The sequence below is a fragment of the Setaria viridis genome, chromosome 2 (genome assembly GCF_005286985.2).
Source record: "Setaria viridis chromosome 2, Setaria_viridis_v4.0, whole genome shotgun sequence".
NCBI lineage: Eukaryota > Viridiplantae > Streptophyta > Magnoliopsida > Poales > Poaceae > Setaria > Setaria viridis.
Genome location: NC_048264.2, coordinates 24,861,494 through 24,932,274, shown reverse-complemented (window position 1 = coordinate 24,932,274; position 70,781 = coordinate 24,861,494). Strand labels below are relative to the sequence as shown.

The window sequence follows — 70,781 nt, the reverse complement described above, 5'->3', positions numbered from 1 at the left end:
TTTGAGAAGGGGAAAGGGAAATTGAGATCCTTATGAATGTGTACAAATTAAAGATAACACCAAGTAGCAGTACTATTCGGAACTAGAGCAGGATTTCCAGTCTTCGTAAATGGAGCAGGATAACACCAAGTAGCAGTATTTGGTCTGAACTCAAACAACTACTAACCTCGATCATTCTCGCAAAATAGGTTCCAGTTTGCATAACTAGGAAAAGAAATCTAAAACACAAGAACTCAACTATTCATGGTGCTTGCAATCTAAGAATAGATCTCTGTTAGCTGTAAGGCCACGGATTAGAACCACAGCTAAAGCTGCGTGTTGGAGCTTGTACCCGGCAATAACACCGACCGGTACCAAATGGTGTTGCCTGGTACTAAATGGTCAAGGACTTTTAGTACCGGGCAACACCGACTGGTACTCGGTGTTATTGCTCGGTACTAAAAGGCCTCCGAGGACTAAAAATTTCTACCCGGTACTAATTTCGCGCGTTAGTACTGGATGAATGTCTGGTACTAACTTCAAGACTGAATGTTCATATTTCTAGTAGTGATTATTAATCTACTAGGAATATGATATTGCCATCTATATAATAATATAGGTAAAATTTGCTAGAGGATATGTATAGTGATGCTCGATGCTAAAATCACTCTTTCTTTGTGCCAATTTGTTGAAAGACACCAGCTTGATTTAAATAATATTTTTTAGCAGAGGAGGAGAAAGAAATTAAATGAAATGTCGTCTTCTTCTTTGCTCCTTCCTTCTCCCCTTTCTCCAATTAATCCTCTCGCCTAGCCACATGCCTCGCACCACCCAAAAAAGACATGTCATTCCATTTCTCTCTCCTACTTGGACTTCAAATATTATCTTAATCAAGACAATGTCTCGTAGAAAGTTGGCATAAAATAGAGTGTCTTGGAGCATCAAGCATCACTTTATATGTTTGCCAGCAAATCACCATCACTTTGCATGTCCTCTATCAAATTTTCCCAATAATTTGTGTATCAATCGAGTTTTTGTTTGAATGCTAACAGAAATTGAAATTCTAGATATACATATAAAATTACAAATCTATTTTGGGATTTTAAGACCAGTTCTATATTCAGATTATAAGCTCAAGAAAGATAATTAATTGATTGGACATTGGACTTAAGATATGAGCATGGAGTTAAATTGATGCGTAACTTGAAAAAATTCTTCAGAAAAGGATTAAAGTGGGGATGAAATATACGATTAAGGTTTAATTAATGAAAGTTAAAGTTTAAATTTAAACAGGGAAATATAAAATTTAGTTAAGCTCAAATGCACAATAATAAGAACCCAAACCGAAACGGACAAATATACGTGATGCTTGAAGCCATATTTTAATTATGTGCTAACTCAATCACATACCTTTTATAGATAGCGACCAAATTTGATAGCAGCCAATTTTTAAAGTGTTCTAATTTCTGATTTTCTTTGTAATGCAAAGAGTTACCCTTGATTTCTTGATGCTTAAATGTAACCATACGAAGGGTAGAAGACTATGACCAGGGATCTAATTGAATAACATGGGTCCAATTTTCTACTCGAGCTAATGCGGTCTCATGGCTTCATGCCCTTAACGATTTTCAATACTGTAATGGCAAAGGACGGTAGATGAGGCACTAGGAAATAGGAAAGAAAGTGATGATGTTATCACACGAAAGATAAGTTATAATCCAGACCTCTTACAACAAAACTGAAAAGTACTTGCACTGATCCTCTTAGCCCAGAAAACTTATAAATTCCACTATATATACCCTGGCATTTAGTTGAAAGGCTCAGAAATAAAGCGGCCATCAGTGTTCAATCCATGACCGTCAGGCTTGTGCCAATTTTCCAATACATACCCTGGCATTTGCAATTGCACTAGGCCATTTTCCAAGTTTCCAAAGTGAAGGTGTTCAGGGGGTGAAAGACATTTGTTATTCTACTATTCACTGATTCCCAATGCCTCCAATGCCAATCTCTCAGCATTTCTCTGTGGTGTCAGCTGCATATCGAATAAGTAGGATATCAAGAAAAGCAGTTACAAACCCTACCTGTGAATCTGTGATGTGGTTGCCTGGCGTCCTATAGTTGTGAAACAGGGCAGGAAACTAGGAGTTCACTATATATGAAGACAAAGCGTACAAAATTACAGCTAAAACGTGGACTATGTAGATGCCGGACTGCCAAGGATATATATATGACAGAAAACCAAATCGAGACTGAAAGAAAACAAACAATGTTTTTTATTTCACGACAATTACAAGATTGCGCTCAAGAGAAATTTGCAGTTGAGGCAATGCAAGTGGAGGTTTGTGCATGGCATTTAAACCTTTCTGGTTCAAAAAGATCTAAGCAATTAAGCAAATTGTTGCATACAAATTTATTTCACAAAGCATTATGAATCTTAGGCAATTTTGAGTTTTCTTTTTACAAAACACAGTACATATTCATAAGTGTTGTTTACAAACTATTAACCATAAGAATGCACGCATGCACTACTGAACACAAAGCATTATGCTTCACTATATGCAATCTCGAATTGATTCTACAAAACACGATACATACGCAATACAAAGACACAAATGCACTTCTAGTCACTACAAGTTTTAATCATCCATATAACACAAATGCAAGACATACTTATTAATTTACAACAAGTTATAACCGGCAAAATTGTGACTAAATTACTATCTCTTTCAAAAAGAATAAATTACTTTTGGCATTGTAAGTAGGTGTTGGTGCAAATTAATGTGAATTATTCTTCTCTAGGCCGGTATTGTAGTAAGCATTCCCATGATGCAACTTTTACCTTGTTGCCGGTTATGTCTTCTCTGACGTTCGCCTCATGGTGGTCACCGCCATCACCCTAATGAGGCCCGGAGATCATCTTAGTTGCATGCCCGTGGCCTTTCATTGTACCACATGCAAACCCACGCCCAAAACGCGTCTGCACTGCTGGCTGGCCGCCACCAAAGAGCCTCCCTGCTCCCTCTATCGACCTGCTTTTCCGCTAGAGATCAGTCCCATCAGGAGCGGATCAGAACGAGCGTAAGACCCGGGTTGAATTTTTAGTTTGTACTCAACTGAAAATAGGCAATTAGCCAATAATGAAGCCAATGAGTCCCCCTCAAGGCCTCAATCCTTGGCGTCAGGAGCCTGAGCTAACGCTGGCATCTTGGGCCTCATTTTCTTTACCTTGAGATAATCTCATGTGCTTGGACTAGTGACTAGTGAGTGAATACTACCACACAATACAGGGTAGTACACGGGCTGGACCCAGGCTGCAGGCCCCAGTCCGGGTCCTAGACCCGCCCCTAAGTCCCATGCCTCCTTCAACCGAAACTCTTGGAACCCTAATCCTGATGCAGATGCGATGGTGCCAGTACAAGAAGAAGAAAAGGAAATGGAGCAGAGGAACAAACCAGTAAATGGTATGTTTGGTTCATGACCAAATATATAAACACATATTTAGTCTGGTATTTGGCTTAGCCACAACTACAGCTTGCCATGCCACATTTTTCATCCACCGGTCATAAATCCAATACTTTGCCAAATCATGCCTTAATAACCTTTGGTTAAACCTTTTCTATGAGGTACAAAAGTTTTAGACAAATTTAGGCAAACAGTTGTGCTAATGTTTTTCTTTGACAAAAAGATGTGGAGACTTATACTTAATTTATTTTACATTAAAAAGATGAGCAATGAAAGATAAGATTTATAAAAATTATAATCAAAATTGATAAAGTCTTTTTTCTCCGCTGCTTCCATTATATTGTAAGACATGGATGATCTCCAATCGTAGGATAACTTTTGGAGACCATAATAGTCACTGCCTCACCGGTCGAAGAATACATTCAGGATTAAGCCCGTTATTAGGTATCCATAATTCATACCCAAATCACACCCACCTCAAATGGAAAGGGTATGGATAGAAAATTATATACCCAATAGAAATAGAAATGGGGAGGATAGGGTATGGGGAGGGTATAATTTATCCATTGGATATACATAGTATCTAGTACAAAATTAATTATCCATTGGATATGGGTGAGGATGGAAAGGGTGAGAATTGGATAATATATATTTAGATTTGGGTATGAATAAAAGTAGGTTTGTCAATAGGCATGCCCTATTCAGGGAACTATGTCTCGTGTGTCCACCTTGCCCTGTTGTCCCGGAAGGAAAAAAAACTTGAGACGGCTTAGGCTCAGGACAGCTATGGGCCTGTGGCCCTTTACGACCTTCCCACTCATATCATCATGTGCTGCAGTCCGTCTTTTTTTTTATTTTAGCCCTTTTCATGAAAAATTTTCACAAATAGGCCTCTAGCGGAACTAATTCCAAAAATGGACCCTTAGCTCGCCAAGCTACAATGTCTTGGCGCCAGCCTCCATGGCGCCAAGGTCCCCACCATGGCGTGGCCCCGTGGCGTGGCGTGGCGTGGATTACGTGGTGAGAGGGTAGGGTGGCTGGCGCCAAGGCTTGGCGCCACCGATCTTGGCGCCAAGCCTTTTACCACAACACCCCATCCCTTCCTTTTGCGCGTCGCTTTGTTTTTTTCATCTTCGTTCAAAACCGCACCGCCGCCGCCGCCGCCGAAGCCGCCACCACCCTCGGAGCCCGCCGCTGCCGCTCGCCCCCACCCGGAGCCCGCCCCCGCCCGGCGCCCGCGACCGCCCCGCTTGTGCCCCCCCCCCATCCCCGCCCGGGCCCCCACGCCAGCCCCGTCGGTTCCCCCCACCCGGGCCGGCCGGAGGCCGCTCGCAGCCGCCCCCGCCGGTGGCCCACCGCCCGGCGCTCGCGCCCTCCCCGGCCGGAGGCCGCCCGACCCCCGCCCGGCGCCCGCCCCACCCCTTGCCGCCGGTGTGCACCACTCAGGTATAACTCTAAGAAGAGTTATAGTTAACTAGATAGATAAAGAAGGTAGAATAGTTAGGTAGAATTGTTAGATAAAATAGTTAGATAGAATTGTTAGATATGAAAACTAATTTAATTTGGTATTTTTTTTTGTATGAATTACAATGATAGAAGGAATAGAGAATACTCATGACACTATTTAACTAGGTGGATGTGCAATTTTGTTTACGTAGTTAGATGTATAGTTAGTTACATAGTAATATAGTTATTACGATATTTAGTTAAGTAGTTGTATAGTTAAGTACGTAGGTACATATTAGGTGACATAGTTAGTTAGTTGTATGACATAGTTAGTTAGTTGTATTTAGTAGTTAGTAGTCAATTGATAGTATCTCATTTCATGCTAGAGACCTTGTACTTAGAATGCTTCATTTATTATGGACTAAATGAATTGTGCATCGTTATATTGATGTACTAGATGGACAACGTAGTGAGCATATATTATGGAGGCACCGTGGAAAGGGATGACTATGGATGTGTTAAGTTTGTTGCCATGCAGTGCGAGGTTCTGATATTCGATGAGAAACCCTCGTTTAGTGAGTTGCTTGCAAGGGCTCGGGAGGAGCTACATTGTCATGGAGATGATGACATCACAGTCGAGGGCATACTTCACCTAGGTTCCCCTCGCAACATTCAAAGGAAGATGGTCCCAATTCGGTGTGCAGGCTAGTGGGAAAAATATGTGAGAACGGTTATGAACGGTCATTCCCCAAGTGTTGAAGTGGTTGTTCGTCGGGTGTTAGTTGATCCAAATCCTCATCGGTTTTCTCGACCAATGGGTCAACGGGCACACTTCGATCCTCCCATCCCAGAACTTGTTATGGACGTGGAGGTTGCACCTACGATTCCTGATGCTGAATCTGCCCCCAATGAAGTAGTTGGAGATGTTTTTTGGATTGTTGATGATGTGGCAGACTCTCCTAATGAGTTCTTTTTCACACAGAATGATCCAAGTAAGTGTATTATCAGTTTCTATTGTTGGGAGCTAACCTCCTTTGTTCCATTAATTTGTTCTTTACTCATATTTGTACTTAATGTCGCAGGAGACATTCCAGAAAATGTGGATGTGCCTCTAGTTGCTGCGCAAGTGCAATGTGGAGATGGATTGCGTGGCTCCAATAGTGTTGAAATTATGAATGATGAAGATGCATATGAGATGGGAGTGGATCTTGATTCTGATGATGATCGCCCTGCTGGAGAGATGACAGAGAGTGATATTGAGATGTTCAGGCGTATCTTCCTCAGACGCCGTGATCCGATAGTTCACGAGTTTAGCGATCTTTCTCTTTCCGATCAGACGTTTGTAGAAGGACGTGATGATGAGCTCCTAGAAGCTCCTGAGGCTGGTCCTAGTATGGTTATTGAGGAGGGAAGGGTATTTAAGGACCTTCCTGCATTGAATAGGTGGTTGCAGGCGTTTGCGGTGATACGGAAGAGACCTTACAAAGTCTTGCATGCATATGCGGAGCGCCGTTACACAGTTGTGTATGACAAGGAACGGTGGCCATGGAGGGTTTGTGCAAGGAAGCAAAATATCACTGGGAAGTACAAGATGACAAAAGTTGTTAGTCCACACAATTGTGCTGACCATGAGCTTACAGTGAGACATCGGCAGTTAATATCTACCCTAATTGTCAAGCGGATGATGGGAATATTGAAGGAACAACCCAATATGAAAGTTAGAATAATTATCAGAACCGTTGAGGAGATTTATGAAGGTTATGTGATAACTTATGGTAAAGCTTGGAGGGCTAAGCAGTGAGCGTGGAAGATGATATATGAGGATTGGGAGTCTGGGTATGAGCAGCTGTCAGTGCTTTTCAATGCAATAAAAGCAGTGAATCCAGGCATGCATTATGAGTACATCCCCAAACCAAATGCTTGGAAGGATGGGAGGCAGATATTCGGGCGTGCGTTCTGGTGCTTCCCTCAGTGTGTGGAAGCCTTTAGACACTATCGTCCCGTGTTCATCAATAATGGTACGTTTTTTATTAGCAAATACAAGGGCACACTTCTTATTGGTTTAGTGACTTAGTGACTTCTGGAAATTTGTTGTAGGGCCGTACGCTCCAAAGGTCGGTTAGAGATATTGAGCATTTCCGTCCTAGAGTTATGGACCCCGAGACGCGAAGTTTTCTAGACGTAAGACTCAAATTATTCTTTCAAATACTTTGTTAATACGTTACATTCTTGCATTTAACTAGTTTTTTCACAACAGCGACTGTCAAGTCGGCTTCGCCGTGCGGTTGCTTGTTGTGGTTGCAGGACTACCACGACGCGAGATGTGCACGTTCTATCCCCACGCGAAGGAGGCGTTAGTTTGTCTAGGCAAGGTCCCTCAGGGTCGAAAGCAATTGCGTCCGAGGATGAGGATGACGACGACGACCAGAGGCCCGAGGAGCTTGGCCCGTCTCAGCTCCACGACGCTCCCTTGACTCAGCCTACACAGGTTGTAGGCACTAGACTATGCCGCCCACGTTCTCCTTACACTCTAGGCACCGACGCTCTTGGTCACAAGGGTAAGGGTAAGACTAGGAGGCAGTGAGGGTACTTATTGCGAACTTTGTGGTATATGGACTTTGTGTTATATGGACTATTTGTGTATATGGATTTTCATTCTGAACTATTGTGAATTTTATTATGAATGTGCCATATGCTTGTATGTTTGTATTTATATTAACTATTCATCTCGTAATTTTGTATGGATTGCATTAAAAAGTAGGGGAAATTCTACCGAAATTTCACTAACAAGTACCCTTTTTATTTTTTGCGGAAATTTCACTATAGAATATAACTTCGAAGTGCATTACGTCGCAAAATAAACATAGGTCGTCTACCACTTGCATACCCATACTTAAAGTGCATCATTACATGACAACATAATAAAAATCTCACAGTAGAAAATATTGTTCATAAATAAACCATAGAATTAGAAACTAATTATGACTACTGAGTGCAACGAGGCCACTTTCCCTTCCTCAAAGCATCGGGATCCTCCTCAATCGCTGCTTTCGCTCGGCGTGCATGCTCAAGCTTCTTCTCCCTCTCCTCCCTGTTCGCAGCAACACGCCTCCTTTCCTCCTCTTCCTTGTGCTCCTTTTCTGCAGCCTCCTCTCTCAGTCTTTTCTCCAACATCTCCTTCCTCTCTGCATCCCAGCGCAACATATACTCCATCATCCTCCTTATCTTCAAGATTGATCCCAGTGTCGATCCACTGCTCAAAATCACATAGCGGTGGAGGGGTCTACAACAAATGCAATTGTTAGAAAAAAAATATGGATAATAATTATAAGATAACAACAATTCCTTACCAACTTGTTAATGCGGCGCTGACGAAGTGTAGGTTCAAACGTAAAGTTGGAACACATCCAATACCTCTGCCTATACGTGTCATGTTCATCGGACTTGGCTACCTTGCAAGGATCGCCGCAAAAGCACATAGGCACTGGAACACCACTAGGCAGAGGTAATGGATTGAAGGCATATCCGGTCAGCTTGGCACCATAACTACAATTTAGTTTATTTCGTTATAAGAACCAAACACACTTAACAATAAACCTACAATTAAGGTTTTTCATTTGATCCACAACAATGAGCATATAACATAACTATGTGCGCTGGGGTTACCTGGGTTTCCTAGCTTTTCCACGCCTCGGCATCCTACAATTGCATGAAACCCTAAGTTAAAAAATGCAACTAATATATAACGAATCGATGTGAAAAAAAAGCTACAAGAGAGAGAGGATACCTTGCTCTTCAAGATCCACGGATCAAATGAAAGTTTCCTAAGCTAAAATGTCGATTCGTAGTATAGGGCGAAGTAGGGAGAGTAAAAACTCGAGAGAGAAGGATGAGGAGGAAGGTTCGACCAGGAAGAAGGGGCGGGGGGGGGGGGGGTTTATGTAGGGAGGCTTGGCGCCAGGCAGCATGGCGCCAAGCCTTGGCGTCAGGATCTATGGCGCCTCCTGGCGCCAAGCATCCGCCACGTTAGCTGCCCGGTCAACGGCGACCATGGAGATCTTGGCGTCAGGATGGCTGGTGCTAAGACGTTGTAGAGTCCATTTTTAAAATTGGTTCCACTGTAAACCTATTTGGGAAAATTGTGAAAAATTTTCGCAAAAAAGGTTAAAATAAAAAAAAACGGTGCTGCAGTCGTGTCCCGCCTGGGCCTGGACCCAACCATGTAACCAAACCAACCCCCCGGGTGCGTCCCCAAAACAGAAAAAAAAGACCTTGCTAAAAAAACAATAAAAAAAAACCACACCGCAACCTGGCCGCCGCCCTCCGCCGGCGCCGGCTAGGCCCTCCACTGGGGCTAGGCCTACCCGCCTCTTCCAGGGCAACCGATTTGGCCGTGCCGCTCGCGCAGGCCTCTCACTACCTGGTGGCGCCGCGCAAGCTCACTCCGGTGGCACGGTGCCCTGCTTCTCCGGTCGCGTCGTCCCGCCTGTGGTATGGTTCTTTTTGGTTGTTGGATCAGCGTTCCCGTTCCGCGTTTCATGATTTGATTTACCTCTACAGATTGGAGTAAATAGGTCGTTTCTGTTGAATTTTTGTGTCATTAGGCCTCTGTATCTCCGGATTGTAGAGATTGGGGATAAGTTGTATTCAGGGACTGTGTTCATGTACTGTTCGAATCGCAATGTTACTCATAGCAGTTTGCCTTAAACAAACGATCTCGTTGGGATCACTAGGTTAATTTCGTCCATCCTTCTGTTGGAATGCTTACACACAAAGTATAGATGTTGAATATTTCTCCCTGTAATCTCTGTGAATGCCTTTTTCTTATCTTGCACTTTAGTGTAAGGGGGTGTCTGGGCTAAACTTTAGCCCCTGTCACATCGAATGTTTGGACACTAATTAGGAGTATTAAACATAGCTAATTACAAAACCAATTTCACAACCCCTAGGCTAAATCGCGAGACGAATCCTTTAAGTCTAATTAGTCCATGATTTGACAATATGGTGCTACAGTAAATATTCACTAATGATGGATTAATTAGGCTTAATAGATTCGTCTCGCAATTTAGCCTAGGGGTTCTGCAATTAGTTTTGTAATTAGCTCATGTTTAGTCATCCTAATTAGCATCCGAATATTCGATGTGACACGGACTAAACTTTAGCTCCAGGATCCAAACACCCCCTAAATGGTGGAATTCACCAAGCTGATGGTAGAATTCACTTAGGGACTCATGCTTCCCTAAGTGCTGGGTTGATGTGAATCGTGGAATAGGAGCAGTCAGTCATGGATAAATTGGAGAAGTTCCAACTGGATTGATTGAATATTGCAGATTCCGTTTAAGATAAGTATCACACTGCTAATTAGTTGGAGAAGTTGAAGCTTTGCTAGTTTGCTGCTCTTTTTCTCGACCTCATTATTAGAACATCTTTGCTTCGCAGCTGATATTTATTTCTGTAGCCAGATGCATGTTACATGTACAAATGCTATGACTTGTGGAACCATTTACCTTTTATATACAGATTATTATCTCCAAAGTAGTTGACCGAGGCCTTCAACAACTGTTTCTTTTGTTGTTCACCCAATAAAAGATGATGTTTATGACAATATCTGTAATCTATAATTAAAGTAAAATGCTTCAGAAATGTTGTACAAGAACCTGACGTAGAGTTTTTTTACAACATGAGTGAAAAATATTGTGCTATAATTGGGCAGTTCTTCGAAACCATTAGTACTACTGGAGTAGCTGCAAACCAGTTATGAATCTGGTCCCAGAAAAGGCATTTACAAAGCGCATAATGCATAATAATTGTCTACCTTCCAAGGAAGATATACCACACTCTGTTGGCATATAACAGTGCATTTTATTCACATATTTTACAAGTATGAAGAGTCAAAACACATTTGGTCCTGGTTTATTGTGTTAATTTTCCAATCCCTGGATCTGACTAAACTTTTTGTTCTTTTAAGTACTCTATGTTGCTGGAAAACAAGATTAGTGGTGGTCCAAGAAAACATGCTTAATTCAGTCTTACTTCAAACAGTTTTTCACATCTTAGAATAGTATAGCTTTTCATATTAGTATAATACAACTTCTTTACCATGTCTTGTTTACCAATCTAATATTCTTACAAACTTCAACATATTTTTGCCCAGGGATTTGGCATCTACCAACACACAGTTACCAGCAATACTACTGTTTTCTCCGAGCAGCTTTGGTTTAGCAGTCGCGGGTTCTGGATTAGAATAAGGAAATCTAGAGGTGAAAACCCTCCATTGCATATAGACATTTCAAATATTTTATCTATACCTTGATGGAAATATCTGCAGAATGTAAGATGCAAACAGTCCTATCTTCCTTATTTACCCTGGATTCCCCTGCCATTTGACCGCAGCAAGTTTACTTACTGCATAGCATTTCCCATTCATTTGGAATGGATCCTCGTCCTCCTAGTGGGTTTTCAAATTGTAAGAGTTACCCAAATGGACCACCAGGAATGCCCAATCCTGCGAACTTCCATCAACCTCAGTTTCCACAGCATGTCTCATTTTCCCATCCATCGTATGCCATGAGTGTTCCACACCAGCAATTCCCCCAGCAACACCTATACCCACCAAATATCCAGTATGTTGTTGTTCAGCCACAATATGCTCCATTCTCACTGCACCAACCACCACCTCAACCTGCTGGGGCAATGTCAGCACCACCGCCTCCAACAACTGGAACTATGCCACTACCTGCACTACCACTTCAACCTCCACCTGCTGGAGTTGTGCCATTTATGTCTGTGTCATACTCGGGGACCCCACATTCTGTAACTGTTCCAGATGTTCAAGACACTGTTAGTGTAGACAATGATGAGAATGCTGAACCTGAAAGAACTGCTAGGAGACTGAACTGGTCAGAAGTGGAGGACTTAAGACTGGTAAGATTTTTTAATCAGTTCATGATGTTTGGGCCCTGTCTCTGTTTTTTCTTACATATTTGTGTGGAACTGCAGATTCATGCTTGGTTGAATACTTCCAAGCCAAATGGTTCCAAGAAGAATGATGCACATTGGGGAAATGTTGCTAAGCTGTACAATAGCAGCACTCCAAAAGATCGGAGAAGGGCACGGAATCAATTGAAACTCCACTGGCATAAGATTAACAAGAAAACTTCCCACTTCTATGACTGTTGGTGCCGAGTTGAGGAGAAATATTCCAGTCTGCAGTCTGGCAAATTGAAACAGATGGACAAAACATGGTCAAAGTATGATGAGGAAGCAAGGGCAATGTACCTTGAGGAAGCAAAACATCGTTTCACTTTGAGCCATCTTTGGAAAGCTGTCTGGGACCAACCCAAGTGGAAAAATTATATCTCTTCATTATACTCCAAGGGTACCAAATTGTCTGAATCTGGGGACGGCACATCATCCTCTGAGGATGCCAGTGATACATCTGAAAAAGAAATGGATGAACAAGAAAGCATGCCTGCAAAAAAGAAATGGGAAGGTGAATGCAAGGTTGCCTCTCCTCCATTAGAGTTGCAACAAGATATTCGAAGCTCAGTGGATCCTCAAAACATGTTTGAGAAGAATCCTTTGATGGCAGACACTTCAAGGATACATGAGTTTCAGCATGGAAAGGAGAAACTGATGCCCGACACTTCAAGATTCAATGAATTTCACAATGAGAATGCAGTTAGGGACAATATGCCTGAAAAGGAAAGACATCCACAAGGTTGCAATACAAGCACCGTGAGAAATAGTGCTCCTGAAAAAGAAACACGTCAACAAGGTTCCAAGATGGCAAAGTCCAAGAGGAAACGTAAAGGGAACGGATCAATTCCTTCCTCAGAGGTGCAGGAAGACATTAAACGTGCAATGGATCTGCAGAACATGCTTCAGAAGGATCGTGAGAAGATGTCAGAGGTACAACTCCGTCTCTCAAAAGAAAAGCTTGAGTTAGCAAGACTAAAGCAGCAGGAAGCGAAGGACAAAAAAGAAACAACACTCTATGAGAAGTACACCGAGCTATTGATGGCTGACACTCAGCGGTTCAACGATTTTCAGAATGAAGAGCATAAAAAGGCAGTGAAGCGCATGGGAGAGATGCTATTCGGTAAAGATGGCATGTAATTTTTTTGTAGCAGGCTCCTCTGCATGTAATGAATGTCTGAAACGTACCTTAGGTGGTTATACTCTGTTGGTTTCGTTGAGAACATTTACTAATTCGCTATCCTGAGAACCTGTCTCCTTGGTTAATATTTTCTGATTTTACTTTCCGAAGACTTTTTACTGATGGTACTGGGAGAACATCATCAGTTTCTTTACGAATCTATTTATGCCATGTACAACTTTGACACCTACAACAGTACACGTTCACTTGAAGAAAAATGGATATGATTGCTTCTGGTAATGTTCACAGGTCTAGCTGTTTCTTCAGCTGTACTGAGAACAAACAAATCCACGAGAGACGAGACATTTGAGAAAAAAAAGAGCAAAAATATGGTTACAAAGATATTAGTTACAAAGAATATGCGTGGTTCTTGTTAGTAAATTCAGCTGTATATCCTGGATAATCTTAAAGCAGCATGGGTGATTCTGCCTTCCTGAGTCACGAACAGAAAGCTTCACCGCCCTTAAATCAATCCTGCAGTCTCCATTCAAAACTCTATGCTGCTAAAAAAAATGTGCGATGGCTTTTATGATTATGACATTTTTCTGACTTTACATCTGTACCGAAAGTTTCATACCATGAATGCTGACATTGGTGGTGAAAGACCCATGGAAATTCAACAATGCAACTCCTTTGGAAATGTTCCACTGCATGAATGAGCTCCTACCATGTCTTAACTGCGAATTTGAAAGATTTTCCAAAGAGCTTTATACAAGCATGCCTTCTTTATTTTACAGTGAGTTTTGTCCAAGCATGCCTACTTTATTTCCCAAACGCCTCCCAAATCAACCTACCACCCCTACAGACGTAGAATTAGTGAGAGTAGTAGTTCAGTTTGACATCAACTCATCTAGGGTTATGTTGCATTGATCAAAATATGCACCTTGAGCCCAAGATGCATCCATGCTCAAAGGGCTGAAGTACACAATCCTTGGCATGGCTGCTCCATCCTCAAGTTGTTATGAAGAACAATGCTGCATGCTGTTAGATCGTGATGCCAATACAAGACCATTAGGAAAATCAAAGCCCGGTATCCTAGGCGTCAAGGTGAAAGCAAAACTGACGCAGCAGTAACCAAGCTTATCATGGTTGACTGCCTTTTCCAGAGGCCTCCTACGCCACAATTTTTTTCAATGGTAGCGAAATATGTTTATGTGAGCCTATGCAATGCTTACTGGTCGTGGGAAAATATTGCGTATATTTGAACATCACCAATATATATACCCATGTGAAATGACTATGCCTCCGACCACAAGGTCCGGTTGCCATTGTGTATGACTGCCATAGACTTGCTTCTTGGAATGGGCCCGAGTATGAGTACCATATGTGTCTGGCTGGTATGGGATAAATGATTAAATGGATCGGATGCAGGTTGTACCAATACATCGTAAGTATAGAATTATTCATACCCCCTTGTTTTTGTATTTGGGGAATACATGATATGGGAGTATGGGACCTTTTGAAGTTGATACGATTGACCGGCCTCTACAGCCAATTGTTATTAAAAAACTCAAATCGAGAGAGAGATCAGTGGTTTAGTGCTAGGTTCCAAATTGTAAGTTCCAACTTTCTTGAAAGTCTTCAAAGCATCTCAAGTTTGATCAAATTTATATAATAAAGCGCTACCATTTATGATATCAAATACGTACTATTACATTCTTTATTAAATATATTTTTTATAGTATATCTATTTGGTGTCATAAATCTTCGTAATCATCTTTATAATTTTGGTTAAACATAAAATGCTTTGATTCTCTAAGAAAGATGGAATGACCTACAATTTGGAACGGAGGGAGTAGTCAATAACACTGAGGCACCATGTGTAGTTCAAAGTAAAACCGTTGGTGTCAAGAGGAGCTAACTTTGGGGGATGACGGCACTGCACCTGCAATAAAAGAGATTATAAAGAAGTTTATAACATCTGCTATAGATAGCCCTATAGATAACCTTTACAATGAACGAGCTATAGCACACTCAAAAGTTAATATGGACCTTTATGTAATTGGCGTGTTAAATGTTTCATATATAGTGCGCTGAAAACTAAGTATTTCATCTTCTGTACTTCTCTTTCACTGATAACATTTACTAATTCAGTATCCTGAGAACCTGTCTTGTTGCCTTGTTGGTTAGTATTTTCTTATTTTAGTTTCTGAAGACTTATTACTGAAGATACTGGAAGAACATAATCAGTTTCTATAATCAGTTTCTTTACTAAAATCTATCTATGCCATCAATAACTTTGACACCTACAATTATACGTGTTCACTTGAAGCAAAATGGATATGATTTGCTTCTGGTAATGTTCGTACGTCTAGCTGTTTCTTAAGGCATACTGAGTTGAGAACAAACAAATCCACGAGGAGTTTGAGACAAAAAAAAAAGAAGCAAAAATATGGTTACAGAGATATTAGTTATACATTCTGAAAGCAATGCTATTACTTAGCTTCCTTAAACAAGTGACAAGAACATGCGTGGTTCTTCTTAGTAAATTAAGCTGTATATTCTCTTGATTATCTTAAAGCAGTATGGGCGATTCTGGCTTCCTGACTTACGAACAGAAAGCTTCTCCACCCTTAAATCAACCATGCAGTGTTTGTATAGTGCATTCAAAACTTGTATGTGGTAAGAGAAACATCTAATGCGCTGCGGAAAAAATGTGCGATCTCTTTTAAGTTAGCACATTTTTTCTGCATTTTGCATACCATAATTGGTCACAGTGGTTGCGAAAGAGACCCATGGAAAAGAGCTTCATCAGTGACATCTAGATGAAGGGGTGGTGGGAAAGCATAGTGGAACATAGATAAGGAGATAGGTTGGAATGACCCAGTATTGATAAAAGTGGTTGTAATGTTTTTATGCATCAAGTACTTCTTCACTGGTGTTATTCTTGTTGATGCCATACGTTTTTCAACTGAAGTTATTCATGTCTCATGCCATCTGTAAATGCTTCCACCATCCATGATCGACGCAGAGACTGTGTATACAAAACGAGACTGATTTCTTTCCAATCATCCATCTTCATTGCTTCGTATTCCTTTTTCTATTGCAGTATGAGTGTTATCAAATTAACATCACCAATTGTATAAACTTATTGCACCAGTTTACACAACCTAACATCAAAATTCTTCTGGCTTCATCTGTATGAATCATTTTCATTTGTCCCCTCTTTTTTCTCTGCTACAGCTTCACTGGTGAATTCAACATCAAAATACCTTTGGAAATCTTCCACGGCATGATTGAGTTCCTACCATGTCTTAACTGCCGAATTGAAAGAATTTGCTATCGAGCTCTATACAAGCATGCCATTCTTCCGGATGCTTGCTTCCTTTATTATCCAAACGCCTCACAAATAAACATAGCATCCGTACAAACAGTCGAATTACACGGTGGAAAAACGACCTTCCATCCTTAATAAAAATCTTGTTTTTGAACCCGGACTAAAAAGACTTTAGTCCCGGGTCTAAATTTCGAAGTATGTGGAGACACCTTTAGTCCCGGTTAGTAATACCAACCGAGACTTACCACGAGTTATTACAAAAGGATTGCGTCCCCTAGTCAAGTTAGATGTGCTGTGTAGGTGAGATGCTAAAGAAGCTACACGTGAGGCTTGAGGTCGTGAGTTCAAATCCCACGCACGCGCATATTTCGCGTGAAAAAATTCGCGTGACTTGTAACTTGCGACCTCAAACCTCATAGATCTCGGTATTATCAACCGGAACTAAAGATGTGCGTTTAGTCCCGGGTGAAAGACCTGGGACTAAAAGTCAGATATTTGGTCCTGAATGATTAATCCCGGTTGGGAAAACTGAGATCTATGAGGTTTTCCAACCGGGACTACTGCTCGTTTCTCTACCAGTATTAGTGAGACTAGTAGTTCAGTTTTGATATCAAGGGTTATGTGACATTCATAAAATTACGCACCTTGAGCCCAATATGCATGCATGCAGCAAGTACTACTCAATTTGTCAAGAAGCATACTGAATGCTGTTGGATGGTGATGCTAATACAAGGCCACCATGAAAATCAAAGCCCGGTAGCCTAAGGATGAAGGTGAGTGGTAAGGATGAAGGTAGGGCAGCAATAACAAAGACTATACTAGTAGACTGCCTTTTCCCGAGGCCTCCTAAGCCACAACTCCTCCAATGGTACGTAGCGAAATACGTTTATGTGAGTCCATGCAACGCTTACCGGTCTTAGGGAAATATAGCGTATATTTGTTTGAACATGCAAAAGAGAGACGGGCTCTGTCACCAATATATAGCCATATGAAATTAATGGCTGTGCCCGACCGCAAGGTCCGACCATTGTATGACTGCCATAGACTTTGGTTCTTCGAGTGGGCCCACCTGGATGATTTCTGAGCATCATGTGTGACTGGCTGGTATGGGCTAAATGCAGCGGATGCGGGTCGTACCAACGCATTTAGGTATCGTATTATTCATACCCAAATGCTATACGTAACAACCCCGTCTGCTTTTGTACTTGTGGAATACATGATATGGGACCTTGAAATCGTTATACGAAAGAAAATAACCAACAAATTGTCATTAAAAAAACTCAAATTCCTGTACAAGGTGAGAGGAAGAAATGAGAAAGAGGCAACACAGGCCTACATGGGAATTAAGCAATGGTTTAGTGCCAGGTACTAGCAGTCAACAACACACAGGCACCGTGCGAAGTTAAAAGTCAAACTGTTGGTGTCAAGAGGATCGCGGCACTGCACCTGCAACAAAGAGATTATATAAAGCAGTTTATAACATCTAAAACGCAGTTTGTAAAACCACTTCTAGTGCTGGTATAGATAGCGCTATAGATAACCTCTACAACGAACGAGCCATAGCACACTCAAAATGAATATAGATACTGAAGAGTGAAAAAAGGTTGGTCGGATTTAATTAATTGATATGGGACCTGCCATTTGCAGTCAATACTGGATTCAATCTGCAAAAGTTGGTGACAATGGACAAGTGGCAGAAAGGAGAGGTGACTAATCGTTGTGATGAATATTGCACTTATGCAGATGAAAAATGCACTACGATGGTGTGTCGGTACATAGGCTTATACCGACTCCAATGTAGTTGGTATAGAGGGCTATGCTATAGCGACGGTAGTACCTGGTGCACCGAAACATTTGCTATACTCAACATTTACAGAAATCAGCTACGTGGTAGCGCTGACAGGCTGAATGCATGGTTCTCGGAGCCCTGAGCTGGAGATGAAGCATGTGAGGTATGGCAAGTCCTTGACAGGGTTTGTGAATTGGGCGTGGCTCTGCAGTTCATTGTCAACGAGTCAGGAATGGAAATTGCATCCACTATTCTCCTAATGCCTCCGATTCCAATGCCATGTTTAGTTGTCAGAATTCCTTTTCCTCTAGTATTTGTAGGCGGAGCATTGTTCTTATGTTCACACATGTGTACTCTAGATTTGTTTTGCTTATTTTTCCAATGCTACTAGCATGAGTTTGAATGAGCTGAATGGGCTGTTATATGATGAGAGTAACTCGATCTAATGCACAAGTCTAACTGCATCCAAAATCACTCCCACATATAGGAATGGCCTCAGGCTATCCCCACAAGGATCATCACTACTGAAAAACCGGGACTACCTCTTTAGTCCCGGGTCATTCATCCGAGACTAAAGATCCCCTTTAGCTCCGGTTGGTAAAAAAAAGTGCCCGCTCCGTGTTGGGCCCTCGCCTGCCAGCGCCGCTCCGCCCCGTGCTGGGCCCGCGCCCACCCACCGGGCGGTGTCGCTCCGGCCTGCGCTGCTCGTGCCCCCCGCGTGCCACTCCGCCTGGGCCTACGCGAGATAAAGAAGGAAGGCGAGAGGAGGAGAGAAGATAAGGGAGGAGAGAGGAGGAGATAAGGTGGGGGGAGAGAGGGGAGACTAAAGGCCCCGGATGCACCCCATGCGCCGCTCCGCTTGGGCCTGCGCGAGATAAGGAACGAAGGGGAGAGGAGGAGATAAGGTGGGGAGAGAAAGGGGAGACTAAAGGCCCTGGGGAGGTGTTGGCCTTTAGTCCCGATTGATGTTTTCAACCGGGATAAAAAAAACCCCTTATCCCACTAACCGTTACAACCGGGACTAAAAGGGGGCCGTTAGTCTCTATGGATATTACCAACCGAGACTAAAGAGTCCCCCGTCGGTGGACATTGGTGGTGGATTTTTGACATGGGACTAAAGGTCCTTTAGTCCCGGGTTCAAAGATAACCGGGAGAAAAACGTTGGATGGAAGATGGGTTTTGTAGTAGTGCATGTTGCATTTATTACTCTTCATTCTATTATTTCCTAATAGTGTAATATGTTGTACGCTATTTCTAAACCCATTTTACTCTAGCATCTTTCTCCGCTCTGAAATGTTGTCGTTTTTGGCAGCGTACATATAGCGAGATTTTAACTTTCGCGTCCTATTAGTCATATGATAAAAAATGGTATGGATTCGAGAGAAAATTATCTGTGTCCATATCCCTTGGAGCCTGGCAAGCCACCTTTGTTTCAATTTCAAGATCAAAAACATATTTGCAATCGCCTATTTCAAGTTTCTAACTGAAATACCACCAGCTGGAAACCCGAGTGGTGTGTGGATGAATCCGATGTGCGGCGTGTCCTTCAGTGCAGCATCCTGGAGTTTTGAGACATTTGTTGCCGATCGACGAATCTGATGTGAGGCACGAGTGGCCGCTGGCCGGTGTGCGGCCAGTGTGTGGGATAAGGTTTGACTCTTTTTTTTTTCCTTTTGTGGGGGGAACATAGAGAGGTGTAGAGCCTGGACGATTCTCTTCCTTCGGTGCAATGGTGGCTTGAGTTGGAGCGTTTTGTGGGCTATCTCTCTTGGGGGCTTCTTGTTCCTAAGCATGACTGGACTGCTGAGCTAGTCAGCTCCTTGAACTCACGAGCAGCTCAAACCGGCTCGTTAAACCAAAACAAGCAATAACGCTGGCTCGGTTCGTGTTGATTTGGAATGTATTCCCTCCATTTTCCTTTCTTAGGTGTATCACGGTTTTCTGCTTTTGCGGATATGCAGAGCGCGCCCCCTCAGCACACAAGGAGAGGGCCACACTTTCCTTGATGAGATCACAGACTTGGCAATCTTTGGTGTTCCTGATGCCTCCAAATCCAACTTTTGCTACCAAATTCAACATTGCTAGTGATGCTACATGCCTTCGACTCAAATCCCCATCTTGCTCATGTAATAGCTTTTCCTAATACTGGTTCCTTGAGATATGATATGATGGATCGAGTTGCCCTGGGATGTCTATATAAAGAGGGAATTTAGATGGGCAAGCCATCACTGTTTACGGTACTAAAAGCAATCATGGTGTCACAACTTCCACGGAGGCGCGAGAATATTTTTATTTTGTGAAAGGATGTAGGTGTACGTCTTAGTACTCCTACAACAGAATCTATTCCATTTTTCTTTTCCAGGGTGTGGCGGATGAGCTCTTCTATGCCTACCTACATGGCAACATGCAGCTCCAAAAGTGTCAGATGATGTAGCCCCATGCCAGAACTATGTAGGCTTGGGTTGATGTAGCTTTGATGTAACTAAGAAATCATGTAAAAGAAGCTCAATGTTCATAGGTAATTTTGATTGAATTGGGTAAAGCAAGAAGCTGATCAAGCGCAACTCCCATAACTTGTTCTGCAATCTATATGAAGAGGTTCGAGCACGACTATGCTGTTTGTGCCTAATGTCACGATGGTAAGCTACGAGCCATTAGCGTATGGCAATGGCCACCACCTACAGTCCGTGAGTTGTGTGTTTTTGTTGCCCTTTTGCCTATTGGAAATTAAATTTCGGTTTCTTTCCGTGGAGCAACAGCCGTGTCCTCTCGCTACGAATACAATCAAGTTTTTCCTCTTCGATCCACCAAGCTATATGCATTGCATCCTTCATTCAACGCGATGCAAGCTTAATTACAATGTCAATGCATTGCGACAAGGGCTCAAGATCTTCCCATAAATATAATTTGTGTTCGATAGCCTGGTACCTACGCTCCATATAAACCCTGTTTTAACAAGCCGTCACTCTCATACCCCATTTTGCTTGAATTTAATTCATGGCTTATATATATCTTCACTTGTTAATATTTCAACCAGAGAATTTCAAAATTTCATCATGACCACTTTAATTTTTCGACACAAAACTCCAATCTATATTATTCAAATGTCAAGTTTGTAACCCAAATTTTCAAAACTTCTGACTCATCAAAAGGAATCAGATGTGGTTATTTCTTAAATGAAACAAGCATTCTAACTTCCCAGGGGCATAATCATTGGTTGGCAGTAGTACTGAGGCTGTCGTACATACATCTATGGACCCACCAGAAGGTTTGTACATTCTTAAATATAGGATTGGACACCAAGACGTATCTGACATGGAGACTATGACGCAGAACGACGTAGTCTACGTGGCAAGACAATTACTAGTCGAGGATTAGGAAAAGTACTTGTAACAATTAGAGTAGAACTCGCCTAGTCGAATCCGACTAGTATTCTTGTAAACAACTAACCTGTAACCCTGCCCCCGGTAATATAAGGCGAGGTATGGACCCCCTCCAAAGCAATTCAATCCAACCAACACACAGGGCGTAGGGTATTACGCAATCTAGCAGCCCGAACCTATCTAAATTGTGTGTCTAAATAGAGTTCGTGATCTCGATGAGCCCCACAAACCAAAACACTACCTCGGGCACCCCTCTCAGTAGGTTGCCGGGTCTAAACACCGACAGGGCCTGCATGATGATGTATGCCACCGAATGTGAGACAGCTAGCTGCGCTAGTTGGTCACCTTGACCAACCAGAGTGTCACTGCAATCCACAATGTAAGCATGAAGATGGTGTCCATTGTGCTCCAGATGACTCTGACTCCAAGACCACACCGCTTCTATCTGTATTTTCCTGTTATCATCTAGTATTAGTTGTGTGGCCCTCATCTCTCATATGCTCTTCTGCATTTTTTGCTCTTTCACTTCATGGTGCTGATGTAATAGCCACTCTTGTAGTTTCCCTCTTATAATAGCTCAGATCTTACAGTACCATTTGAGAGTAAAATTGTCTAGTGATTGTTAGTGGTACTATGAACTATTCAGATAGAATTGTATCTTTTACTTCTATGGCTCACAATTAATTGTAGTAAGGACTGGTTGAGTGCATGCCTCACACAGAGGCCAAAAAATTAGTGTACTCTTCAAATCATTCATAATGAATGCAGTATGTTCATGAACGCTGATTATGTTCCTATTTTCTTGTTGTTATACTTTGCTGCAGTGTTCCTTCTCCTAACCAGCAAAAGGATATGTCTACTTTCTACTGGAAAGATTTAGTTTCATTTGCAGGTAGGGAAGATGTGCACTGATTTTGCACATCTAAAAGTAATGGAAGGTGGTGTCCTGGTACCCATGCATGAATTTCGCAACTAAGTGAAATATTCACTTTGCTGTATGCCCCATACAGAACAGAACTGACAAATGGGAAGCTAGTGACATGTTACTCTGTTAGTACTACACTTACGAAGCACATAACATGTTTGCACAAAATAAAGCGATCACAATTTTTAATTAATTTCTTCTCAGTAACAGCGAAACTTAGCCATCAGTCTGATTGGCCATGGTATCTGGTGATTCCGCGTTGTCCTAGAGAAATCCCAGACGAGACTACAAAATCAGCGTATTTGGTGCTCCTGAAGCCTCCAAGTCCTAATTTTGTTGTCTAATTTTCAACACAGCTGGGCCTGAAATCCTACGAGCGAGGCTTCCTCTCCGTTCCGCTGGATGACCGGCTTATCTCTTTCTGGATGTGTTCCATCGGAAGTACGTATCTCCGGCATGGGAGCAAGCTAATAAATAGCGGTGGTAGCTGCCGTATTGCCGCTATCGCTACTAGTTAGCGGTCGACCTGTTGCGGTTTGAAACTTTGCGGTCATAATTGCGCTATAGCGGACCGCAATAGCGGTGGTAGCAGGAAGCAATAGCGGTGGAAGAAAAAACCCTAATAGCCCAGTGGTTCAGCCTATTCACACAAACTCCACCTGTCCTGTGTATTGCTGGCTCTGCCTGAACCTGCATGTGCTGCCCTGGGACTCTCTTATAGGAATGTCGCAGGATCACTACATATGCTTCTCTCTTTCTTTAATCTTCCAATCACAGCTTGATCGACATGCAAGCTTATCCTTGCTTTCCTTTTTTTCCCACGCCAGCAGGCAACCAGGGATATGCGTGCTCAAGCATCCAGTTTCCCTGCTGCAGTCCGAGATGAGCCCACAAATAACTCTGGAGAGGCCAGACATGTCTGTACCTTACCGAAAGGATCGAGTTAAAGCGCGACCTCCGCGAGCGCGCGACCCTACAGCTTACCGTGGTGTTGCGGCATTTTACCGACACGTATGCCAGGAGTCCATTATTGAACCAATCACGCGCAAGCTATGAGAGCTAACAACCCAAGTCACCCAACAGTTATGTGTTAGAACGTAAAATGCTAGCTATGAATGTATTAATGGGTTGTTTGGTCCGATTGAAAATAACATTTCTCTCACGTAAAAAGTCCATTTTTAAATCTATTTGCATTATTATATTTTTTTCAATGAGATCTACAAAATAAGACCCATATTAGATATGTTTTAAGCCATTTTATGTAACTGTCAACTTATGTTGTATGTATGATAGCAACTTATGTAACGATTACATAGTTTATGTTGTATTTTGAATATAACAAATTCTCTTATATGTTTAGTAAAATTGTATGTGCTATCATAATTTGTTAGGTATGATGTAGAAGCTTGTATGTCTAGTAGCAGGTTTAACAATGTACATACATGGTTTAATTTATATCGACTTATTCGAATTAATTTATATAGAGAATACTGTGACAACTTTGCAACTAGTGTAACAACTTGTATAGAGACAACGTGTCAACTTATGCAGAGACTCTGTATGTATACTAGCAAGTTTATGTATAGATCATCGAACAATCTATATCATTATAATGTGTAACTTCTATAGAGACTCAAGAGTAGCAACTTATATTGAATTAAATGCTGAAACTTTTGTACAAGGATACTTAGCAACTTATGTTGTGTAAATATTTTTAAAATATATGCAAAAATCAAGTTATATAGAGACCATGTGATATTTATAGGTCTTGGATATGTTGTAGCAATTTGTGCCCTATACTTACGCTTATTTTTTTTATAGACCGATTCTTTTGATCAAAATGGTCATTACGTATAGGGGGTGGCTCATTAATAATCGGCTCCCTATAAGTAATGTAATCTGGAAGGAAATATCTAGGAGGAGACGGCATACACAAATTATAAGATCATGGAAGACAAGAATAATGTATATTAAAATAAGCTTCCCATGGCACATGTAAAGGTGATCCATATGATGGAAACGGCATTGATACGTGAGAATTATTCCATTGCTGATTCTGATTATGAAACTTATGTTTTGCTGCAGATTTTGAAAGCTTGGAATTTTTAGACCGACTAGCATATTTGATATCCTTCTGTTTTGAGGATTTAGCCAGAAGCTTCTTATTTGGCTTCAGGTTTTCCTTTTCATGCTTATGATAGCCTTTTGATTCAATAATTTTCCAAACATCAATCGTGGGTTTCTTGATTTAACCATCTTTGGTTTTGATTTATTTTGCGAAACCCCAGAAGAAGCGGTTAGACTAGTTTGCAAACCGGTCGGACTGGTTGCAGCACAACCGGCACCTTTGCCTTTGTTTTGTTGCCTCCCGTTAGGTCAACAACTTCGGCTTGAGGCTGCCGACTTGTTTCTTGACCAACAACATCACAGGTTAGCAAATTTTTGCAAGGATTAGGCATAACAGTAGCCAGCTTTTCACTAACCAACTCTTGATTAATAGGAATCAGATCTACACTATTCTTTTTATTAATTAAGTCATCCACAAATCTAAGCAAACCACTTATAAAATTAGCTGTGGCCTTACTAATCTTTAGTAGATCGTACCTCCTCAACTCGTTGATGATAGATATCTTCATCATGATGACGCCTTGTTCTGCTACTTGATAACATTGAGGCAACAATATCTCATTGACGCCTTTGAGGAGTTCTTCAGATAATCCTTCTAGTGCCATCATATTGCTGGAGTTTGATGGATCAACAATGATAGCTAGATTCACGTTCCCCAGCGAAGTCGCTAAAATGTGTTGGCACTAAAATTAGACCAACACACGAACGCACTTGAACGTGCGGTGGGTGGAGAGGCTCCTTGCTGCTCCTCTGCACAGGCCGGTTAGACTGGTTTTGCTGGTGAGCCCGGCAAAGGAACCAACGAACGCCCGTTTGGGAGGGACCCCATCAGGGCAGGCGCACCTTGGGTTGCCCTAGGCTTGGCAGGTGAGCTACGACGCCTCCTCATACCATGAAGATAGAAGAAGCACATGGGATTGGAAAAGGAGGGGAAATAGGAAAAGTTTTGGACAAAAAGTAATAGACTGATTTGTGATTGATTGTAATACCCTTAATCGGTCATTACCCTTTATATTTATAGGGAGGGGAGGTCTGGCTCTTAATGGGGTCAAAACCCTAACAAATCTCGTGCAAAAATACAACTCCTACTCAGACTCTATAGATTCAAACCGGTCCAACCAGTTGTGCAAATATGTTTGACCTATCTCCTTAGGGGCAGATCTTCCCAAGGTCATAACTCTCTCATCTGAACTCCAAATTAGATGTTCCATATATGAATTTTGATCTACTCGATGAGAGCTACGTAATGGTGAAGTCCTATTTAGATTTGGAGTACTTTGACCAAACCAGTCTGACCAGTTGGGAGGCCGGTTCAGAGACCTAATTGTCCAGATCTACCAATTTTGACCTCGAATAGTTACCTTTCCTTCTGCCTCCAAAGCCAAATTTGCATTCTCTATATCTAGGGCTTGAGCAGAGTATCTGAATTGATAGATTTGAGCTCAGCTCAGATGAGATTTCATGATAGAATGCAACTATTTGCTTCCATTTCTTCTGAGCTAGAACCGATGACTATGGCACGCCAGATGTCTTGAGCTGAAGAAACTTTCAATAGCACTAGCATAAAGGATGGACATGGGTAAGAAAGTAGATAGTGCGGTCAGATAATGTAGTGTACAAGATCCAAAAATAAAGTAGGGGAGCAAATTACGATTATAAATGGAGCCAGCAGGGGACCGAACACAGAAGTAATTAACTGCAGTTCGTGAGTATGAACTATATAAATATAATAGATTAGGTCGACTTTGTATTGATTGTTATCACTGTCAACTTTTTCATGGTGATACTTGTTGTACAGAAGATATAAATAATCATAGCTCACATAAAACGAATGTTGCTCAGGTGGTCAGGTTGTGTCAACTCTGAGGTCAAGCAAGTTGTTGATCCATGTCCAATTTGGTTCAAGTTAATCGAAGGTGACTAGATTGATCATCAACCAAGAATTGCTGCAACAGGTGCTCAAAAAATGTATTATATTTCAATAAGATTGCAGTACATTACCATACAATAATCAACCTGACTAAAAGAAGCTGTGACATACATACCAGGTATTGCAAAGAAGAAGCTACTGTTGGAATTAGAGGCATTTTGCATTTTATTTTAATCCAAAATATAGAACAAAACATGAAAATTAAGATACCATAAACAGGAACATGATCTATTATAATTGCAGTAAACATAAAGCATCCAACAAATACTATGAAACATAGGAATTGAAGAAGTTCAAAAGAAAGTACCTTGAGGCGGGGCTAGTTCCGGAGAAACCAGATGCACCATTACCCAACATTGTTAGTTGAGCTTGTTCGATGTAGTTGATCAGAAGTCGATGCCGTGCAGATGATCGCAGTGCAATTGCGTCTTTAGGAAGTAGTTGTGCACAGCGAGCAGTCGCGCAGACGCGCTCCCCAAAAACTTGATCGCCCTTCTATTCCTCGAGTGCAGAGTCTCTGGTGAAGAGCGTAGCTTTGGAGGCCTGCTCTTCCGGCAAAATCCGTACACACAGATCGTCGGAACGGAGATAGCGAAAGCGCAGCGCAGCAGTGGAGAAAAGCTCTGGTAGTTACTGGTCATTTGTATCGTCAGTTACTAGTCACTAAAAGAGTATTCAGTTACTAGTCATCAATTGTGATAAAAAACTGCAAAACCTAACGTCCAGCCCACACATCATGTCGCCGCGCCGCGCCGCGACGCGACGCGAGGCGAGGCGAGGCGAGCAAGCACGCGCACGAGTGGCATCCTGCTATCCCTCTCTCAACTTCTCAACAGGTGCAGCTCAACTCCACCCTATAAGTTGGTTAGAGACCCTCTCAACTTCCAATATGGTTTTATTCTATTTGTAACTACCACAACTAATGGATCTTGGGATTTATTTGATTAATTAAATAATTGGACCAGCCCAATTATTCTAACAATCCCCACCAAATTCCAACTCTCATTTGGGAATTTGTTCCATTGCTGTTGGATATACCAATGTTTCGATGGAGGCCTGAATAAGGTTGAACATCCACCTAGAATATAAGCTACATTTGTCCACAACTAAACAATGGACTATGCCTTGAATTGTCAGTTTTGTGCAAACAAGTTTCACTTAAATCCTTTACCGATACTAGGCTGCAAAATGCATCTCCTCTGGTTGAAGCATATAGGTCATACTTCTTGGCCTTTCATGAGTCTTTAGAGATTACCCAATCTCATAGATTGTGACTAGCAGTCAAACTCATATAGGTGTGTTCCTCAAAAGATGTTTCTGCATGTTAACATCTTTGCCTAAGCCACTCGGATCACATTAAACCTACCATGCAGATTTAGGAGAGATTGCATCTCCAACGGAGTGGGTTAGTACAATAGTACTCTCCTTCTCAGTTAGTCAAATAGCTTGTTTCACCACTCTAGTTCATGGGATCTCCGATCAAATAGAATAGGTTACCACTATGACTTAACTCTCATGTGGGTCTCATTCCCATCTCCCTTGATGCCTCGTCTATCACATTTCGTGAAAGACCTTTAGTGAATTGATCGGCCAAATTTTTATAGTTGTTTGGACATAGTCCAGTGCTATCACTCCGGAGTTTCTCATTTTCTGACAGACTTCAACCGCCTCTTCACATGTCTTGATGACTTCGTATTATCCTTGAAGCTGTTCACCTTGGCAATCACTGTTTTATTGTCACAGTTCATTAGAATAGTCGGTATAGGTTTCTCAACTACTGGCAAATGTGACAAGAGATCACGAAGCCATTCAGCCTCAACAATGGTAGTATCTAGTGCTATGAGTTCTGCTTCCATTGTTGACCTCGTTAAGATGATCTGCTTGCAAGACTTCCAAGAAACAACACCACCTCCAAGTGTGAACACATATCCACTTGTGGTTTTTGTCTCATCAGCATCTAATATCCAATTTGAGTCACTATACCCTTCTAGTACCCTAGGATACCAGTATAGTGAATTCCATAATTCGTTGTGCCTATTAAATAGCGCATTACTCTCTCAAGAGCATGCTAGTGATCATCTCCAGGATTTGAGACAAATCTGCTGTGTTTGCTCACAGCAAATGAGATGTCAAGCCTCGTAGCGCTAGCTAGATACATCAGCGAGCCAATGATTTGAGAATATCTCCATTGATCCCTTGCGGTTCTACGATTTTTTCGTAATATTACACTGGAATTGTAAGGCGTGGGAGCTGGCTTGTAGTCACTATAACCAAAGCGACTCAAGATCTTCTCCACATAATGGGATTGCAGAAATGTAACCCCACCATTACCTTCTCTCAGTAGCTTTATGTTCAAAATTACATCATCCACTCCCATATCTTTCATTTCAAAGCTTTGAGATAAAAATCTCTTAACCTGCTCAATCACATTGAGATTAGTACCAAAGATCAATATGTCATCAACATACAAACACAAGATCACTCCTTCTCCCCCACCAAAATGTAGTACATGCACTTGTCAGCTTCGTTCACAACAAAGCCGACTGACGTGAGAGTCTTGTCAAATTTCTCATGCCATTGCTTAGGAGCTTGTTTCAGGCCATACAAAGATTTTAACAACTTGCAGACCTTTCCTTCATGACCTTCTACTACATAACCATCAGGCTGATCTATATAAATTTCCTCACCCAACTCTCCATTAAGGAAAGTTGTCCTAACATCCATCTGATGGACGAAAAGACCTTGTGAGGTAGCCAAGGATAGTAGTGCTCGAATTGTGGTCAATCTGGCAACTGGTGAGTAAGTATCAAAGTAATCTTTGCCTTCTTTCTGGGTGTAACCCTTGGCCACAAGCTTTGCCTTATACTTTTCAATTGTACCATCAGGTCTAAACTTTTTCTTAAACACCCACTTGCATCCTACAAGTTTGCACCCGTACGGACGATCAACAACCTCCCAAGTCCCATTAGACATTATGGAATTCATCTCACTTCTGATTGCTTCCTTCCAATAGTCAGCATCAGCAGATCCATAAGCCTCAGCAATGGTTTTTGGAGTGTCATCTACAAGGTACACAATGAAGTCATCACCAAAAGACTTAATAGTCCTTTGTCTTTTACTCTTTCAAGTCGCTTCATTGTCATCCTTCTCATGATTCTCTTCAAGTGGTTGTTCAAAGTGTATTACTGTATCATTACATTCAGGAGAATTAACAGATTCATAACTAGAGTTGCTAGATGTTTCTTTCATAGGAAAAATATTCTCAAAGAATGTGGCATCTCTGGATTCCATTATTGTACCAACATGCATGTCCGGTACTCCAGATTTAATTATCAAGAATCTGTATTCGATACTATGAAAAGCATAGCCTAGAAAGACACACGCAACTGTTTTCGATCTGAGCTTGCGCTTCTTAGCAATTGGTACATTAACCTTTGCCAAGCAACCCCAAGTACGCAAGTATGAGAGTGTTAATCTTTTATTTTCCCACTCCTCGAATAGTGTTTTCTCTTTGTTTTTCATAGGAACTCTATTAAGAGTATGACAAGCAGTCAACATGGCTTCACCCCACCATTCCCAAGAAAGTCCAGCTGTTTCTAACATGGCGTTAACCATCTCAGTTAGAGTACGGTTCTTCCTTTCAGCCACTCCATTTGACTTAGGGGAATAAGGTGGTGTCCTTTCATTAATAATGCCATGTTCCTCACAAAACAAATTGAACTCATTTGAAAAATACTCTCCACCTTGATCCGATCGAATGTGTTTTATCTTCCTCTCAAATTGATTTTCAACTTTGGCCTTATAGATCTTGAAAAAAAATTAAATGCCTCATCTTTTGATTTAAGTAAATACACATAGCAGTATCTAGTAGAATCATCTATCAAAGTCATGAAATATCTCTTTCCACCTTGAGTCAACACACCATTCATTTCGCTCAAGTCCGAATGAATTAATTCTAATGGCGACAAATTCCTCACCTCAGCAGCCTTATGAGGCTTGCGGGGTTGCTTAGATTGCACACACACTTGACACTTAGAATTTTTTACCAAAGTGAATTTCGGAATTAAACTCAAATTAGCTAGCCGCAACATACAACCAAAATTAACATGACAAAGTCATGAATGCCAAACATTTGACTCATCATCATTACACACATGATTCACAACTTTATGACAAGAGTCTGATAATGATAAATGGAACAAACCATCATAGTAATATCCTTTACCAACAAAGGAGCCAAACTTAGAAATAACACACTTGTTCGATTCAAACACCAACTTAAAACCATCCTTACAAAGAAGGGATCCGCTAACAAAATTTTTATTTATTGAGAGGACATGCTGCATATTCTTCAGCCGCACGGTCTTTCCCGAAGTAAACTTCAGATCGACCATACCAACACCACGAACAGTAGCACCTGAGCCGTTCCCCATCAACACGGATCCAGTTCCTATGACCTTATAAGAAGAAAACAAAGAAATATCAGCACACACATGTATATTAGCTCCGGTGTCAATCCACCAATTTGGTAAATGACAAATTGAAAGAACAAAAGCATGATTACCATACCCTGATGTTCCCTTCTCAGCAATGCTAATAACAATATTAGCAGACTTCTTCTGCTCGTGCTGCTGCTTGTCCTTGCGATCCTTGCAGTCCTTGGCCCAATGGTCGAACCACCACACACAAAGCACTTTCCCTTGTTGTTCTTCTTTTTCTTAAAGTTGGTAGTCTGAGTAGACTTGTGTTCAACTTTCACTATGCCCTTATTCTTGTGGGATTGGAAATTCCTTTTGTGCACCATATGAGCGCTAGAACCTCCCTCAATGCCACGCGCACGTGAGTCCTTTGCTCTCGCCTTTTCTTCAACATCAAGAGTGCCAATAAGACCGGCTACAGTGTATTCCTGTCTCTTGTGTTTCAGAGTAGTAGCAAAGTTTTTCTCCATGAAGGAGGCAATTTTGGCAATGATTCCACCAGCCACAAATTTATCCGGCAGCTCACACTTGACATTCACAAGATCCTTTGCAAGAGCGTGTAACTCATGAGCCTGTTCAACTACAAAACGGTCATCGACCATCTTGTAGTTGTAGAACTGCTCCATGATGTACAACTCGCTCCCTACATCGGATACCCCAAAATTTGCTTGGAGTGCATCCCACACTACTTTGCCAGAGGGAAGCTGCATATATGAATCGATCAAGTTCTCAGCAAGAACACTGATCACAGCCCCATTGAACAAATTGTCAGCAGACATGTACACACTATCCTCCACGGAGGTATGCGGTCCCACAGGACGCTCTTGGGTAATGAACCACACGTTCATAGCCATCAGCCACAACTCGAGTCTGCCAACCCATCTCTTGTAATTCGTTCCATCAAATACATTCAGTTTCAATTGCACAGCAAAGCCAACTACCGAAAAAGCCCTATCAAGTTTTTGGATTGTTGGAATTAGAGGCATTTCGCGGTTCATTTTAATCCGAAATATAGAATAAGCCATGACAATTAAGATATCATAAATAGGAACATGATCTATTGTATTTGCAGTGAATATAAAGCATCCAACAGATACTATGAAACATACAAATTGAACCAGGAAGTTCAAAAGAAAGTACCCTAAGGCGGAGCCAGTTCCGGAGGAACCAGATGCACCATTACCCAACATTGTTAGTTGAGCTTGTTCGATGTAGTCGATCAGAAGTTGATGCCATGCATATGATCGCAGTGCAGTTGCGTCTTCAGGAAGTAGTTGTGCACAACGAGCAATCGCACAGACGCGCTCCCCAAAAATTTGATCGCCCTTCTATTCCTCGAGTGCAGAGTCTCTGGTGAAGAGCATAGCTTCGGAGGCCTGCTCTTCTGGCGAAATCCGTGCACACAGATCGTCGGAACAGAGATAGCGAAAGTGCAGCGCAGCAGTGGAGAAAAGCTCTGGTAGTATATGTTTTTCGCATGTGAAAGAATGAGAGGTAGCACCTCTCTTATACGCACCAGAAGACCCTTGGATGCTTAGGTTAATGCAGCAATCAAATGGTCAGTTTCTGGTAATTGATAGCCATTAGCAATTGTCAGTTAATTATCATTTGTATCATCAGTTACTATTCATCAACTGTGATAAAAAAACTGCAAAACCTAACAACACCTAGCCCACACATCGCGTCGCCACGCGGCACAGCGAGGCGAGCGTGCGCGCGTGGCATCCTGCTATCCCTCTCTCAACTTCTCAACAGGTGCAGCACAACTCCACCTTATAAGTTGGTTAGAGACCCTCTCAACTTCCAAATTGGTTTTATTCTATTTGTAACTACCACCACTAATGGACTTTGGAATTTATTTGATTAATTAAATAATTGGGCCAGCCCTATTATTCTAACAGCTACTCCTTTCCACTGGCATGTTTCCCACTATCAGGATTGTAGGTCCTGGTTTAATCGCTCTGTGCAACACCTTATTCGTAGTCAGTTCAGTAATCAGAAGTTCCAGTTGTCAAAATGCTCAAAGATGTCCACGTACACTACTCTTTACTCCAACACGTAAATTTTCCCGTTGCCTCCAAAGCCTAAATCACATTTTCTATATGTGGGGAGATAAACATAGTGCCTTCAGTGGTGTTAGAACTAACATGAGATCTACGCAAGAAAGGATGGGAGACACCTAAAAATAGCATCTACGACGGTGGTGTACACAGCATGGGGGAGCATAACGAATGGAAGCAATGGGAGATATATATTGGAAGCAAATGGGAGATATATGTTGCTCATTTGGAATACGTTAGCTGGACAGCAAGGCGATAGGACCCACATGTGGTATTTAATGTCTTGGCTCAAGTAAACAAGTTACTGGTGACCTAACTCATCAGTTGTCAGGTTCAGGACCCAAATGCTATTCAGGGGGTGTTTGATACACCTCCTATACTCGTCACATCGGATGTTTGGATGAGGATTAAACATAGACTACTTACAAAACTCATTGCACAGATGGAGTCTAATTCGCGAGACGAATCTATTAAGCTTAATTAGTCCATGATTTGACAATGTGCTGCTACAGTAAACATGTGCTAATTATGGATTAATTAGGCTCAATAGATTCGTCTCGCGAATTAGTATAAGGGTTCTGCAATTAGTTTTATAATTAGTTCATGTTTAGCCCTTCTAATTAGCATCCAAACATTCGATGTGTTTAGCAGCTCATATCCAAACACCCCTCGAACTGTTCTGAAGCAGAGAGTTCCTTCCGCGCTTCAGTAGATATATCCCTCTCGACTTCTATTCATGAGCCAGTTCACCTAAAATCTTGGGCCATTAGTGAACGTATGGCACATAATTAAACAAACAAAAAGTTGAATAATCTAGAAAGCATGACCCACGTATTGCAAGACATGAAAGCAGGGAAAAGACGTGGAAGAGACGATGGCGACGGCAGAACCATTGCTTTGGCCTTGCTTAAAAAGGTGTTTTCTTAGACAACACTCTCTGTGAAGACCAAGGTAAGGAGATGGGACGTCACATGTTCTTTAATTTACAGGGCAAGCCATTAGTGGTGCGGCTACTCCACTTCTTCCACCGATAAAGAGCATCTAAATGTTTAGTCACGGTTGGTAACACCAACTGGAACTAGTTGTGATGTCTTTAGTCCCGGTTGGTGCTACCAACCGAACACCAACCGGTACTAAACGCTTCACCAGATTCCCCTCGATGCTTCTAGCTTTACTAGCCGTTACAATATAAACTAAAGGGGGCTCTTTAGTCCCAGTTGATATTACCAACCGGGATAAAGAGCCTGTCAGAGGTGGCCGTCGGTGGTGGGAATTCGACCCAGAACAACTAAAGCTCTTTTAGTCCCGAGTCAAAAAACGATTGAAATATATGTCCAAGGATCGAAAGTCGTTTCTCTACCGGTGTTTGATTTTTTTATTTGTACTCCAGGCATGGTACTGCTGGAATTGAAAGATTAAGACGAACTCTACCAACTGCAAGCCTGCAAAGTGCGTGTGCACGGATGACATTTTCCTGAAAAAATCTCTGAAAAGAGAACAAAGACAATCATGACAAATGACAGGAATAAGTTCCAGAAGACTTTGAGCCCTGTTAGACCTACATTTTCGTTCCAAGAACAAAAAGGCAAACATCAAACTTGTCACTGCCTGTCTCTTTCGGTCCTCTTCTAGAGATGGAAGGGAGAAGGTCATCTTCCAGCGTTGCAGCAAAATTCAACAACGCCCATTCGCGCTGATGTCCCCATTGTACACCAACCGACCGGGCATCAGAGTACAAGATGGGGGGTCACTACTGGAGCTCGTGAGATGAGGTCTCAGGACCCTCCTCCTCTGGCGTCGCCCCCTTCCGAGAACCCGAGGTATCCCCTTGCATCGCCTCTGTTTCCTGGTTCAATCTGATCCGAAGTTTTTTTGTCTACAAGTTCTCTCATGGCCCTGGGAGGTGTCTACTTTTAGTTTTACTGGTTTTAGTCCGGTGTTTGTAAAGATGTCCTAGTCCTAGATTTCTATGTAGTTTTTGTGTGAAATAGATTCTAGATGAAACTATGTTGCTTTTTAGGTGAACACAAACTCTTTTGTGTCAACTTGTTTTTCGTATGGTACCAGTAACTTCAATTGTGTATACACTTTTTGTGTGAAGTAGTTCCTTCTTTTTAGATGAAGCGTTGTTCCTTTTTTTAGATCAACACAAACTCTTTTGTGTAGTGCCAGTAGCTTGAGTCACAGTTTTTCTGTTTGGTGATACTAGTAGAATATGGATCCTTCTTTTGGGAACCATCAATCATGATGCTAGATCGATGCACGCGTGTTCCTATGTTGATTTTTCTCAGTGCCCTACATACCCTGTATATATAATCAACTCATTTCTCATCGACACAGGCTCTAAAGGAAACCTCAGTGTGACTTGAAGACAACTTCTGTTGAAGTGAACTTGTATATATCTAAGGTTGAAACTTCTAAGTCTAGTTCTTAAGTTATAAATGCCTTCCACGACTATGGATGCAATCCAGAAGCTTTATGAGGTTTGTAAAGTATCATTATCTGAAAAGGGACCTCTATCTTCTGAAGCCATTGATAAAGTCCGCGTTGTATTAGGTAAGAGCTACCTACCTTCTACTACCTACCTTCTACTGTTGACATGATATTATAGGGAATCGGTGCTCGTAGCATAACAGGGGAGGAGATGAATTAGGCAACTTAAAACCTTAACCTATGACTTTCACTACTTTGCATAAACATAAACTAGATCATTCTAACCTAGATGTGTTGATCTAGTATGAAACCCTCATCCCAAAACAAGTTTTGCAACCTAGAACCAATCCTAGCAAGATACTACACAAAGAAAGTAAAGGCATACAAGTTGCAAGTATTGAATACGGAAGCGTAAGAGGGGGATGAGGAGAAGCAAACTCTTGACACGAAAATTTATCCCGTGGTATCGGTAGGCACTAAGCCACCACTAGTCCACGTTATTGAAACACTCACACAAGAAGAGTATTGCTTCCCGGTCACCAAATCTCTTCCGGGACACCCCTTGACTTGCCAGTTTGGCTCGGCCACTAAGTCTCACGCCAAGTTCCCCGGTCACCTTGATGTTGTCTCCACTAAGGAAGGGGTCTCCATGTCCCCCCCCCCCCCCCCACACACACACACACGGTCGTCGACGCCGCTCCACATCAAGCCGGAGGGTCAAAGACTTGTCGGCGAGCCACCAAGGCTCCAAGGTGCCGGCATACCTTGTACAACTATGGTTCACTCCTAGAACCGATCACAAGGTAGGCACACCTTGCACTCTCCCTCTCTCTAGGCCTATCCTAGTACTAATCACTCTCCTAAGCTTGTGCTAAGCTTTGAATAATCACTTCAGCACTTTTGGTGGCTTGGATGTGTTCTTGATGAGTCTTGATCTCCAATGAACTTCTGCACACTCCAGCATCATCAAATGGACGAGTGGAGGGGGTATAAATAGCCTAAGAGCTCAAAGAGCCGTTGCTCCAACGGCTAGTTAAAGTATACCGTCGGACGTTCCGATGGTCTGTTTTGGCATGCATCGAAACATCCGGTGCAACTAGCCGTTGGCCTTCCCACGCCCAAGTTTTTCACTAACTCATCCAAAATTCATCCGACGCTTCATCCGATGGCACCGTCGGAACATCCGGTGCTGAAGAGTTTTTTTTCCCAAAACCTCTCTAGAAGTTTCTGAAGTAAATATGTTTCATCTGACGCTTCCCTTGACCTAGCATCGGAACATCCGATGGTCTAGGGTTTCCTCCCTTCACTTCTGGCGATTGCTCCGACGCTACTAAAAAGAGGCCGTCGGAACATCCGATGGTCTGTGTTTGACTCAGCTTCTTTGTAGCGTATCAATTGCTCCGATGCTTGCTCCGACGCTATTCTGGGGGCCATCAGAACATCCAATGGTGCCTGTTTTTCTGGATTTCTTCGGTTCTTTGCTTGTCTTTGGTTGTGGTTGCTTACTTAGGACCTATAATACCTTCAAAGCATGTTGGGGTTAATGATCATGTTGTCATATTAATCACCAAAATCACAAAGTAATGGTCTATATTTGAGGCCATGATCGCTACAGATATTCAGAACATCAAAGCTGGAGGAGACAAAATCGATAAGAACCAAGCAAACTTCTACTGACAGAATAAAATTTGCGCAATGTGTTTTTCTGCCACTGAAATTGTATATCGAATTATCGATTGTGAATTTTAAAGACCGTGTTAGAAATTTAAAAGACAAATGAGATACTTGTAGCGCGGTATTGTTCTGGGCTTCTGTTCACATTGTTCAAAACTTCCTGCCAGACAAGATCACACCTTCGGATGTTGGACTAGAGTGTGAAGCTCAAGCTGCACGTGTTTGGCGGAGTCCACAAGCCCTGAGTAAGAAAAGAGTTTTTCCTTCCAGCCCTGCGATCAGATACCGTCACATATATGAGTGCAAAAGCTTCTCAGTAAGCATTAACATCTTTACCCATACATCTTTTTCTGCATTGCAGCATCCAAGTGTTCCGTGTTCGGCAGTCATCCTTCATTTTTTGCCTGCAGGTTTTGGTTGTTATTGCTCATGTGGAATGTACGTTGTCTTTGCAGATTGGGATATTTTGCATACCAGCATCATCCATCATTCCACTCCACAATCATCCTGGCATGACTGTGCTCAGCAAAGTTTTATACGGCACAGTGCATGTCAAATCATATGATTGGATTGATAAAGCTGAACCTCTTAATTTATTGAAAGGTAAGGTTTTCTTAATCATGACTACTGATGAATTTTGATAACGGATTAATTTAACCTTTTCAGTTGTTTAAACCTGTATAGAAGTCATGCTCTTGATATGGTACCCAAACTTGTTTGGGTGTTAAACCTGCCCAGTGCCCTCTGATATAACAGTATTCAGATATAGCACATGACTCTGACCGTGCAGTGCTTTCTATCAATTGATGCACACTACTTTCTTTTGTAAATTGCAGTGAGGCCTGCGAAGGTTGTAAGAGATGGTGAAATGTCGGCGCCTTGTGGAGCGATGGTTCTTCATCCCGAAGAAGGCGGCAACATACATGCTTTCAAAGCCATCACTCCCTGTGCTATCCTGGACATTTTAACACCTCCTTACTCTTCAGAAGCCGGGAGGCACTGCTCCTACTTCCGGAGATGCCCAAAGTCGGACCCATCGGGTTAGTCTAACAACCTTTCAGCATGAACATGTATAGAACACTTGGTCTACTGGTTGTGATATGGATTCAGGTTCTAACTCATCTTCTGGATTGCTACTGTTTCTCCAGGTGTTTTGTTGAACCGAACAAAGGGATCTGAATTTGTTTGGCTGGAAGAATACCAGCCCCGTGACAGCTTTGTCATTAGAAGGGACCTGTACACAGGACCTGCTTTAGAGTTATGAGGATCATGCTTGGAGGTCATGCTCAGCACAATAATTATGCTTTCTTTAGCTTCTTAAGTTATAAAGAAGTACACAGCCATGCAGAGCATTCCGTTTCCCCTTTTAGCTTTGCACTTTATTTATAGGAACTTAATTATTCAATACAGTCTGGTGTATGTATTTTTAAGATAATTTTATTGTATATTTCATATATATGTAACTTGCTGACAGAATATTTATATAATTATATGAAAGTGGAAGGTATTTTTGAGCCTTCATTGAATACAGGCCTCTCTTGGAAAAACTGTTAACAGTGAACTTGAGAAACTTTAGGATTAGAAAGGTACGGTATTTTTCATTTTTGTTCATCGTATTGCTTGACTTAGCAATTTGCCATATGCTACTATTTCTTTTTTTTCTGTTCAATTCTTGCTCTGTGCATATCTTGCATGTGGGCCGGTGGTAACTCAAGGGTGAGACTTCACCGTCGGCGGTTTGAACCCCCATCTCGGGCAGGCCTCTGATGAAGGCCGCCGTCGAAGCGCCGTTCAAAGAAAATATTGCTGAGGCTCCGTTTGCATTCTTGAAATTAAATTCCATTTTAATAATTATAATTTAGACACAAATTAATTAAGCTAATATAGTTGGATGTGGAATATATTTGTATATTATTATTGACCATATGGGAGAGATAATTATATGTTGCACTTCTCCTATAGGGAAGCGAGTCGAAGAGCATCTATAAGTTGCACATTAGAAACATATCATGAGGATCTATAGAATCAATTTCCATCTCCTAACCCCATCATTTAAGATAGACTTATATCTAAACTTTGGAAAGTTGTGGAATGCACATTCCAAGACAAATGGCATACTCCATTAAATAGATTCTAATTCCTTCAAAATAAAGGGATCCAAATGGGACCTAAGTATAATTGGGTGGCCTATTAGCAAATTCTACTTAACAAAGAAAGGATTTACCATCATCACTTTCTTCGTACGTTTCACCTTCTTCTTACTAAGTCCACCACATCCCTCCTACCCCATGACCCACCCACCTCTCTTTATGGCCAATGGCCGCCATCGGCTACCAAGTCACTTTACTAATGCCCACTTCTAGCAACTGCGGTTAGTGGTTACCTCGCCATGCCCACCATCTCCCACCACAGCCACCTCCCCACCCCAGCTGTTCCTAATCATAGCAACTGCTTGCCCCATTCCTGATCCTGTGTGCTAGTTCTCCCCCAATTACAGCGGCCTTTAGAAGTATTCCACACCACCCTATCAGCGGTGCCCTAGTTGCCTTGCCTCGCCACCTGTCATCATTGCTTGGCTAAATGCCATTGATAGCCATCCGCCTATCTGATTCCGGTACCCTCAATCCGAACCATAAACCTCAAAACGATAATCTTTCTTGTCCGACTGACTGGCTACATGATGTTGGCGGCTAGCAACGACCACTAATAGATTAGGAAGAAAAAGAGTGAGAATCGGCACTCTTTTCCCACGCATCACTAGCACTGGCAAAAGACGATGAGAGAGAAAGAGGGGGAGCCAGAGCAAAATTAGGGAAGACTAAGCAACTTGTCCACTTTGTGGAGATAACAAGTGTAGCACAAGATCTTATGTCTTCATTTGCTGCTATAAAAAAGGAGAGACTAGGCATTGTATAATTTTTTTCCTCCATATCTAGCTCCATAAATTCTTGGAGCTACCAAAAGAGTAAAGGCCTGTTTGGGTCATTTGAATTGGAATTTCATTCCAGCAATTTCGTTCTTCATGATTTAAAGTGAATTGAGTTGGCTAGAATCTGATTCAAATCAAATGTTTTTTTGGATATGCATGGATTTGGTTTCTATGAATTAAATTTGTATTGTTGTTTAGGTATTCAACATATATAATCAAATCAGCATGTACTTGGGCATCCACATCTCGACTTTAATAACAATTATCTAATCAAAAGATCCGACTTGTTGGTGATGGTCGGAGATTGCTTGAGCGGAGTGGAGGAGTGATAAGGGGACTGGCGCCTCGCCTCGATCTAGTGGGAGGTGGGCAGCACTACGAAACCCAAGCTAAGTTAGCTGCCCATGGAGTCGAGGGAGAGAAGAGTGGCGAGTCGAGAGGAGCTCCTGTACGGCTTATGATAGGTTGTCAAGGGTGGTTGTAGCTTTAAAGCACATTAGACCCATCTAACTTTAACCCATTACAGCTCACTGACCATCCATCGCAGACGTCTTTTAATGTTATAACTTGATTCAACAATATGTGAACTTTATGTCAACATTTTAAATAGACTAATTCAACATTTCATGCAGAATAAAAGTGCATTGCAATGCTTCTCACTATCACCTCACTCGAGTTGCGTACTCCTGATACATACTTTAATATTTTTTTACAACTGATTCAACCTATCATCAAATCATGACTCAACATTTCGCATTGACTGACTCGACATTTGAAGAGGATCAAATAACAGTTATGGTTAGCTTGCTCCTCACCTCATCTTAACCATCCATCTAGTATAGCACAGACATCCAAAACACAATAAGTTTCATAAGAGAAAAAATTGCGAAATTTATATAGAAATCTCAAGTCGAGGACAAGACATAGAGGTGACGAAATCACTTTCCATACTTTAGCCCATTAGTGTATTTTAGCCCGAGAATGTAGGGCAGGCCAGCATTTCAAACAGGCTTCAAATATCCCGTTTCAATTCTTGAAGGCAGTAAACAAACTAGTCTAGAAGCCATTACAATTCAGCTCAATTCCGACATCCAAAATGCCATTTATATGAAACGGGAACAGGAGCATTTATATGAATCAATTTGTTCATAATTTAGACTAAATACAGATATTTAAACTACTTTATTTTAGTCTTCAAATTACAGATTCAATCTGGATCACACAGAGCGTATAATTAAGTTAAACAGGGTCTTAGTTGAGCTCTTTTATTCTTATTTTACATCAATCATTTAAGTTAAATACTTTTTATCATTTTATTATTTAAACTCTAAATCGTAGCGTACAATTAATTCTTCGGCACATGCTCACTTCGTTTGAGACAGGAATTGTTCTGAAGCAACGATAATGAAAACCTCGAGCAAGCGCTTCCTTTCATTACTAACCGCAAATCCGAGGTTAGCCAAAAGGTAAGGGGTGTATCTGCAAAAACCACGCGCGCGTCTCCTCCTCCTTCCTCCTCGTGCCGCGCGCATCTGCGCGGCCCCAACCTTCTAGAAGCTTCCGCGGGATCTCCCCTCGCCTCCCTCCATGGCGCCGCGGGGCCACCACCTGACGGAGGTGGCCCTCCTCGCGTCCGCCTCGGCGGACCTCGCCGCCGCGGGTGCCGGCGAGCGGGAGGGGTGGCTGGACGACCCCGCCGTGCTCCCCTCGCTCGGGCCCCGCGCGCGCGCCCTCGCCGTGGCCAGTGCGGCGCGGTCCGTGCTCGTGATCGTCCCGGTCACCGAAGGTGGAGGCGGCGGGGTCACGGTGGAGCCCGCGCTGGGGCCCGAGGAGGGCCGGATCTCAGCCGTGGAGTGGGTCCCGCTGACCGCGGAGGAGGACGGCGATGGGGAGGAGGGGGTGGCAGTGGCGATCGGCACGGACACCGGGTGGCTGCTGTTCTACTCGCTAGCCGGCGATCTACTGCACAAGCAGGTCGCTGATATGATCCATCCAGTTCCTTCTCTGTAGATATGCTAGTTTGAGAAATTTTCAGATTATCAGGCCTACGTTTTAGAATAGATTATCATATTATATAGGCTAGGTTTTGTACGATATTTTAGGATTCACATTCCCGAATGCTCATACTAGGGTCAATAAGATGCAAGGATTTGCTTGAAATATGGGCTTGATTTTAGTGGCTAATAATAAGCAGTGCTTGGAATGCGGTGTGGCACATGTTCTGTTGAGTTGCTTGATGTTGGGAAGTTGTTTCCTGTTGGTTTTATTGCCCATTCTGAGTTTTCATCTTCTTTTTAATATAATAATTGGCAGCTCTCCTGCTTGGTTCATGTCAAAAAAACAAAAACTCCAGTCATCACTTTTGGATGGCATTAAAATGAGCATGGGACTTCTCAGTTAGTTGAAAAAATTATATCAATAGAAATCCTCACTAAAAGATGGTTCACAAGCACTATTTCTTTTTTAAGAGTTAGCTTTTTCTTTAAATAAATTGCATACCCTTTGTTAGGTTACTTCAAATCTGATGCATTTGGTATGATACAACCATGTGTTTCTTACTTCACACATAGTATTGTATGACCAAATAACATTGTTGTGTAAGAAAACAGAATGCTTTGTAATGTAGACAGCACATGTATTGTAGTGCAAACAGAAGATACTCTATTAGATTGCTCCTACTATCATTAATTATGTTATTTATCTCCGATCTTTATCAAACATGCTTTTTTTGTTTTTTCACTGTCTTCCTTGATGTGCTTATTTCAGAGTATATATCCTGCAAAGATACTGAAACTCAACTTTCGTGAACGGAAGGAGAACGCTTGGGAAGATTCAGGTTCAAATGAACTTTCTGTAGTTTTTCCTGGTGTTATCGCACGCTTCGATGGTGCTGACCTTCAGGTTTGTGTGAAAACCTCATTTATTTCTCTATTGGAAACAGAGAGTTTGGTGCTTAGTTGCCAGCATCACAATGATCAGGCTTTCTGTGTATGTTCAATAATAGTAATTGATTTTTTGGTTGCTCACAGAGCATTCTTCAAAAATCATTTCAAGATGTAAAATCCCGTCTGTGGAAAGATAAGTTTGAAGAGGAAGATGCTAGTGATGAAGGTTCCTTTGGAAGGATACCCTTTCGGATTTGGAATGTAAGCAAGTTTGGTTCTTGTGCTGATGCTGCAATTGTTGGTCTGATGCCACCTCCCTTGTTAGAACTTCAGGTGACTTGCTCACGCATCATTCTTCTACTGTTGTTAGATATCACTCTTACATGAATTCATTACACCTTAACCGTTATTATTATTTTAGTTTTATCATATCCTGTTTTGCTACCTTTAGTGGAAGTTTTCTGAAGCCACGATTATATTGAATTCAGCTGCTTTTATATTGCTGGGCAGTCAAGTCAGCGCCACTATTGTGCCATCACAGTTGGAGAGGATGCTGTAGTTTCAGCATATAGGTGAGTTTCACTACGCAGTGGCTTTTGCATTTCTGATTGAGGTGATCATGATACTAGCTCTGACATAGTGACATTATTTGTCAGTCATTTCGTTATGAGTTCTGTGGATATAGTTTATACATTCAATTATATTACAAGTTGGCAACAGGAAACTTGTTGTGATAGCTTCCATTCAAATATGAACCGCAATCAGTTCAAACTAATGTCCATCTGTTCTGGATGTTGGAGGAAAGTTAACACATTATTGGCTCTGCAGGCTATCAGAAGATAGAGGCAGGTCAATTGTTGGAGCAATTTTGTCAAGAGGTGTAGCTGCAACATTTTCGACAATATCATCTTTGTCAAAAATATTATGGCGGAGTGAGCCATCACCACCTAAAAAGTCACGGCCAAAGCCTCAATCATTTGCAAAAAGTAATGCTAGTAGTTGAAATTCAATATCTTTTAAAAATACTGAATTTACTCCTCACAGCACATATGCTGCAGCTTCACCCCTAACTTGCTTGAAAGACTCGCCAAGGAAGGGAGAACGGCTTACACTCTCCCCAAGTGGTACATTGGCTGCCATAACTGATTCACTTGGGCGGATTCTACTGCTGGACACTCATGCCCTTGTGGCTGTGCGGTTATGGAAGGTAAACTTATTGAGTTTATTCTTAAATAATCTAATCTAAAAGAAATAATGAATTATTGAGTAATATATAACTTTCAATAGTTAAGATTATTGTCTTCTGGTGTCATTGTTAGTTCAGTTTTACTGTCCCCAACAGTTGGGCTTCCTTTCTCCGTCCATGTATGATTTGTGTTATGGGATGATTGATGACATCATACCTTTGATGCAAAAGTGTTTTAAGAATTTCTTTGTTTATTTCATAGGTTTGGAGAATCTGGATTGGATTAATCTTAAGATATGAAACTGCATAAGTATAATCAAGAAATAACTTAAAAATATTTTGTAACATAGAATTTGATGCCATTTATCACCCAACAATAATTGAACTTAAAACACAACATGTATGATGAGAATTGCGAAACAAAAAAGGCTTAAGTTTGAGGTAATATAATGGCCTTTTCCCTTTTGAACTATGTTTGTTTTGATTTGAGAGAGAGACAAGACAGGGAGATGGAGGGGAAAGGGAGCTTGATTTGAAATAGATGTCCATTGGTTCTTGTGGTTTCCCAAACCTTGAACTCGAAAATAAAAGCATAAAAAAATAAAGGGAGAAATTATGTCATCAAGATTTAAGGGCAGTTAGAGCCTGTAAGATTTTCTTCTTAATGAAATGGCCCGCAGCTCTCCTGCGTGTTCTAGAAAAAAACTATGTCATGAAGAGCATCAAGCTGTAGAAAGTATCACCTGATAGATTTTATATGCCATTTTTTTGAACAAATATGTTATTGATTGCAGTAGTGGACAGAACTTCTGTGCCATGCTGGCATCAACTTTTTAGGTTGCTGGGCTGTATCCATAGTTTTTGAGGTGTTGTGGTGTCCTGTGGTGTTCGGGCACTCTTGGATTCCTAGGCGCTGCCTAGTCAACAAGGCATAACTAGGACCTTGCGATGTCCAGTGATGCCATGTGGCGTTGGGAGCAAGCCTGCATGCCTAAGGCGACAACTCAAAAACCATGGCTGTACCATCCTTTGCTAGTTGTAAATCGTGGTAGGATCAGGAGGGTGCACATAGAAACTATGGTGGTTCAACTGTACTCTCACGTCCCATCCCTCGGAGCAAGTCTGCAATTGTGAGAGTAGCAAACCAGGGTAATCATGTGCAGTCCTCTGATCATGCCACCATTTACCACTAGGTAGCATGGTACTATCACATGCCACTGCAACTCAAGTGCTTGTATTTCTAGGGCATCATGAGATCTTTAAGTGACTAAGACCCAGTACTTTGAGATTGCATGTTAATATTTATCTGAACCTAGATAGCAAAAGTGTAGACAGTAAGGGAGAGAAGTGTACACAGCAAGGGAGAGAAATGTCATGTAGAAAATCTAGTTATAGAAACTATCACTTCTGCCTAATGGCTTTTACATACCATTTCAGTCAAATATTTGATTGGTTGCAGCAGTTGGTAAAACTTGTTTGCCATGCTGGCATCATTTTTTAGGTTGATGGGTTGCACTGTCCTACAGTAGTTGAAAATCGTGGTAGGATAAGGAAGGTGCATATAGAAAATATTGTGATTTAACTCATACTCTCACATCTCATGCCATTGAGCACAAGTTTGCAATGGATATGAAATTGCTGTTGTGGGTTTGACCAGGGAAACCATGTGCACACGCCACCATTTACCACAATGAAGGATGGCACTACCCCATAGCATTGCAAGATTATATTTAAGAATGTTGTGCCTATTTTCTTGACCTTCCTGATTTTACTTTTGTTTTAGCATGGCAATCTATAATTGTCTATTAGGTTTGTGTTTAGATTTTTGTTAGCAATTTCATAGGCTGCTCTTTTAAGAGTAGCTTGGGTACTAATGAGTGATTACTCGGCGACCTTGCAAAATTCAAGCTCGTGCTTCTATGGCATACTGAGCTATCTACTTCTGCTGCAACCAATCTTTAAGTGGCCACAATTAAGGGGGTGTTTGGATACAAGGTGCTAAACTTTAGCAGTGTCACATCGGATGTTCGGATGCTAATTAGGAGGACTAAACATGAGCTATTATAAAACTAATTGCAGAACCCTTTGCTAATTCGCGAGACGAATCTATTAAGCCTAATTAATCCATCATTAGCAAATGGTTACTGTAGCACCACATTGTCAAATCATGGACTAATTAGGCTTAATAGATTCGTCTCGCGAATTAGACTCCATCTGTGCAATTAGTTTTGTAATTAGCCTATGTTTAATACTCCTAATTAGCATCCAAACATCCGATGTGACAGGTGCTAAACTTTAGCGGGGTGTATCCAAACACCCCCTAACTGTATTTGATTATATATCAGTATAATCACTCAAGTATTTGATTTGGATTTTTTGGATAAATAAATTGTTATCAAATTCCAAAAATGGATCAAAGAGTAGCCAAGGAGTACTATAGCTGATTTTTTTTATCTATGTTAATTTTGGCTTGTGCCTAAATGATTGGAATCAATTGCTTCACACCAGAGCCCAGCACAGGTCATTGGCACTTAAGAACATTGGCAATGCAGCTGAGTAGCTCTTTTTGCAAAATCATGAAATCAGACTGCTTTTTGGATTGTCATTTTTATATCTTTTACCATTTCCAATGTAATAATTTTATAGGGCTATCGTGATGCTTCATGTCTATTTGTGGAGATGCTTCTAAATAAAGACAAGGCTTCATCAAGTTCAATGCATATAGAATATACAAAGAGTGACTACTGTTTGTGCCTAGCAATCCATGCCCCACGGAAAGGCATAATAGAGGTAAGTCTCATGGTTGCCTCATTGTTGATTTCGTGTTTACAAATCATCTTTTGGTTCTACCAGTGCTGAACGATGACATTCTGGGGTGGTTTGATTTTTCTGTTGGTCTTCAGGCACTTAGAAGATTTTAGCAATAAATTACATGTTTTATTCTGAGAGTGATAAACAAGTGTTGTGAGGTCGGTTAAAGGACTGTTTACTTTTTAGTGGAGACCTATAATTTATTGCCGTATGTGTTTGTCAGGTTTGGAAGATGCGGACTGGGTCACGCCTCCTAACTATCCCATGCCCCAAAGGGAGCAGAATCTTGCAACCCTCAGCGAGGCTCTCATCAACATACTCGTATACCCCACTGGAGGTTTACTTGTTCAATGGAGACTCTGGACAGTTGTCAGTTTTGAATAGTCACGTTGGATGACTATTGTCTGTTCTTTTGTGGTATTAAATTGTTACTGCAAGTGTTGTACAGAAATATTTGTTGACAGTGCTTACAATTTTGCCGATCAAGAAAATGAATAAAGCTGTGTTTTGTGTGACATGTTTCGTTTATTGCATTACATCATTATGGAGTATGATAATCTTGTTCAGTTGGACTTTTGTCAGGAATTTTAGCATAACTGTGCTTTTCATTTAGCTTGCAAATAGAAATATCAAAAGTTTTCCTTCAGATATGTTGCAGTCTTCACTAGGGCTGCGTCTAAGTGGTCCTGAGCGAAACACCAACAAAAGAACACGTCATGGCAATCTTTCAAACAACGATTTGTCAACAACATACCATAGTGAAGAAAACGTTGGCTATATGAGAAAACAACGTTTGCTGGTTTTTGAGTCAGTAACAAACACGACAACACAAGAAGCAAAAACAAAAAAGGTGACAACAAATCATCCCTGAAATTTGCGAGAGCTCAATGCTTCAATGTCAAATTCATGCTGCGTTGTGTTTCTGTTCAGCGATGTTGATATTCCGCTGTGTTCTTAGGGTGTTAGTGCTGTACATGTGGATTATAGACCATGCTGTTACACGAACAAGGAATTCCCAAGTATCTCCATTATAGAGTGGTACTTAACAGCTAAATTTCTTTATGGTGCTGAACTGCTGCTGCTGGTGAGCTTTGTTTAGCGTACAAGTATGGTGAGCCCAATTTACCTGCTAGGTAATCCCAACAGACGTCTTGTACCATCACATATTGGCAGTAGATGTTCACAACGACAGCCATGATCATCTGCTGCATCAACGGAAGTTGCTCAGCACAAAGCATTATATACTGTAAACTATAAGCTTCATATTGCAAAGCATACAAACGAAACACAGTTGAAGTATGAACTGCACATGACTATCAGTTCTTGCATTGCATGGCATATACAGCATGAACAACACAGCTGAAATCTGAACTGTGGATTCTGATATTGTAGACTACCAGCTCTTGCATTGCATAGCATAGCATACACAGCATGAAAAACACATTTGAAATATAGCATTATCTTTGAATCGACAACAGTTCGCACCAAAAGTGGAAAAGAGCATGCACTAGGAGCACACTAGCAGATAGATTTAACTCATAAAAAGTTCACCACTAACAAACATGTACATTTTGGAAACATATCAAGTTCAAAGTACGTACCTGGTAGTCCACCTTATCGGTAAATCCACCATGGCTGGGTATGATCTCCATGGAATCCTGACACACAGAAATCAGGATGAGCTTCCTAGAATGAGATATCTTTCCAACAGGTAATATCAAACACAAAGCACCTTAAATGCCCCTTGAATCCACTAGCAAAAATCCCTCCAAATTGTACTATTGAGCACCTAAAGTAGCACATGTTTAATTCAAAACTGAACTGTGTCCGAGAACAAAGATTTCCCTTGTATTAACAGTTAAATACCAGTGATGTACATGAAAAAGAAATGTTTGCAAACTCTGAACCGACTGACTTACTGCAATTGCCCAACTATCAGCAACCATGAGGTATTGACACATAAGCATTGCCACTTGGCATTTATCTTCCCAAATATGAGTGAAATAGAATCCATAAGCTCTGATGGACGTGTCATGCGACAACTAATAAGCTTCCCTCCTAGAGTTACACTTGAGATGGTTGTTTCACATGCACACCCATGTAACCCAACATCGAAAGCATCACAGAATTCTTTTGAAACGAAAAGCTATCGTCAGTAATTTGATGAGGCTCACTTGATCCTACAAGGCTCATTCCTACATCTTTTTCCACCACATTCTCCTTCATCACCTTCCTTACTTTTTCGACTTCATCCCATCTGCCTTCCGCAGCATAAATGTTTGACAGAAGCACGTAGGAGCTGAACTCTGTTGGCTTCATTTCAATCAACTTCTTTCCAACAAACTCTCCAAGTTTGGAGCTGTCCTGAGTTCGAGAGGCTGCTATTAGGGCGCCCCATAATGCAGGTGACACCTTCGCCTGCAAATTCTTGATGAGCTCCTCAGAGTCTCTGAGCAGTCCAGCACGACCAAGGAGGTCCATCATACAGCCAAAGTGCTCAGCCTTCGGCTCAATATTGTAGAACCTGACCATCCTATCGAAACACCACCAGCCTTCAAGCACCAAGCCTCCATGAGCACATGAGCTCAAGATGCAGATGAAAGTTGTCTCATTTGGCTGAGGCCCGCTTTTCTCCATCTCCGTGAACAACTCGAGAGCTTTCTCACTATGCCCATGCAATCCGTACCCAATGATCATTGAGTTCCAGGATGCAACACTCCATTCACTCATCGAATCAAATATCTCCTTTGCTGTCCCCATCACCCCACACTTGGCATACATTGTAAGAAGTGCTGTAAGCAGTAGTACATCTGGCACAAGTCTCTCCCACCTCTCGCAGACCAAGCTATGCACCCATTTCCCCCTCTCAAGATCACCCAAATTACCACAGGCTGTCAGAACACTCACAAACGTCTTCTCATTTGGAATGTTTTCCCCCACAGCCATCAGCGCATCAAACAGCCTCAAACACTCACACCAGTCCTTCACCTTTGCATATAACGCAACAACAACATTCCACGACACGATACTCCTCCTTGGCATGCCATCGAAAACCATCCTCGCCATCTTGACGTCCCCGGCCTGGGCGTACCCATCCAGCATCGAGTTCCATGACACAACATCCCTCACTGGCATCGCATCAAACATCTTCTTGGCGCTCTCCATGTCCCCGCGCCGAGTATAACCAGCAAGCATTGAGTTCCACGTAACCACGTCCCTCTCTGGCATTTCATCGAAGAGCTCCCGGGCGCCGACCATGTCCCCCTCGGCCGCGTACCCAGCCAGCATGGAATTGTACGAGACGAGGTCCCGCTCCGGCATTTCGTCGAACAGGCGGCGCGCGGCAGGGAGGATGCCCATGCGGAGGCAGGCGCGGAGGAGGGTGTTCCAGGTGACGGTGTCGGGGCGGGGGATGTCGGCGAGGAGGCGGCGCGCGGAGCCCGGTGAGCCGAGGGAGAGGTAGAGCGAGAGGAGGGAGTTGGCGAGGCGGAGGTCGGAGGGGAGGTGGCCGGAGGCGACGGCGAGGGCGTGGAGCGCGCAAGCGGCGGGCAGGGAGTGGGCGTGGTGGTGCTTGACGGAGGAGAGGAGCAGGAGTGTGAGGTGGTCGCGCGGGAGGAGGCGGAGGAGGGCGGGGAGGCGGTGGCACGGGATGTGCGGGAGGAGGGAGTTGAGGAGGCGGGAGGCCAGGGCCGGGTGGGAGGAGGAGAGGCCGGAGGTGAGGACGAGCGCCATGGACCGGAGGAGGAGGTGGCGGGGAGAGTTCGGCCCGGCGGCGGCGCGGAGACGCGATAGCAGGGCTGTGGCCGCCGCCGGCGAGCGGCGGCGCGGGAGGCCCGGTGGAGGGGAAGGCATCGGAGGTTATGGCGGGAATCGGGGTTTTCTGCATTCGAGCTCTTGGCACACGTGAATAAGCAGAACACCAGCTTGATTGTTGTAAATAAAAAAGAAACACTATTTAACCTGAAAAAATGAATGCATATTTCTTTTGGGAAAAAATGATCAGCGTTTCCTGAAAAAAAATTGAATAGGCTGGTCTTTTCTGTTAAAACGATCAATATACTAGATTTAATATATATTGAATAGGCCGATCTCACCTGATTTGTAATGAATTGACTGTCAGGTGGATACAATAACCCCAGAGGTGCTATTGAGCGACGGGACATTATATTAACCTGTGTGTAGCCCTCCTCTGTCTACTATCTACTGCCTAGTTGCAAATCTGAAACAGTACCACGCCCAGGTCGTCAGCAGCGAAACAATTACCAACAAAGAACACAGCGTTCCAGGCATTCTTTCAAACCAGTATTTATCGTAAATAACTACCACTGAAGAAAACTTTGACAGGAAAATACCTTCTACACATGGTCAATGTCAACTGACTTTTACACAAGGAAACAACGTTAGCCGGATTTGAGGCAGCAACAAACATAACACAACACCAGAGGCAAAACAAAAAAGGCGATGGCAAACCATCTCAGAAGAACGCTCTGTATGCTCCGAAACATCATACAGCGGTGCAATTCCTGTGAAGTGTTGTGGTTCTCTCATTTTGTTCTTAGGGGGTGTTAGGGCTGTACAAGCAGATTAACTAAAACACAGGCTTGGAAGAAGCACGGCACATTATCCTTTTGGATTTGGTGCATGCACACTGTCTATGTTAGCATCAGTTTGCTCTCGCCAGTAACTTGCCTAGCTGTTCATAGAGATCATGCTGCTCCTCGACTGTGAGATTCCTTAGTATCTGCATTGAACAAAATGGTGTTAATAACAGCTACATTTCTTTATTGCACTGGAGTTGGGGATAAATATGGTGAATCCAAAGTACCTGCTCCAGGATTGTCTCAACAGACAAGTCTTGTACCATCACAAAGGATTGGTAATAGATGTATGCAAAGACAGCCATGACCATCTGCAAGAAATGAATTTTGGAGTTGCTTAGAATATAACATTTAGTACTGTAAACTACCAGCTTTCATATGGCAAACCATACACGGAATGGAAAAGCAAAGTTGAAGCCTGAACTGCGGACTTTAATGTTGTAGACAATCAGCTTGCATTGCAAAGCATATACACAATAAAAAACACAGTTGAAGTCTGAACTGCATGTGTTATTTAATTTGACATTGAAAAGTGCACCATACAGAGAGAAACATAACTATATAGTTTTCTTAAGATCAGAAGCTATCAGCAAGCCTGACTCCACAACAATTAAAACCAGTATCTATGAGCAATCATAAATGAGCCAAACATAAGGAACAGATGCAGGTATCCTCTTTGAATCGACATCGTCACACCAAACATGGAACAGAACATACATTAGTCTACTAGATGCACGCTAGCAGAACTCATAAAAACCCACTGACAAATGCCTACATCTAAGAAAAAAATGAAGTTCAAAAGTGCGTACTTGGCAGTCCATCCTATCTGTAAACCCACCATGGCCAGGTATGCTGTCGCCAAAATCCTAAAATAGTATGCACAGAAATCAGGATAAGATTTCGAGAATGAAATATCTTTCTGACAAGTAAATGCAAACAAAATAAGCACCTTAAATTTGAATGCCCTCTTGAAGCCACTTGCAAAAAAACCTCCAAATGGTGCTATTATTGAAGCAAACAAGCCAAGAGCTAAGGCATGCCATTGAACAGGCATAATTGCAACTTCTCTCCAGGGAAACTGTAAAGTACAAATAAACTAATTGGAACTCTAACTAGAGGAGATGGAATTTGAGCTACTATCAATTGAAGAATTTGAGTTATATTCAAATTGCTTGCTCACGCATTGTGGCATCCATCCTCGTAAATTATAAATTTCTGGTGTAAACATGGGACCTGGGTCACAATGAAGCCATCCAGTTGACAAGTCCTACAGAGAGAGTAATGAAATAAGATAAAGCTCAGTAGCTATACATTTCAAACAAATTAGAACGGGTGCTCCTCTCCGACAGGGTGTTTTTGACACTCTCACAATTGTTCAATCTCTTATTTGCCATTGGTCTGCCTATGACATGTGGGCCCAGGCCCCACATCATAGAAATAGCTAATAGCAAACATGGAGAAATTTTGCAATAGCGTCTGAAGAACTTATTCAAGGAGAAACTATACCTTTCTAGGGCATGTCAACCACTGGAAATGGCCCATGAAATTAGCAAGCTGCCAAAACACAAAAAAGTAAATAATGACAGTAGATCCAACAATACAGAAGCTTAAATTTAGAAAGTATTAGCAAACATGTAAAAAACCAAGAAGTTCAAATGCACTTTTGGTGTTTCAGTCACCTGTCAAAAAGTCTCAAACACCACTACAATGAAATCAGCCCAGAGATTCATTCATTCTAAGAGGATCAGTAGTTGCTCTCTAGAACACAAGGCCTGGAGCATTTTAATGACCATAAGCATAAATTTTTATGACCAAACAATCCCCCACCATTTTTTGGCCCATCCTTGGTACAAAATATATTGTTACCACGGGACAGGTGAATATTGAAAATTAGCCATGCCCACATTTGCAGAAGAAGGCCACCAAAAAAAAACAATTGAACAAAGATGGAGTATATGTACACATAAATCAGTTACATGGCCATCAGTTAGCAATGGGAACCAATGATAATATAGAAGGCCAGTAAGTATTTACTGACCACAAATGCAGAAAGCATGGTTGTCACTGAAGCACCTATAAAGCCTTCCCATGTTTTCTTCGGAGAGAGCTTAATCAAGGGTGTTTTTCCAAAGAAGAATCCAAAGAAATATGCGGCAACATCATTGATCGCAATTAATGAAGCTGGTAGGAGGAACCTACAAGAGCATCATCTTTGTGTTAGCCTTACATTAATCAATTAGGGCCCAGCTGCCTGAGATAATCTGAATCAGATATTGAACATATAGTAACAATTCCCAGAGAAATCCCCCACATCCAGACATAGTTAGCTGCAAAAGCTTTATCAATACCAATTGTGTAGTTTGCCAGGCACACCCTCACTTCATACTATGCAAACTAAATAAAGATAAATGGAGTAGGGCACAAATCAATAGGTATGAAGATCAAAAAAACAAAAAGGTACAGAGGTGAGTAAAATTATTTCGCCTTTACTTTACCTAAGCTAAGTTGATGCTCCACAAAATTGACACGTGAGAGATTGCAAGACTTAATAGTTACATAAAAAGAATAGCCTGTTTTTACTATCGTTTTGAATTCATACAGCATGAAGAAAATTAATGTAATCATTCAACTATAGCTTGGTTCAAACACTCTTTGAACTTCTTTAATGAACTAGCACTGTTTAAACCAGTAACTCTGGAGCTAATCTATTGCGAAGTTTAAACCACTGCCAAAATTTTACAGAAAAATTACCAAAACAAGCATAAAGTAGTAATTGGTAAAGAAAATAAGCTCATAAACTGGTGTGGAAAATAGGCTCATAAACTGGTATGCATATCTGCCATATCTACACTGTTCAAACAGAGCACTGGCATCCATATTATCTTATTGGATCGAAGCCATCAGAACATGCTGTAAGATAGGAACTTACCAGAATATTCCATCATATATGTTTGCCACAGTGAAAGATGACTGCGCAAATACCGTCAGAAGGATCATGTGAGTCCATGCATACTGACTAAACTGGTACTTGTATGCCTTTTTCTTTAGCGTGACAATAAACCAGACAAAACCTGGATGACATATCAATTAATATGGTGGCAACAAGCAAGCGATTTTTCAAAATTTATGAGTGCATTTGCCATTTCTATGTCAACAACAACACTTGCAATTATCCAATTTGACAGTTAAGGATTTACTCCCTCCGTTTCAAATTGTAGGTCGTTTTGGCTTTTCTAGATACATGATTTTTGCTATGCACCTAGATATATATCATGTCAAAATCAATGTATCTAGAAAAGCCAAAACAACCTATAATTTGGAACAGGGAGCATGTGCTATAAAAGCTTAAGTGCTCAACTACCAAAAATTAAACCAAATTGACAGTTAATGATTTATGTGCTATAAAAGCTTAAGTGCTCAACTACCAAAACTTAAAGATGCCAACATTGAGAACTAAATTGCATTGTACAGTCATTTATAAATAACCTACCCAACCACCTTTACTCAATAACAAATATAAACTCAAACAACCACAACTTACCATGGAAAATTAAATTTTATAAAGCAAAGAAGACTAATATGGTAAACTTTAAGCAAACAAGACTGAACCAGAGAACAAAGGAAAACTATTTTTTGATATTTGACAACACTACTTTGTCTGCCTATAGTCCTAGAGTCCTAGACACATCCACCTAAAAGCAAATGGACCAAATTTTCTTGACAGCCTGAACACATCACGTCTAAGGCCTGCCTATCCAAATAAGCACTAAAACATTAAAGTCACCCCTATGTTGTAATTGGCATGACCCTTATTTGGGAACACACGCAAAAGATGGTCACAGCTACCTGCTATGTAGAGGAAGTAGCATATAAACATCTGGTACTTGATGAGCCCGCTCACCAGCTTGTAAAGCAACTTATCTGAAGTGACAGTGTTGACAAGCTGCCGGCTAAGAAACCGGCCATACGTAAATAGCATCGCAGTAAAGAAAAAATGCCTGTCACAACACAGATTAAATATCAACGTCAGATCATACAACACATCAATCAGCCATATATCCTACCACCACCTCACCAGTTCAGCATCCTGAACCCCGGGAGCTGCCGGTCCTCATTGGCCTTCCTGAGTAGGTTGAACAGCTCCTTGGCCATGAAGATTTGGATGACCACCACCATGGCCCAGATGTAGAGATGCCCCATATATATCAAGAAGACGAACCCGGCCATCATCCACAGCGAGGAGTAGGTCCGGACGAGCATCGACTTGTACTTGTTCTGGTCGTTCAAGAGCAGGTTGGCGCCATTGGTCTTGTTCACATCGCTGAGAACCTAAACAATAACAACGATGCGCAAAGATTTTCAAAGATCGCGACCATGAGTCCTATACTGACCCAAGAACCGGAGTCATTCTCTGTATAAAGTATGGACAGGTAGAAGGATCACCTCGCTGGAGCGCTTCCGGTGCCTGAGGCGGCCGCCGTGCGTCGGGCTCGGGGTGCCCGGCGTCCCGTCGCCACCGCCGGTGTCCCTCTGCATTTCTTGGGCCCTGCAGCGGTTCCTCCGAGCAAGCTTGGGTTAGTCGCCAAGAATTGGAGAGATCGATCCAGGACCGTACGGGAGGGAGGACGGATCTCCACTCCGCGCCGGCGCAATGCCAGCAGCAGAGGAGGAGGAGGGGGCGGCGCCACTCGGTGATAGAGGCCTGGATGCGAGGAGGGCTGGTTGTCGTGTGCCGTCGCCGGCGGTGAGGTCGCCGGCGGTGAGGCGCAGCAAATGGTGGCGGCGGTAGGAGAGAGAGAAAGGAACAGGGAGCGCCGAAAGGAAACCCTGGGGTCCCCCTCAATTTTGCGGCGTGTCAGTTTTGCCCCTGGTCATTGCAGAACCAATTCGTTCGGAATTTGACGGATCTGAATCAGAATTGGAGGGCAATTATTGACTATCAACTTTCAACTAGAATAGAATGTGCATTCGTGCATTTTGCACGGTGCACAATGTTTTTAAATAGCGACCAAAAAGCATTTAGCGGAGCATACGCTGCTACAACTCGATATCTAAGGTAAAATAGCCATCTTTGTCCCTCAATTTGGCTCCAGAATCAAGTTCGTCTCTCAACTTTAAAATTAGCTAATCTAGTTTCTCAAATTTCACACTTGGGCCAAACTCGCCCCTCAACTTTCAAAACCGGCCAATATAGTCCCTCAAATTTATTTTTTGGGGTCAGACCCATCCTTGAGAGCTCAATTTTTTTATATTTGAATATCTTAGTTATCTTGGTATACTTTTATGTTTGCTATAAAGATCACCTCCAACTTTTTCTTCAGCTAGATGGTAAGTCTCAGTAAATATAAAAATTTAGTTTGCCCAGAATAATTAGCCTTTAAGGGCATGTTTGGGAGCACTTCACTCCAGTAAAAACCACTCCACTCCACCAACTCAAAAAAATCGCAGCCAAATACGTCCGGCTTCAGCAACTCCAGCTCCATGAAAAACATGGAGCAGGGGGGTAGATCCACGTTTTTTTGTGGAGTACCTCAATCCAAAAAATCCCTTTTCAAATCTCCTTATGGAGTTGGTGGGTATTTACCCACTATTGCCACTGGTTACACATACCAATTCGTTAAAAAAAACATATCGTTCTTTCTCCCATCGCCTCGCCCCTTTCTTTCTGCCATCATTCCTGTTGTTCCGCCGCACCAAAACCTAGCTGCCCCTTCCTTCCCCGGCTGCCGCCGGCGATCTTTCCGGCGAGATGGATATGGCCGACGACCTCACGTACTCGGAGAAGGCGGCGCTGAAATCCTCCATCTCCTCCCTCGCCCACCAGAGGAGCTGAGGGGGGATGGGTGCCCGTGCAGCGCCCACCGTCGTCGTTTGCGTCGTCGTCCATGTCCATGTCCATGTCTAGCTCCTCATCGACCTTGGTACCGGAACCGGCACCATCCTCATCATCCAGGCCACCGCCGCAGTTGCTGCTGCTTAGATGCTGGATGAGCCGCCTGTATGCCATGGCCTGACGTTTCAGGCGGTGGACGTGCTTGTCCAGATCACCAGCTTCGTGGAACATCCTAGCAAAGGAGAGGTAGCTGAGGTAGACATTAGCGCGCAAGTCTTCCTCCGAGGCTTTCTTGATCTCCAGGAGCTCGGAGCATAGGTGTTGTATGCCCTGGAATGAAGGAATTGCTTCAAACACGTCAGGAATCCATCGATCATCCGTGCATCATGTTACTGTAGCGTCTTGTTACTGCGTTGACTACTGTAGCACGGCAAGATAAAAAATCCCTTCACATTGCTAAAAACATAACCAGCTATCCACCATGGGCAAAATAGAACTTTCCCACCAAATCCTTGTGTTTCTGGAGCTGGAGCGCTACAAACAGTCAAATACGTACAACTGCTCCATGATTTTCTATTGTTGGTGGAGTGGAGCAGGGAATATGTGGAGCTGGTGGAGTGGAGCTGGTTTTTGGGAGGTGGAGTGCTCCCAAACAAACCCTAAGTCTGGCTAAGCATTCATATTACCTCCATACGACAATGTCGGGAAATTTTCTAAGAATAACCGGTCTAAACCAATGAGTACAGCGGATGGTTTGGCAAAAAGTAGTGACCCATAGCACCTGTTGCGCATAAAAAAGATTGAGTTATGTACATGATCCACCATAGATATATGTATAAGAATTGGACATTATATATTGTGCATATGAAAAGGTGGTGCTAAGGAAGGGTGAAATGAATAGAAAAATGATATTTCAGGGACGAGTTTGATAAAAACGAAACATGGAGGATCAGATTGGCTTACTCAAAAGTTGAGGGCGGAAAATGAAACTTGAGGGACTAGATTAACCAATTTGAAAGTTGGGGGACGAACTTGACCTTTGAACCAAAGTTGAGGGATAAAGATGGCTATTTTGCCATATTATATTAGGGGATGTCTATGGGCCACCCGAGTTTTTTAGGCCCATCTGGCACTCAATTTTGGAGCCGTTGGATGAGCCATCCAGTGGTCCAAAAACAACCCAGCAAACCTATCGTCTTCTATCCTGCGGACTTGAATTGGTCTCCGCTACTCCAGTCTCACCCGCCACCGCCACCACCCAACACGCTCCTGCCGTTGGCTAGCATTGGGAGACGCTAACGAGCCACCACGACGACCTCAGGTGCCCTCTCCCGCATCCGTCATCTCATTTTTGAACTTCAACAAGCTTCTTCATCGTGCTCACCCCCACCCTTCCTTTCTACCCTGTCTCCGGCGGCTCTCTGCCACCGAATCCGCCCCTACCTACCACCAACACACTAATCCGTTGACTCATGATACCCCCGCTCCTACCTTGCCCAACCGACCTCCTCCACCTGCCGCGACCGGCGGCTCCTGCCACCTCACCACCCCGCCCTGTGCCCGCCACCTCCGCCAGGCCAGCCTACTACTAGCAGCCATCTACCATTCCCGGCAAGGAACCCAACTCCCCAAAACCCAATGTGGCGGATCCACCTAGGATTAGCCTAATTAAGGCACGGATAAGTCGCCAAATATGCGACACTCGGCCTTAATCGTGCTAACACGAGATGCCGTCGGATTTCCTCCGATTTAACCACTTTGACAGGACCGAGTTTAGCAAAACCCACACGAAGGTGAGTGGTTCCAAAGAATACAACAAGTTCACTGAGTTAAACAATTTGACCACTTAGTTCCACAACAAAACAAACATCAGAGTTTTACAAGGTGCAAAAGAAAACAACAGAAGGTAAAACAGCGGAAGCTAAACGTAGGGGTCGGACGTCCTTGGTGAGGCCAGCCAATACGTTAGTGATCCCTGTTCTCGCCGTCCGAGGAGGGATCCCACTCGACCGTCCAACCCGGAGGGAGTTGGGGCGGCCAAGTGCCAATAGGAGAAGACTCGGGAGTAGCGGCTACACTTGAAAAAGAAAAGCCACAACAAGGCTGAGCTACTAAGCTCAACAAGACTTAACCGACAGGGAGTAAGCTACTCCACCACTTCTAGACATGCAAGGCTCTTTGGCTAAGGGGTTTGTTTGCCAAAAGCACTATGTAGATCCTTATTTTCAAAGTTTTAGCTCAGATTCTAAGTTCATTATCCGGTCTAAGTTAGCAACTTACTCTAAGCAAACATAGAACCAGCCAGAGGGTATATAACATCATCAAGACCATGTCATCATCAGATTTCTTTGTTACTCAATGTAGCATAGCGATCAAGCAGTCTCAAGCTGTGAGAGGCAGACGAATCGATTCGAGTTCTTTAACTATGCATGGTGAACCTAACCTCACGACATCCGCGCACCACCGAGGGTCGCTTCCTATGTCGGCCTTCCCCATCAATCCCCTAACCCGTGTCGGGCCCATTTCCTTTGGTGCAATGTTTCACAGACCCGGCCTCTGCCGTTCTGTGACCACTCTTGCCACCACGTGCGGCCGCAGGGGAAACTCCGTTGCAAGGACAATGGGGCGACCGCTCACGTCTAGGTTCAATCCGGTACTCGGCTTCCTCATCCCATACTTAGCTAAGTATGAGGTTAGTACTTTCAAACACTTGATCACGAACACCACCACTGTCGGGCCTTAACAAGTTCCATAGACAGACGGGGCGATCAGCCGACCACCAAAAGTTAACAAGAACCCTGCCCCGTCCAACGTCCTTATAGTTGTAACAGAAGAGAACAACCAACTCCTATACTCGCGAGTGACAGGAAATCACTCGACTTTTACCGAGTCCTATTTTAAGCATTGCCACTACTCGAACCCAACAGACTAGTGTTCAGATCAAGGGATCTAAGTCATGCATCTATGGTTGCAAACAACTCATATATGTAAATGCACAAACAAGATGAAGAAGGCATGCGCAAGTTTGGGAAACTGGGGTTCATGCTCCGGGGCTTGCCTTCAAGAGAGGAGGAAGGGAACGGGTCTTCTGCTGGGGCGGCTTCAACTTCTGGAAGCGGGAGCTCGGCTACAGCTTCGTCTTCTGGCGCCGGGTACAGCTCGTAGACACCGTTGGCGAGATGCAACTCTAAACGAATGCAAATGCAGGGGGTTAGCACTTAGACAATTATTTCAACAGCAACACTTGCGAGTTTTAGCCTACAAACTTTGTAGCAAGGCTACGGAAAAAGTGGGGAAGTTCACTTGAGTTGGAGGAGAGCAAGGTAAAAGGGTCGGATGGAAAGAAACTTATGATCTGACCCTTAGGCTAAAGGAATAGCTGTGCTGGGGGTCCTCAGACTTAACGCAGAGAAGTCCCCAATTTTTACACATATACCCTCGGGTCAAGGAAAAGGATACAGCCGAGTCCTCGAGCGAGGTGGAGAAAGGGTCGGTGAAACAGACAGGGTCGGGCGAGACGGAGAAAGGGGTCGGTCGAACGGATAGGGTCGGGCGAGACGGAAAAGGGGTCGGTCGAACGGATAGGGTCGGGCGAGATGGAAAAGGGGTCGGGCGGACAGACAGGGTCGGACGAGGTGGAAAAAGGGGTCGGGCGGACAGACAGGGTTGGACGAGGCGGAAAAAAGGGGTCGGGCGGACAGACAGGGTTGGACGAGGCGGAAAAAAGGGGTCGGGCCGACAGACAGGGTCGGACGAGGCGGAAAAAGGGGTCGGGCGGACAGACAGGGTTGGACGAGGCGGAAAAAAGGGGTCGGGCGGACAGACAGGGTTGGACGAGGTGGAAAAAAGGGGTCGGGCAGACAGACAGGGTTGGACGAGGCGGAAAAAGGGGTCGGGCGGACAGACAGGGTCGGACGAGGCGGAAAAAAGGGGTCGGGCGGTCGGACAAGGCGGACAAGGGTTCGGACGAGCAGAAGGGGTCGGACGAGGCGGAAAAGGGTCGGACGAGCAGAAGGGGTCGCACGAGGCGGAAAAGGGTCGGACGACCAGAAGGGGTCGGACGAGGCGGAAAAGGGTCGACAGCTTACCTTCGGTTCACAGGTGAAGCTTGGGGTCGGGAAGGAGCAGACTTGGGCGGAAGGATGGAAGCACTAAGACTTGGGCAGGCGACGATGTCCGGCGGTGCTCTGGCGGCGGCGGTGCTTCTTATGGACCACAAGGAAGCTCTTGCGCGGCACGGAGGAGTAAGCGGCTGGGTGGATTGGAAAGGGCGGGCGTGGAGCGGAGAGGAGAGTTTCGCAGGAACTTAGGCGGTAGCGCTTGAGCACGAACAGGGAGCAAGGCGGGAGGGCAGCGATGGCGAAGGGAACTCCGGTGGGGCTCTGGCATTCTCTTTTATAGCTGCGCGGAAGAGAGAGTTGGAGGAGCGCGAAGACCGGGAAGAAGCGATGGAGTGCGGTGCCACGGCGGCGATTGAGCAGCGGGGCGGCGAAGCAGGACTTCGGGGACGACACCGTCGGCCATTGGGCACCAGAGACAGGGCGGTGCAGGCGCGGTTTTGCCGGTGGTTGAGATTTGGCGGAGGCGGGCGTTGTCGTGCGACGGATCTGATGGATGTGATCGGGGGAACCGCGCTAGAAACGAGGTTGCTCAGGTGAGAGGACAGGCGGGCTGCGGTCGCGCGGGCGAGCGCGAAGCAACATTCTGTCGGGACGCAGATCTGGCAAGGCGGGAAAGGAGCTGTCGCGGCTAGGGTCGGGATTGGCGACGGAGGAATCGCCGCATAGTGCAGTCCGAGGCGGCGCGACTGTGGAGGGGCGGCGAAAAAGATGGGAGGCATCGGGCTCTGCAGCCGGGGGTCCGGCGAGGTGATGATGGGTGCAAGCCGCGAGGCGCTGCAGAAAGGGTTGCAGAGGGCTTCCGCTGCGATTGGAGAAGGGGGCGCGGGAATCCATCCGGTCGCGGCCGGCGACAGGGCGGAGCGGCGGGGGTCGGAAGAGTTGAGCCACGCGGTGGAGAAGCTCTGAAGTGGGCATGCTACTCGAGTGCATCTGTCTCAGGAGATCTGGGGAAAGATTTTGTGGGTCCACCGGTCAGTCTCGGTTGGTCCACTGCTCAGATTGAAAAGAGACACTTTAGGAAGACTTAGAAGGATCCGGCGGGGTGAGTTGGGGTCGGCAGAGTCAGAACTGGGGAAACGGCAGAGAGGGGTCGATTCTCAGGGGTCGGGGCCGGGACTGGAGGTTGAGCATTTAAACTCGGGGAAGCTGAGACATGAGGATCGGGGACTCGGATTAAGATTAACTCGAGAGATTTGGGGTCGGTCGTCACACCCAAACCCCGAACACTAACCTGACCAAAGAGCAGCTGGAGTTGGGGAAGAAGACGTGGACGCGGCATTCGTTGATTGCTCAAAAAATTCAGGTGTTGTGGGTGGCTAAAACACTCGAGTGTGTTCTAGCTTTCCCCTTATATTAGTATAGTGCTATGAGTATGGTAGTTAGCGTCAACCGCTATAATACGCTCCATATTTAAGACACTAGCTGGGCATATACTCATTAAGGAGGAATCCATAAGATTAGAATTGTAAAGTTAAAACATAAGCACCAAGATGTCGCACACAAGATGGAAGACGGAAAAAAAAGTACAACTACTACTTATTCAGTCGGACATTTCTATCTTTAACTATTAATTTTTAAAATTCATATATTATAACAGCATCTGAACTATATACTGTGAAAGTATTTCTCATGGTAAATTTAAAGATGTATGTCGACCTTATCATGTTAAACGATACGAATTTCTAGAAATTGATGGCTAAAGATAGAAAAATTTAACTTAGAAAAAAACTACTCCATCCATTCTAAATTGTAGGTCGTTCTAGATTCATATCTTTTATTATATATCTAGACATTGTGTATGTATAAGTGCATAGCAAAAATTATGAACCTATAAATGCTAAAATGATCTGCAATTTGGGACTGAGGACTAGAATAGCAATTGTTGTAACTAAGATTGAGACAGTACTCACAGTATAGAAATGACTAACGACGTACTCCCTCTATCCTAAAATACTATTCATTTTGATCTTTCTAGAATCTAGTATCTAGAAAAGTCAAAACGAACACGGACTTGGAGCGTGAAGCGATTACCGGATGATCACTTTTGCGTCCATAAAAAAAGTCCATGCAGAGAACCGAGCAGCGCTCCGGTGGCTAGCACAGCCGGTGGGTGTGGAGCCATAGAGGGAATGCGACGCGTCCATCACCTACGGAGTCATGGATGGACCCGGTGATTCACTGTCCGTGGAGCCACAAAGGGAATGCGACGCGTCCGTCGCCTACGGAGTCACGGATGGACCCGGTGATCTCACGAAGGACGCGATCTTCTAATTTGAGTGTAGTTGTAGGTTTGTTTGTATACGCATGGTGTGAGTGTGGTGTGCGTGTGTAGGATCGGGTATGAGTTGTACATGAGCAAATGCTACAGTTGTACCTAGGGAAAAAAAGTCCATGCACGAACCATCGAGCTGCCCCGATGTCAGCCCAAAGCCCCTTGTTTTTTCATAGACTGTAAGCCCACACTTGCAAGTTGTGGCCCACTCAATTTTGGCCTCTCAGTCTGTTGCCGACTTACATTTGCCTACCTAAGAAAAAGTTAATTGAATTAAAAACACTAAAGAAAACATACTGTGGCATGACTATATATAACACCAAGCTTTAACTGCTTCAAATTTTTATCAACATACTATGACGTCCTGATTGCTACGCGCATTGTATTACAGCTATCTAACATTACTGGAAAAATTGAGCATTCGTCCAACGTGCTAGTACCGAACGCATTTTCATCCGGTACTAACACTGCGCATTAGTACCAATCATCACGCACAGTGCCACCGGAGCCCCTGTAGTACCAGTTGGAGCCTCAGCCGATACTAAATAGGGGCACGTGGACCGCGTGGCCGACAGCTAGATTCCTCATGAAGCCATTTAGTACCGGCTGGTAGCTTTAGCCGGTACTAAATGGTTACAATTAGTACCGGTTGAAGCCACCTGCTGGTACTAATCATTTGCTCTATAAATCAGTTGTTTCCTTCGTCCCCAAGCAAGCTCAACCATTTGCTTGGGTTTTGTTTTTCTTCACTCGACCTGCTTCTTCACTAGACCGGTTAGCAACTTCATTCTCCCTACTCTGGTCATAGTATTCTAGATTTTTTTTGAATGAGCTACTTTTATGTTACAAATGGAATACTTGTTGGTTTATTAGAGTGAGGAGAATGGAGAGTTTTTTAGAATGAGTTTTATGTTACAAATGGAGTACTTGTTGATCTTTTAGAATGAGGAGAATGAAGAGTTTTTTAGAGTGAGGAGAATGGAGAGTTTTTTAGAATGAGTTTTATGTTACAAATGGAGTACTTGTTGATCTTTTAGAACAAGGATAATGGAAAGTTTTTTAGAGTGAGGAGAATGCAAAATTTTTAGAATGGGTTTTATGTTACAAATGGAGTACTTGTTGAATTTTTAGAACAAGGAGAATGGAGAGTTTTTTAGAGTGAGGAGGATGCAGAGTTTTTTAGAATGAGTTTTATGTTACAAATGGAGTACTTGTTGATCTTTTAGAACAAGGAGAATGGAGAGTTTTTTAAAGTGAGGAGGATGCAGAGTTTTTTAGAATGAGTTTTATGTTACAAATGGAGTACTTGTTGATCTTTTTAGAATGAGTTTTATGTTACAAATGGAGTACTTGTTGATCTTTTAGAATGAGGAGAATGGAGAGCTTTTTTAGAGTGAGGAGAATGGAGAGTTTTTTGAATGAGTTTTATGTTACAAATGGAGTACTTGTTGATCTTTTAGAACGAGAAGAATGAAGAGTTTTTTAGAGTGAGGAGAATGAAGAGTTTTTTAGAATGAGTTTTTTAGAGTGCGGAGAATGGAGAGTTTTTTTTAGAGTGAGGACTAAATATTATAAACACATTTACTCTACCTTTTCCCTACCTAATATTGATCAAGTTATTTATCTAATACGAAGCTCTATGTCCATTTTTCACGTAATACGATGCAGATGGACCACCAATGGATGTAACACCTCCGCTTCTCCAATATCAGAAAACAAAAGAACTTCGAGTCCACAAACTCTGGCTGAACTTAATAAAAGAATCTTGAAATAGTTTTCCACACACCTTTTGGAGCTAGATTTTTATAATAGAAGTATGGTGGCCAATAGCCAGTTCAGGCAGAGATTTGTTCATTGACCTTGACCCATCAGCTTTTGGTTGGTTTTGGATTGCCAAAACGGGCCATACTTAGCGAACAGGTCTTTTGCTTGGATAGGCTATTGGGCCACCATACTTCTATTATGAAAATGTGGCATTTGCTCCAAAAGATGTTTGGACAATTATATCAAGATTCCTATTATATTAATTCAGCCAGAGTAGGTGGACTCATAGATCTCATGTTGTACCATTATTTTAGGATTGGTGCATCTTTTTTGTCCCAAATTAATAGTCGTGATGTGGACGATCCTAGATTCTAAGTTTCTCGTTTATGTAAGACTTAATATGTATATATGATGAATTTTTATCTCTTTACTCTAGTTAATACTCTACATGTGTCATGAGGATTAGAGTGAGGATAATGTAGAGTTTTTTAGAATAAGTGAAAGGAAACTTTGGAAAATAAAAACAATGTGCGTGGGAAAGAAAAATTAGGAAAATAAAAGATAGTGCATGCCATTTTAGTAGTCCTGCCCGGTACTAAATGGAGCAATTTAGTACTGAGCAGGGTTTCCAACCGATACTAAATGTACTAAATGTAGCAATTTAGTACCAGGCAGGTCTTCCAACCAGTACTAAACTTTCGCACCTACGTATGCTTCGTCTTCTCCAAACACTTAGTAGTTCCCGACTTTGTCGGCCCCGTCGCCCCCATCCCCAACCGCCACCGTCGCGCTGTCCCCAGCTCCACTGCCCGTCGCCCCCATCCCGGTCGCCGTCGTCATCGTCCCGTCCCCACTCTGTTGCCCGTCGCCCCCATTCCCATAACCATCGCCCCGTCCCTGACCGCCACCACCCCATCCTAGGCTCCGTCGCCCCTGTCCCCGTCGTCATCGCCCCCGTCCCCGATCATCGCCGTCACCGTTACCACCCACGGGCCGCCGCCGTTGCCTCCCCCTCAGGCCGTCGTCGTGCCTCTCCCTCCCACGCCTCCCCCGCTCGCCCTCCCCGGTTAGTTTTTCTTTTTTTTCGATAATTTTGATTTTGATGCATTAAAATGGCTATGATTTTGTTTGAATTGGATGCTAAGTAATTATTTTTTTTTGGCATAAGGCTATATTTATTTCAATGTATATGATGTGCGTATATGATAATGTATTATTGGTGGCAAAGTTGACTAGTTAAGAAAAATGGTGGCAAATTATCTTATCACAATATTATTTGGACAGTTTGGGCTAACTTTGGTAAGTGGAAGTTCTTCTCGCCGTGGTGGTGGCGGCCGTGGAGGTTGCCGCCGTGGTGGTGGTGGCCGTGGACACTACATTTTCGAGGAGCTACCGTTGGCTCGTCCTTCAGGAATTCACTTCCCTAATCACGTCATTGACTTGCCAAAAGGCGATCAAAATAAATGAGCAATTTCCAACATTGTAATTGATTTTTTTACTACACACAAATAATTCCTAAATTTACTTGCATACAATGTAGCTTATAATGTAGCTTATCGACAATATTAGATGGCGGAAAGATGTTATCGAAGCTCTAGGTGGTACTTCTCCTTTAGTGCAATCCGAGATAGTTGGTCCACAGAATTTTAAAAGAGTAAAAAGCTCTTTTCAAGTACCTGTTCGAGAAACACATGCCAACTAGATGAGAGTATCAGGACAACCCATCCCGTTGGTTTCAATTGCCCCATGAGGTCAATTAGCACCAAGTAAAGTAACTTTTGAAAGGATTACCGTGGAGGTCTGCCTACAACAGCTTATGGATCATGGGTACTTTATGCTATACTTCTCATATTTTCGAATAAAGATGCTCGAGGAGAGAGAAAGCAATGTGACTAGGACTACTGAGAGGCTTTGTTAGCTGAATTAACATGATATGGTATGGAACATATCAAATATCAAATCATCCTAGGTACCGGTCTTAATCACCGTAACCTCTCTATCTTTTTCTTTGCGACCTTAATTATCTGTCTTAATCACCATAACAGGCAGAAAATTGCAGTCAGCTATACTTTTTACCCTATCCTAGGAAATTACTCCCTCTGTTGTTAAATATATGACGACATTTCGAATAAGCAAACTAGTTTATTTTTGAACTAATTAGTTTGTCCTATTTAAGGATGGAGGTAGTAGTTGATAAAAAAAATAACAAGAACTAAGAGCAAGACTGGTTTAACATCTTTTGCCTCGTTTGACCAATTAGCCCTGCTATGTATAACAACTTATCTCTTTGATATGATAAGCAGCCATGTGGAGCAAGAACCTCTCACCTCAATTATTTGAGTTAACAAGGTGATAATGATGCGACACTTGTTTTGTTAGAATGTTAGTCAAGTCATCTCCGGTCACGCAACGCCAAAGGGCATATAATCGTAGATATGGGCACTTGTTTCAACATGGCATCTTTGAAGGAAGCTACAACGATGACCTCATCAAGTCTCTGGGATGAAAAAAGATGCCTTGGATATTCTCTCCTCTCAAAAGCTGCACCAGGAGAGGGACGGTAAGAATAATGCATGTTTATTTGCAAGGTCACAGTTGGCACACATTGCTTAAAATAGCTGACCTTTTTGACCATTTTCATATGCATAGTGCCTGTATAATCTCTTACCTAACAGTTGTGTGCGTTGTCTACCAACGATCAACTTGGTTCTGCTAATAATGCTTTTGTTTACTAGATATCTGCTATAATTAGAAGCATAACAATATCTTCAAGTACCTACTATACCGTGCTGTATTATACTCTTTCCAGATAATAATTGTTGCTCTAAAAATTGCAACCATTTCAGTTGCAGAAAGTGATTGTAAGGGAGGGAAACAGTGGAGTGCATGATTATTTTATCTTCCCCACAAAATAAGTAGCGCATATGGTTCCAGAAGTTTCAATGAAGTTTCTGTCTTCCAATTTGTTTGACTTCAACAACGCCGTCCAAGCCACCGATGTCCATCAAATTAATTCAGTAAAAGTACTCTCTGGTCAGTGGTGGAGCCAGCGGTGGGTTGGGGGGCTCAAGCCCCTCTACCCACCCAAAAACAATGGAGCTCTCCTAAATCCCCCATCCATTTTTGAGGAGAAAGGAGGAAGAGGAAAATGGGGAAGAAGAAGAAAAGTTCCACTGTCTCTGGTCACCTTCTGAGACTTCCAAGGATAGAATTCCGAGAAGAAAAGTTCATTATTGCCTAGTTCTTCTAAAAGGAAACATAGTTTGACTTGCAACCAACTTCACATATAAGCTATCACTTGATACGATAAGAAGCCATGCGAAATATGTCATAGGATAGGAAAACTACTCGAAATATTGTGGCCAAATTCCTCAACTGCGGACTTTTTTTGGTTAGAAGACTTGTGTAAGAGTAGTGACTGGTTTATTCTTTTTACTCAATGTGATATGCTCAATGCAGCTCAAGTAAAGAATAGATTAACATTGTGCGTTTGTCCGAAAAGGGGCAAAGAGATGCTTGGAGTATCCTTTTTCAGCACCGTTAGCCCTCGAATGATTTTTAAATTAAATCCATTTGTAGAATATAATTCCATTAGGGACCACACACCATATGGCAGTGAACATAGCCCCATAAATTGGAATCGATACCTTAGCAAAGTTGGCCTATAAGCAAAAGGAAACACTTATTTTAATTTTAAAGCAAATCTTTATACATCTCTAGCCTATCGTTGTTAAACATGTGGTGTGGCATATTACAAGTTGCAAGGTGTGCATCCTTGTTTATGTTGTACCTAAGAATTAAAGAACATTATTCCCTTTTATCTTTGTTTGCCACCAAAGTTTACTTTATCCAAGGGCATATATGAGTATATGACCAGATGTGCTTTGCCATTGGGTTATGTTCTTATCAACTTATCTTATCAAGAGCATCTTACAGAACAACTTTATGTCAAAAAAAAAGATATTTGGTTTAAAGAGCACTATAGTAGACAGATAATGCTTCTATTGTATTCTAGCACCGTATATGTTAGGTTAGCGCAGTGTAAGGCCTCGGATCAAGGGAAGCTTTACACCTAAGCCTGTGGCTCTTCTCGAATTCTGCAATTATGTGAATATTTTATTTCTCCTGAATATGTTAAGTCTACTTCGAGTACCTAGACAAAATAATAAGTTACTCCCTTCCCCATCCCACTGTCCCTTTATTTCTGTCCTAAGTTGAATCATTTTATGTTTCACCAAATTTATATAAAAATATATCAATACTTTTGATATGTCAAGCAAGTTTCGTTAGATTCGTTATGAAATATATTTTCATAACGTACCTATTTAATGTTATAAATATTGATAATCTTCATTGCAAATTTGGTCAAACTTTAAGACAAACCTAAAGGGACACTCTTTGCGGGACGGAGGGAGTATTGTTAGGACAAAAATAGTAATTGCAGAAACTCCTTCACCCTCTCTCCGTTTGATTGGGAGACAATCACAATCACTTCGATTTTGTGATTCAGAACCCTTGTGTTTCAATTCCAACTCCCATCAAGCACAGGACTTAAGAAAACCAATGAAGCCTCTCCTTTTGAGCCCCTTTTCTGATACACTGAAAAGTGAATGCTATACTAGCTAGTAGCGAGAGACAGCAGCCAGAGACCGGAAGATCGACCTGGAAGTCTGATGTGCTTTTCCTTTCATTATCTGGACGGACAGTTCATTGCACCGTCTTAGACTTCTGGTGTATCCTAGCTAGAATCCAGTCATAGCCGGTAGCAGCCCCCATCTTCCGTCATTCACGTCTGTCCTTCTGAACATCCATACAATCATGTGTGTTTGCCTTGGATCATAATTTTTTGAACCGCTCCCAGTTCATAGATATAGCCTGCCACAATTTGATGTCACATGTTATATTAGCTATAATATATAAAATTAGGGTTGAAATCTATAAATGGGATGTTCCTCTCTCCCTCTCTTCTTTCTCCCATAGGACCTGGTTCCATACATGCGAGCTAGGTCATATGGAATCAAGCTCACAATGTATAGGAGCTGGCTAGAGAGAAATCTATAGATCCAACTTAGGACCTCCTATTGGAGAGGCCCCATGCCAGACTAAATATGAATTTTGTTAATTAAAAAATCATTTCAGTGCAACAAACTTATACTATCAGTTATCTAAATACTTAGTAAAACCTTCTAGCTAGGAAACATACATCTATTTGAGAAGCAAGGAGGTAAAAGTGGTGCACAGAAAGCTTTCATGCGCATCTT

At 42.7% G+C, this 70,781-nt stretch overlaps 5 protein-coding genes and 1 pseudogene across 11 annotated transcripts; 3 read left to right on the top strand and 3 right to left on the bottom strand.

Annotated features, from left to right (window-relative positions):
* The first annotated feature begins 9,144 nt into the window (after positions 1–9,144).
* LOC117845382 (uncharacterized) lies at positions 9,145–13,105 on the top strand. Its single transcript, XM_034726407.2, has 3 exons — positions 9,145–9,378; positions 11,042–11,811; positions 11,887–13,105. The coding sequence occupies exons 2-3, from the start codon at positions 11,320–11,322 to the stop codon at positions 13,003–13,005; spliced, it is 1,611 nt and encodes a 536-aa protein (XP_034582298.1). The 5' UTR covers positions 9,145–9,378; positions 11,042–11,319; the 3' UTR covers positions 13,006–13,105.
* A 15,014-nt stretch (positions 13,106–28,119) lies between these two features.
* Positions 28,120–32,144, bottom strand: LOC140221883 (uncharacterized; annotated as a pseudogene).
* A 2,458-nt stretch (positions 32,145–34,602) lies between these two features.
* On the top strand, positions 34,603–38,649 carry LOC117842390 (plant cysteine oxidase 5). Of its 2 annotated transcripts, none has more exons than XM_034722812.2 (6): positions 34,603–34,834; positions 35,355–35,570; positions 37,289–37,437; positions 37,532–37,724; positions 37,958–38,161; positions 38,270–38,649. In XM_034722812.2, the coding sequence occupies exons 2-6, from the start codon at positions 35,456–35,458 to the stop codon at positions 38,383–38,385; spliced, it is 777 nt and encodes a 258-aa protein (XP_034578703.1). In that variant the 5' UTR covers positions 34,603–34,834; positions 35,355–35,455; the 3' UTR covers positions 38,386–38,649. The 2 variants fall into 2 exon arrangements, with proteins under 2 accessions (XP_034578703.1, XP_034578704.1); XM_034722813.2 differs by having other exon boundaries at positions 34,627–34,834; positions 37,577–37,724.
* Positions 38,650–41,522: 2,873 nt separating this feature from the next.
* On the top strand, positions 41,523–47,449 carry LOC117842814 (uncharacterized). Its single transcript, XM_034723335.2, has 8 exons — positions 41,523–42,024; positions 42,817–42,951; positions 43,080–43,268; positions 43,446–43,507; positions 43,764–43,921; positions 43,994–44,142; positions 46,768–46,911; positions 47,156–47,449. The coding sequence occupies exons 1-8, from the start codon at positions 41,638–41,640 to the stop codon at positions 47,327–47,329; spliced, it is 1,398 nt and encodes a 465-aa protein (XP_034579226.1). The 5' UTR covers positions 41,523–41,637; the 3' UTR covers positions 47,330–47,449.
* Positions 47,450–47,670: 221 nt separating this feature from the next.
* LOC117842812 (pentatricopeptide repeat-containing protein ELI1, chloroplastic) lies at positions 47,671–51,124 on the bottom strand. Of its 6 annotated transcripts, none has more exons than XM_034723328.2 (3): positions 48,665–51,124; positions 48,534–48,590; positions 47,671–48,137 (listed from the first exon to the last, which is right to left on the bottom strand). In XM_034723328.2, exon 1 carries the CDS (start codon positions 50,782–50,784, stop codon positions 48,997–48,999), a length of 1,788 nt encoding a protein of 595 aa, XP_034579219.1. In that variant the 5' UTR covers positions 50,785–51,124; the 3' UTR covers positions 47,671–48,137; positions 48,534–48,590; positions 48,665–48,996. The 6 variants fall into 6 exon arrangements, with proteins under 6 accessions (XP_034579219.1, XP_034579218.1, XP_034579220.1 ...); XM_034723327.2 differs by having other exon boundaries at positions 47,671–48,134; XM_034723329.2 differs by having other exon boundaries at positions 48,852–51,124.
* A 144-nt stretch (positions 51,125–51,268) lies between these two features.
* On the bottom strand, positions 51,269–56,406 carry LOC117842815 (phosphatidate cytidylyltransferase 1). Its single transcript, XM_034723336.2, has 11 exons — positions 55,974–56,406; positions 55,606–55,859; positions 55,377–55,528; positions 54,460–54,601; positions 53,569–53,725; positions 53,037–53,084; positions 52,711–52,797; positions 52,480–52,608; positions 52,340–52,396; positions 51,758–51,841; positions 51,269–51,673 (listed from the first exon to the last, which is right to left on the bottom strand). The coding sequence occupies exons 1-11, from the start codon at positions 56,064–56,066 to the stop codon at positions 51,596–51,598; spliced, it is 1,281 nt and encodes a 426-aa protein (XP_034579227.1). The 5' UTR covers positions 56,067–56,406; the 3' UTR covers positions 51,269–51,595.
* Between the last annotated feature and the right edge of the window lie 14,375 nt (positions 56,407–70,781).

Coding starts and splice junctions, on each gene's coding strand:
- LOC117842390 (XM_034722812.2), top strand. CDS start 35,456: ATGCCTTCCACGACTATGGATGCAATCCAGAAGCTTTATGAGGTTTGT. Junction 37,438..37,531: donor ATGAGTGCAAAAGCTTCTCA/GTAAGCATTAAC, acceptor TTTTGCCTGCAG/GTTTTGGTTGTTATTGCTCA. Junction 38,162..38,269: donor CCCAAAGTCGGACCCATCGG/GTTAGTCTAACA, acceptor CTGTTTCTCCAG/GTGTTTTGTTGAACCGAACA.
- LOC117842814 (XM_034723335.2), top strand. CDS start 41,638: ATGGCGCCGCGGGGCCACCACCTGACGGAGGTGGCCCTCCTCGCGTCC. Junction 43,922..43,993: donor GCCTCAATCATTTGCAAAAA/GTAATGCTAGTA, acceptor CATATGCTGCAG/CTTCACCCCTAACTTGCTTG. Junction 46,912..47,155: donor CACGGAAAGGCATAATAGAG/GTAAGTCTCATG, acceptor TGTGTTTGTCAG/GTTTGGAAGATGCGGACTGG.
- LOC117842815 (XM_034723336.2), bottom strand. CDS start 56,066: ATGCAGAGGGACACCGGCGGTGGCGACGGGACGCCGGGCACCCCGAGC. Junction 52,798..53,036: donor GGTTGACATGCCCTAGAAAG/GTATAGTTTCTC, acceptor CTCTCTCTGTAG/GACTTGTCAACTGGATGGCT. Junction 51,842..52,339: donor CAGATAGGATGGACTGCCAA/GTACGCACTTTT, acceptor CATTTCTTGCAG/ATGGTCATGGCTGTCTTTGC.
- LOC117845382 (XM_034726407.2), top strand. CDS start 11,320: ATGGATCCTCGTCCTCCTAGTGGGTTTTCAAATTGTAAGAGTTACCCA. Junction 11,812..11,886: donor AAGTGGAGGACTTAAGACTG/GTAAGATTTTTT, acceptor GTGGAACTGCAG/ATTCATGCTTGGTTGAATAC.
- LOC117842812 (XM_034723328.2), bottom strand. CDS start 50,784: ATGCCTTCCCCTCCACCGGGCCTCCCGCGCCGCCGCTCGCCGGCGGCG.